At 38.9% G+C, this 72089-nt stretch overlaps 1 protein-coding gene across 3 annotated transcripts in view; it reads left to right on the top strand.

The window, feature by feature from the left end:
• Positions 1 to 71483: 71483 nt before the first annotated feature.
• LOC113281211 (E3 ubiquitin-protein ligase RNF4-like) overlaps positions 71484 to 72089 on the top strand; it is a 3490-nt gene continuing 2884 nt past the window's right edge. For 2 of the 3 annotated variants that reach the window (XM_026529892.1, XM_026529893.1), the window contains exons 1-2: positions 71484 to 71855; positions 71999 to 72041. The gene's annotated coding sequence lies outside the window, so the exon portion shown is untranslated. The remainder of the gene's footprint in view (positions 71856 to 71998; positions 72042 to 72089) is intronic. The other variant, XM_026529890.1, reaches the window with a different exon arrangement.

Genomic DNA, 72089 nt, shown 5'->3' on the forward strand with positions numbered 1-72089 from the left:
CCATTGTTAACATACTCCGTTCTGTGCGTGATTTATCACAAGAGATTCAAGTGATTGTGTGCAGGTTTTTATTGAAGATTTAAGAATATTTGAAGACAAAGAAGATATTGAAGATCTGACTTGGGTTTTATAATCTTTAGTGTGCACAATACTTGTTTCGGTAAAAGAGGATCCAATTAATAATCGGCTTATCCTTGTGGTAGATTGGATTGATTAATTAAGTAGATCAGCATCAATACGTTTCCTTGTGATTAAAGGTATTGATTGGCTTAACCTTAAACGATTACCTTAGGGTAATTGAACATAAGATAAATCTAGACCTGACGAAGGAGTTTATGTTGAGATAAACGGAAGAACCTTTGTCCGACTCATATCACTTGGTTGAATAGAGTTGATACCAAACAGATTTCTTGTTCCTTTACTGTTTGGAATACGAACCAAAGGATTGTTCCAAGTACGTGACTTATTCATAGGTTTGAGGCGTGGGAATACAGACGGAACTAAGTGAACTATAGGGTTAGTTACTTGGTCTCAACTAAACGAAGTTAGGTGTAATTTTGTGTAGCGGCTTAATCCTGAGAGTATTCAATTCTGGACTAGGTCCCGGGGTTTTTCTGCATTTGCGGTTTCCTCGTTAACAAAATATTGTTGTGTCATTTACTTTTATTTTCCGCATTATAATTGTTTTTATTATAATTAAAGTAAATTACACAAACGTTAATTCCTATTTACTTTATAAGCAATCCTATTGTGTTTGGTTAAGTCCGAACCTTTCTATCAAGTAAACATACTTCGTTGTTGTATTGTCTCGATCTCGTATCCATAGAAGATCACATGAAGTGTAAACTGATTAGTTGTATTATCTCGACTCAGTCCATAGACAATCACTTTCGGAGAAATGACTTATAGGTAGGAAAAGTTTTAGCTTGAGGTATATTTGGGTACCCTCGCCTTTCAATTGGTATCAGATCAGGAAAACGCGAAAAGATCTAACAATCTATGTTTGGTGCGATCCAACTTATAAGAATTGAATCTAATGAATGATTCAGTTAACGTAAAGCAAGACCTCAAGAGTTCTGAATTAACACTTGATGATGGCATCTACGAATCAATATCTGAAGATATCATCACTAGAGTCTCTACTAGACAAGTTAATCTTGTTAATAATGTAGAAACCGATGACGACTGGAAAATAAGTCTACAAGAAAGGCTAGATGAAATTTCCGATGATGTGACTCAGATTTTGAACAAGAAGTAGAAGAGGATATCTCAAAATACTCTAAACTGCTGGAACCTTTGAAAAATAAAAAGCTGAGAACTTCGGATTTTCTTGGTTTTATGACTCCTCTTTGTCGTGAGAACAATAAATTGAAGAAGGTTTTTCAAGGATATCATATTAATTTTGTTGTGGTACTTCGATTGCGGTAAATAAGAGTTCGTTACTCGGACTTGAAAAGATTTTTAAAAGAAAAATATATACAAATTTGTCACATGATCAAGAGATACTGGGACTCAGGATTTCACCAATTCTTATACTCATGCGATTCAATTATTAATTCTAGACAATTAAAGCTTATATTGATAACAAATATCGACTCTTACTTTGCCAAAAATAGATTTTGTAAGTATTATATGTAAATCATAAGCATGATGCATCAAGAATCTCATGGATTAAGCATACATCATCATACAAAATCACAAATATCAATAAAAATCATAATTCCATTCATAATAGTGCAAATAGTCATAAAAGAATTAAATAAAATTACTCATGCATAAAGAATGGTTTCCTCCATCATCCCAGTATTGGGGTTTAGCTATTCATATCAATCACACACTCAACATATTAATTCAAAGCTCAAAGTGTGATTAAAAGAGTCAAAAGTTATAAAATAGTAGTTCTGAGACTCACAAAACACGTCCAGAAAAGAACGACAACAGAAAACTGCAGCGAACTGCGACACCTCTCTTCTGCTGTTGAGCTGCTGAAAATAAGACTGTTCGGAAGCTGCTGAATATAAGACTGTCCTGGAGAGTCTGTTCTTCGTGTTCTTGAAGATTTTTAATGGCAGCAGCAGCAGCAGGTGAACATTGCTGCTACTCCTTCTTCTTCGCTCCTCCTGGCTCTGTATCGACCCCAAACTCTTCATAAAACCTTTTCTAACTTCTCTCCACCTCTTATATACTTCACAGCTCAAAGAAATACCGATAGAATCTCTTTTTTTTCTTCACTGCCGTTGAAACAATAATCACCTCTGTCAGTGTTTGTACGCGTCTGTTAGCTATAAAATAGCCACCAAACTCTTCCTATGACTTGAACAGGACCAAATATATGATTATCCAGCGTAAAACTCTCCCAAAATCTCCACAAAATCTTTGAAAGTGCACAACAGGACACGTCTCTCTGTTTTAACTTTGATTGCTTCTCCCGGATATTCTATCCCAATTAAGCCCATGAAATCATCCATACTAGAATTGTATATCCATATCACGTCCAACCCATGAGAATCAGTGATTGAATCTCATTAAAACTCGTCCGAAAATCCAACCCTAAATCTGTCTGGTGAAAGAAAATTTTCCCGCCAAAATTTGTTTTCAAACGGTGAAGGTGACCTCCCCCTTATCCAGTTCTGGTGTCCCTTTAGCACATGTCCGAATTGGGTTACCCCTTATCCATAGTGAGAGTCCGAATAACACTTTCCCCTTGGGTGCAAATAGTTATTTTTCTGGGATATTTTCAACACTTTTTCAGGGTTCCTCCGGGGTATTTCTGGGGTGCTTCCAACATACTTCTGGGGTGCTTCTGGTACGTTATCTACGGAGGTTCAAATGCCACATTTTGAGCCAATTTCGCCGCAAAAGCTTATTTCTCCAAAAACACCTACAAAGACATAAAATAACCAAATAAGTACAAAATCGAGCACTAACAATATAAACAATTGGGAAAAATTAGACACATAAATGCGTCTATCACCTTTGAAAAATAAAAAGCTGAGAACTTCGGATTTTCTTGGTTTTATGACTCCTCTTTGTCGTGAGAATAAGAAATTGAAGAAGGTTTTTCAAGGATATCATATTGGTTACCAAACCTGTGATTATCTTCTTAAAGATCGTACAAACGATATAAATTCTAAGAAATTAGAATGTGAAAATCTTCTAAGAGAACTGTTTTTCTCGGTAAAGAAACGTGCTGAATCGGAAGCAATGTTTAATTCTCGACAAGTACAGGGTCTTGAAGAAAAATCCAGTGCTAGTCTCTCTCAAACAAAATTGTTAGAGAAAGAGCGTGATGTTGCTCTTGAAAAAATTCACTTGTTGGAAGAGAAACTTGTTGAATCTGATGCAAGGATTAACTCTGAACAAAAAAGTTTTGAAGAGAAAGAAGGTGTATATCTCTCACGAAAAAAATGCCTTGAGGCTGGTCTAGCCGGTGCTCTTGATAAAATCAAGACGTTGGAAGAAGAAAATTTGAAACTGAAAAAGTCCAATGAAAGCTCAAACAAGTTAACCTCAATGTTAAAAGCAAGTAGAAATCATCGTGATACACGAGGATTGGGCTATAAGGGAATATATGCTTCAAATATTAACAAAGAGGTAAAATTTGTTAAAGCTACTAATTCTTCTAAACCTAAGGCTTCCACTTATGATAAAGAAGGCACTCCTACTAATGACAAGAAAGCAACAACGTTGAACAAGGATAAGAAGAAGAAGAAAACTCGTCGAGCTCCAATGCAAGAGGATCCACAAAAAGGTAACTTTAAAACTCATACTGCGTATATTTATACTAAGCATTGTTATTATTGTGGTAATAAAGGACACTTGCAATGGGGATGCAAAGTTCGTAAGATGCAAGATGCTCTTTCTATTGTATCAAACGGATTGGCAAAGTTTTCTCCTCATAAGAACTCAGATCGGTATTGTCCTAAGTTTAGGAAAAATAATTATTATAATGATAGTTCAAATTTTGCATATCACTCGACAAGGTCGTTTCATAAAAGACCCAATTATAGAAAGAGAGATTACATTTTAAATGCAAAAACAAGATCTGATGTTCCAAATTGGAGAAAGAGTGCTTCGCAAAATATTCAAAAGGACAATGGTCCTAATGGTATTATGAAGGAGAAAGCTGCTCCTGTGAAACCCAAATCTAAATGGGTCCCTAAGTCCTCCATAGCCAAAAAGGGACCAAAAGTTAGTCACAAGAATGACTCTCAGCTTTTAATTGTTGGTGACAATAATTACAAGAGTCTTCTTGAAAGGCTAAAGAAAGACATTTTGTCTGAAATCTCTTGTACTAGTAAAGGTTGTGATAATGACACTCTTCATCACAAGTCAAAGAAGAAAAAAAAGAGATGGAACAAGAGAAAACAATCCAAGCAAGAGGTCAAGAATGATAATTATGTCTTAGTCACTCGTGACGAACAAGACAAGTGAAAAAAGCGGGGGTCTAACAACACCACCCAATATTTCGCTTAACAATATGTATGGACTAACTCTGAAATACTTTGCTAGAGAATCAACTAGACAGTCAGACTCAATCTAGATAAAAGTATATCAAGGAGTTAATATCTCTCTCTTGTTTTTGATATTACTCAAGCTAATAGAAATCGGCGAGTCCTAATCAAACACAAGGAATACTTGGACGGTACCAAATACCAATGTCCAAGGATCAATCAATATCAATGAACAACCAAAGGTCGGATTTCCAATTGATGATCACAAACGCACAACCTGTATTATTTCAATTATATAACAAATATAATGCGGAAATAAAAATAACACAGACACCATAATTTTGTTAACGAGGAAACCGCAAATGCAGAAAAATCCCGGGAGCTAGTCCAGATTAAATACACGCTATATTAAGCCGCTACAGACACTAGCCTACTCCAAGCTAACTTCAGACTGGACTATATAGTTGAACCCCAATCAGTCCCACTGATCCAAGGTACAGTTGTACTCCCTACGCCTCTGATCCCAGCAGGACACTGTGTACTTGATTCCCTTAGATGATCTCACCCACAACTAAGAGTTGATGCAACCCAAAATCGCAGACTTGATAAAAAACAAATTTGTCTCACACAGAAAAGTCTATCAAAGGATAAATATGTCTCCCACAGAAGAACCCTAGGGTTTTGTTCCGTCTTATGATATGTAAAAAAGGTGAACAAGAACTAATTGATAATCCGATCTTATATTCCCGAAGAACATCCTAGATTAATCAATCACCTCACAACAGTCTTACTTGTATAAACAAGAGGACGTCGAGGAATCACAAACAGTGAGACGAAGATGTTTGTGACTTCTTTATCTTGCCTATCGGAGAACTCTCACGATCTCAAGCCAATCAATAAGTTTGTACTCGTACGATAGAAGATGCAAGATCAGATCACACAACTATGATAAAAGTAGTATCAGTCTGGATTCACAATCCCAATGAAGTCTTTAAGTCGTTAACCTGGTTTTAGAGAAGAAAACCAAAGGTTAGAGGAGAATCGACTCTATAGAGAGCACTAGTATCACATAGACGTGTGGGGATTAGTTTTTCCCAATGCTAGATGTCTCCTTTATATAGTCTTCAAATCAGGGTTTTGCCTTAGGTACAAAGCAATCAATATTCACCGTTAGATGAAAACCTGATTTAGATTCAAGCTAATAATTCTCAACCGTTAGATCGAAAACTTAGCTTGTCACACACACTTGAGATATACGCTTACTGGGTTTGTCAAAACCGTGCCCAAACGTGTATGTGTATGTTGGTTCAATATAATAACCCAAAAGGTTAACCATATGAGCATTTTATATTAACCTTGCTCTTCTTCACCATAACTAGTTCAATTGACTCAAATGAACTAGTTAGAGAGTTGTTCAATTGCTATGATATCTTATGTAACTACACAAGACACAATTGAAACAAAGATGATTCGATTCGATTGAATCGGCTCATGAACTTTATAGCCACGGTTTGCATACTGCATTCCTTAGTAATTTAAGTTTCATGTTCAAAGAACATCTTTAGATCATAAACCACTCAATTTCGCAAACAAGTTCGCGAACTTAAGGCAACCAGCAGATTTTTCCAAACTCAGCAGAAAATCTCGGCAAAGAGACTTCCGCCAGTTCGTGGACTAGGTTCGCGGACTTAGTTCGCGGACTAAACACGCAAACGAGTTTTTGGAAATCCTAGCAGAAATTCTCGGTAAGAGAACTTCCATCAGTTCGCGGACTGAGTTCGCAAACTGAGTTCGCGGACTTGGCAAAGCCAATTCCTCCGGTTATTCTCAATCAACAAAGTTCGCAAACTTCGGATTTAGGAATAGGACTTATGCACATATGTGTTACCACACAATGCTTATATCCATTATTGGTTATATATACCTAAACTCTCATTCCAACCATTGAAACATTCTTAGAGGACGTTATATAGTTGTTATACTATTTCTCGTCAAAGCGATTTCAAAGTGATTGAAACATTATGACTTTCGTCACTAGGTGAAGAGAAACCCGATTAAAGCGAAACGCTTTACCAACACATGATTTCGAGATATAGATAGGCGAGATATACTCGGCTCGAAATATCAAATGTGTATGATCCATTCTATATAGCATACGACTTTTGTCTCATAAGAAGTAGGAGATAGAATAGATAGACTTTTGAGTGATAGTTAAGTTCAAGTCTCCACATACCTTTTTGTTGATGAAGTTCCACGGTTCCTTGAGTAGATCTTCGTCGTTGTATGATGAATCTCCATGAAGTCCTTGAGCTAAACTACACTTTTCTATCCTAGTCCGATACTTATCTATGTAGACTAGAAATCAAGACTCATAGTTTTGAACACTAACATTGACAAACATGCTTGATATAGCAACGCATGCGAGGTCGACCGAGCTATGATCTAACAAAAAGGATCAACTAAACACAACCTAGTTGTGTTAGAATGTGCATGCTCACCTTGGTGCTCAATCTTTTGAAAGGTGAGGAAGCACATGAAAAATGGAGCACATGATCTCTCAGTTATTATATGACTAATTAACATCTTTAGGAGATTTCTTTTCTTCTATACTCATACCTTCTCTATCTATATTTAGGTTTTGATAGAATCAGTAATTGTGAGTTTATGATGTTGATATCTACTGATCATATATGTGTAGCTCTTGTTTTTACGGTTAAAACGATCCAAAAATCACTGAATTCGGATATCGTATGCAAAAGTTATGTCGAAAAAAGTTTAGTATTATGATCTGTCACAAGTAACACATGGGAACCGATCCTAGTACCCCTAGGGAACCGATCCTAGTACCCTGTCATGGTAAGGGAACCGATCCTAGTGAGAGGTCCCCTTACGAAGAAGTGTAAAAACTTTTTTGCACATAATTTCTTCGTCCGAACTCGGAATGACCTCATTCTTTTTGCGTTGTTTTCTCAATTCAATTTCCTACAAGATTGAGGAAATTGCAATACTTGATTTTATGTTGAATATTTATGGTGTAATGCAAATTGGTATGGGATATTTGATCTCGGTTTTACTACCTTGATATTCGATCTCATATATTGTGAACCCTCATGGTTTGGGTGACTTTTTGATTTAGCAGGATTAAGTTCTATCCCTAGTAGGTAGGCTTTATAAAAGGATTATGAGGGGTTCTGATATAAACAGTATGTGAAAAAGTCACAATATGTTGAATCGGTTTTGGTTTAGCATAAAAGCATATGTGTTTCGACGGTTTTCAACCTTTCTCTGGTAAAGGTTGAGGTATGTTGTTATTCTTTTGTTCACGCATAAGGATGACAACATGGTGATATTTCGATATCAATTCTCCATGGACGAAGATGCAATCATATTGGAGAAGTGGATGCAAAATTTGAGGTAACAATCTTGTTAGTTAATTGTTTTCCTGTTTAAGAAAAGCCTGAGTTTATATTATATATATTTGTTGCTTTTGCTTAATGAAATTTAGGTTCAATTGATATTTATTCCACGATGTGTGTGGATGTGTGTTTCAATTGGTTCCTGTTAAGAAAAATTATTGTTATCTTGCTTTATTGTGTGATATCAATCGTTGAGGCTTACAAAATTTTGGTACAATTGATGTGTGTGTGATTCAATTGGTTCCGGTTAAGAAAAACTATTGTTATCTTGCTTTTGTATGGTACCAATCGTTTAAGCTTACAAAATTACGGTGCAATGTCTATTATTGTTTCAATTGCTTCCGGTTGAGGTGAATAATTATACAAGTTGATTTATTTTGGTTTATATGAATTATTTATGGCCTAACGAAATAATATGTGTACGGGATAATTTTTTTAGTCCAATTCGATTCCGAATAAGAAACTAAGTTAATTCTGATCTTAGTTTGTCTTATCAAAGTGAGGTTTAGGTTATTCAAGTCTAATCGAATGCCTAAACAAAGAAATGCTAGTTAACTAACCTAGTATTTGGTTTGTTTAAAATTGAAAGGTCTAAGTTTATGGATAATTAGAACCTGATCAAAAAAATAGAGTTTATTCTTTATTTTGGTCTTATCGAATTAAGCGGTTGTTTTTGAACAATTGGTTTAGCAAAGGAACTAATGTGATTAGTTGTTTTTGGTTTGCTAAACTAAATGGGAAAATTATTTCGGGAAATTATTTCCTTGGTAACATATCAAAATAAGACTGCTTGTAGTTTCGGTTTTGATACTGGTTATCAGAACATGATGTGTGGAACCCTCATGCCTAACTCTACAGGTTTGCAAGTCTATTCTGAGATTTGTAAGATTCTTTTCGTGTTGTCCTTTATTTTTTCGTTTCTTTGTCATTTTTGTGACAAAAAGGGGGAGAAATATATGGAGTAAACAAGTGATACTGGCAAGGAGCTACAACGACAACAATCATCCTTCCACTTGAGGTTAGTGATATTTGACTTGAACTATTTCATTCCCTAACGTATCTTTGAAGTCGTGCATATTGAAAACATAACTGCGAAGCATATTTGAACTCTAGATAGACATAGTATTAAGGAATACAATACGAGGTTTATTTCTTAACCATTAAACTTTGTAGATAAAACATCGTCATAATCATTTGAATGATATTGTGATTATGTATGGGTATGAGGTGAGGATTTCATCCTAGGGAACAATGTTTACATGTGTTCTAAGGAAGTAAGTTCATAAACTTGTTTTGTTAACCTAAAAGGAAATTGCCAGGTGTTATTGGTTTTGTTATTCATTTCATATTTTATGAACAACCAATATGTGTGATCAAGTAGAACAGCTCACAACTTGTTGTGTTTTTGGTAGAACTATTCACAAAGGCCTGACTTTTGTATTGGTATAACTTTATTAGTAAAACCAATCTTAAGTAATCACCTTGGTATGATCGGATTATGGCTGCCTTGGGGAAAGGGAACCGATCCTTGTAAGGGAAAGGGGAACCGATCCTAGTATGGGAAAGGGGGAACCGATCCTTGTAAGGGGTGCAGTACATCAAGGGGAACCAATCCTTGTATGGGGTGCATCAAGGTTTACAGCAGAAAGAAGAACCGATCCTTTGAACATGCGCAACACATATAGGTTAGATACCATATATATGTGGATAACCGATCCAAGTACCTAGTCAACCGAATCTTTTGGGAAGCTAGTGTGACTATGCGTAGTACTCACATGGAGGTAGAACCGAAACTTGTTTTGATAGAACCGTAAACCCATGATTGTGATTAAATGTTGGTTTGATCAATCACATAGTTCTTGAAAGTCAGATGAACCAATTCTAAACTTGTTTGGAAGTGTGGCAAATCGGTTTCAAGGTTAGAACTTACAAAGTAAAGATGTCGACAAACTTTGAACACGTGCTATGAATGTTTATTTCTATAATTGTTCAAAGATATTCCTTAACGGCTAAGGGAAGAGAATCCCAGGATCGAAACACAAATAAGTTAAGAATCTTTTAATTAACGTTATTAATTTCATTTGTATGGAAATTACAGAATTAGTAATGTGCATTTACTAATTATATTTTCCAAGAGATTTCGATCGTTATATTTGGACAGAGCATTTCCAGGAATTATGAAAACCGAATCTGTGCATTTAATATTTTCGGTTTTGGAAATTTCTTGGTGTCCAAACTTCCTTGTCTATAAATACACGAAGTTTTCCTTTCTAGCAAACTAATCCTTCGTAACAACAAACTTCCTCTTTTGTCTTTGTTACTGGTGTAGCCGCCTATTGGAGAGGAGAGTAATCTAATTAGGTGAAATCTCTTACGACCGCTCGTTTTAAAGTCTTCTTTGGGATTGAGAAGCTCTAGCGCGACCCATTGGTGGGAAACTAGATAATTGCGGTTTATCTTTGTTTTCGATTGATTTGATTGACTAACGGTGGTTGAAATATGATTGCACCTAGTTTGTTTATTCTTGAGAATCTTCTCTTCTGATATAAGATTCACTCAAACTAGTTCAGAGTTTCGACATGGATCTTTATACTGTTGTTAGTTCTAAAGACGATCTTGTGATAATCCATTGTTAACAGACTCCGTTCTGTGCATGATTGATCACAAAAGATTCAAGTGATTGTGTGCAGGTTTTTATTGAAGATTTAAGAAAATTTGAAGATAAAAAATATATTGAAGATCTGACTTGGGTTTTATAATCTTTGGTGTGCACAATACTTGTTTCGGTAAAAGAAGATCCTATTAATAATCAGTTTATCCTTGTGGTAGATTGGATTGATTGATTGAGTAGATCGGCATCAATACGTTTCCTAGTGATTAAAGGTATTGATTGGCTTGATATTAAACGATTACCTTAGGGTAATTGAACATAAGATAGATCTAGACCCGACGAAGGAGTTTATGTTGAGATAAACGGAAGAACCTTTGTCCGACTCATATCACTTGGTTGAATAGAGTTGATGCCAAACAGATTTCTTGTTCCTTTACTGTTTGGAATAAGAACCAAAGGGATTGTTCCAAGTACGTGACTTATTCATAGGTCGGAGGCGTGGTAATACAGACGGAACTAAGTTAACTATATGGTTAGTTACTTGGTCTCAACTATACGAAGTTAGGTGTAATTTTGTGTAGCGGCTTAATCCCGAGAGTATTCAATTCTGGACTAGGTCCCGGGGTTTTTCTGCATTTGCGGTTTCCTCGTTAACAAAATCTTGTTGTGTCATTTACTTTTATTTTCCGCATTATAATTGTTTTTATTATAATTAAAGTAAATTACACAAACGTTAATTCCTATTTACTTGATAAGCAATCCTATTGTGTTTGGTTAAGTCCGAACATTTGTATCAAGTAAACATACTTCGTTGTTGTATTGTCTCGATCTCGTATCCATAGACGATCACATGAAGTGTGAACCGATTAGTTGTATTGTCTCGACTCAGTCCTTAGACAATCACTTTCGGAGAAAGGACTTATAGGTAGGAAAAGTTTAGTTTGAGGTATATTTGGGCACCCTCGCCTTTCACATTCTAATCACCAGAATCTGATAGCAAAGAACAAATCTTATAAAATACGCAATACATATATAATCCGTGAAGATTAGGTATTGCAAATTATCTTCCAAAATAAAATTTAATTAATAAACTTTAAATATGCAAGATGATAGTATTCGGAATAACTAATTTAACACATAAGAACTACTCCAAAAGCTAGTGTTCCTCCTTAAACAATAAGAATAAAATTCCTACAAGGGATTAACTAGTAACGTGAAAATTCATCCCTAAGAGAATGAGCAGAAAATTCTTTCTCGTTATTGAAGAATTTATTGATGATTGGATCATCTTACATCTTCATATATATCAGTTAGCTCACTAAGCTCTGCTTCAAGACCGCACAAGGTATTTTTCCACAGATTAAGCTTTTTTTCATAGTGAGTTACCTCTTTCAAGGAGTGATTAATCTTGAACAATATATCGTTTTCCTAGTCACAAACTCCTCAATATTTGCTCTAAAATTGTTATCACGATAGCAGGTTGACAACAAACACGTAGGTGAGGAAGAGTCTGCATCTTCTGAAGATTTTTCCTTCTTGGTTCTTCACGACGTGATGCCTTCACATAGAAAAACATTGACAACTTCTACCTCATAATTCTTTGCAACACCTCTAGTTACTGGAGTCATGATTCTCTATCTTTTATTGGGAGTAAGAATGACATAGAAACCAAGAAATTCAAGAAAAATAAGGAAACTGGTGTTTAAAACGAAATATTCCAAAGAAGGTTCGTGACCCAGTACACCACGGGCTGCAGAACCCGTTAGAATAATCTTAATACCTAAGTAAAAACAAATACTTAAAGACCTTTAAAAAGGTAACAACAAACTTGAGCATCCTTGACATTAGAAAAACATAGTTTTTCATGACATTGATTGTGCAAACCTCATATTCTCAAGTTAATATTATGAGGTTGCATACATCACTAGAATTAAGTAGTGATGGGGTGATTGAGATACTCACCACTCGTGTAGTAAGTAGACACAACAAGGTCTTTCATGTTTTTCTTACTGTTTCTGGGTTTCCCTTTCTCCATATCATTTTGAAGCTTGAGAAGAATCTTGTCATTTTTCTTTGATCTTTGACGATTCCCTTTAGAATGATCACAACTTCCATAAAAAGTGCAGTTAGTGGCAAGAGAATTTCCTAAAGGAATTGTCTCCCATTTGTCTCTAAGAACATCCTCATTCTCCTTATATTCTGCAAGAATGAAAGTATTGTTCTTAGTGAAAGAGGTATTACTTTTGAACCTAATTCCACTAGTGTTACCAAAGTATTTCTGATCGAACAACATAGCTGAGATCTTATCAGAACTTCCGGAGAGCCTTTGTAAGTCATATTTAAGAATATCAATCTCTTTATCCCTAAGAGATAGGTTTTTTGCAAAATTCTCATTGAGCTTTTCAAGCTCTTGATTTTTCACAAGAAGAGATGTTTCAACCTTTTCCAAGTTCTTCAGACAAAGGTTTTCACGATGAATTTCTTCACTTTTATCCAAGAGTTCAAGAATTTCCTTTTCTGATTCATCATCTGAGTCAGAATTAGGAACCACAATTTTTGCAATAGAGCAGAATCCTACGTATAATCCTCAGACAGGAGCTCACCAGGAATATCATCAAGAGAAACTATGAAATCATAACTTCCTTGATAGTACTACTTACTTGGGCATTCCTATTGCATATGTCTGAAACCGAGACATTTAAAACGCCAAAGTGAATTTTCATCATGAGAAGAAGATTCATCTTGAAAGTTTGAACCAACGGGCCATTTTCTAGAATCTTTCTTAATAGTCTTTTTCTGCGGAATTCCCTTCAAATATGGTTTCTAAGTGATCGCTATCGTAGGCGTCAAAAATAATTACACTTTCTTACTACTCAAGATATATTATGAAGCAAGGGAAAGAAAGGATCGTTCCCACAGAGAGGTCTAGGTTGTCGTTTGTTTCGATTTATTATATAAGCAAAGGGGGGGATTTTTCTGATTTAATGTAAAGGAAATTAAACTAAAAGCAAACAAAGCAAAGAAAGCACGCAAATATGTGAATATATTGGTTAAGGATTTCATCTTCAATCACAAACATGTTTTCAACACAATAACTAGAATTGATATTTTAATCTCAATCAAAGGCCCTAGAATACCTTGATCACAAGTATATACCGCAAATCTTCTCTTGTCATCAACAAACACATTAAAAGATGCGAATGTGAATTCTATCTTAGAGAACAACCTAACGTGTAAAAGCACTAATCAAGTTTAATTCCCTAGATGCGTTAAGTTCTATGAAATCAGGCCAATCAAAGCAATCGAACGTGTAAAAGCACTAATCCGATTTAACAAAGGTTATGACTCACTTGTGACTACTAGGATATATCACTATAAGCACTACCCACAATTATGCTACTTGCAATCAGAAATTTATCACTTTTGCGTATAATAAACTCTAATCTAGCAATAGAGATGAAAGTAAACTCAATCGATTCGCGACTCGAATAAACAAGCATTCAAGTCATATGACAATATTAACGGTGAATCATAAACACTAAAACATGGAGACAAAACTAATTTATTGAATAAGAAACATGCTTTGTGAAATCAAATTAATCCATAACCAATGATAAAATTAACTAATCATGTTAATGGGGTTCATAACAAGAAGAAAAAGGAAGGTTTTCATGTTTCGAAAACCCTAGAACCAAAAAGTAAAAGAAGATAATAAAAGACCTCCCTTTTATAGCTCATGAACTTCATAACCCTCCGGATTTCTGTATCAGGCCAAGCCCACAAAGCAGGTCCAAATCCATCTAGTTATCTACCTGGACCAGTGAGTCAACTCGCAGTTTTTACCGATCCATGCCAATTTCAGGTATTTTGTTCAGCTCCTCCAGTGTATATAATTCATTCAATTCCAGTTCCCATTTCAGCTCAACTGCAGTTCACCCGATGCATCTGTAATGCTCGTTCTATTCACAACAAACAATCAATTTCTTGCTCATCTTCCTCGTGTATCTTCTCAGCTCATCGAGCTCTTAAGATTTCTTGTTCACCATAAGTAACAACATATGCACCTGCCAATTCTATGTCATGCCCTAAATCTTCTCAACTCAACCAACTGCAGCCGCACCAAACTGGTGAACCAGTTCTGCCATCCATTCCATAACCTGTTCATGTCTTATTAACAACAACTCAACTTCCGCATTCTCACTGCACCTCATAATCCATTTCTGTGATTGATCCTGCATCCACACTGCAGTATCACCACCTGCAATGAGCTCAGTCTCCATAAACCTCAGTTGCACCTATACCTAGCCACCTAAGATTCAAACACAACACAACCATGGCAGCAGTACCACCAACAACATCTCATTTGAGCCTCTATTAACTTCGACAAAACCCCTGTAATCTCTGGCAGAACCCATGACTTGCAATGTCTCAACTGCAACAGCCACAGTCCACCAGCTAACTCTCTCCAATGCCATCATCTGCAACCACTTCCCTATAATTACTCTGAACCTAAACCTTGCTTCAGTTCAGTCAAGCAATTCAGCCACTTGCCTATATCTGAGTCATACCCTGCAGTTAAACAATTCATTCATCTACCCCAGCACTTCCTCAATTGCAAAATGCTCTACTTCCATTTCTCCTATTTGATTCGCAACTTCAGAACTGCACCTAAAGCAACAACAACTCAGCTTCGCAGCACCGCCACTCTCTTCTCTTCATTGCAGTACCATCAATACCAGCTCAGGACATTAACTTCTCATTCCAGGCCTCCATCTCTGTTCCTGTAGCTCACACCAATTGAGCATTTCTTCTCCTAACTGAACTCCTCGCAGCCAAAACTGCAACTGCATCTTAGATTCAAACTTCAATCAACAACAACAACTTGTACTCATATCAGTACCTGAAGCACCACCTGCAACTGCTCACACACATCCAACTTCGTTGTCTTTCCTAAGTTCATCCCTGGCAGCATTATTTCACAGTACTTTCTCTTCTTTGCATTTCTACAATTCCTGCGATTTCAACTAGAGCTATAACCAACCCACCACTGCAATTCAGAAACAACAACCAACCATTTGCACAATCTATCTCAGCTCCCGAGTTCCTGCAATCTCTACAACAACAGTTCTCATTCTCAATCATAGCAAGCAACTCAATTTACCCATAACACAAATCCCAGAGACCTTGCATTCTACTCAGCTCCCGTACAGCCTAACATACATCTATTTCAGTTCAACCTTCAGCTGCAACCCAACTGCTGCAATCCTTGATATCGATTTCATCATCAGCTCCTGACAGTGTCTTCGAAACAAACCATGTATCTAGAATTCAGATCAACCTTCAATACCAACATCAACACCTGCATTGTACTTCTTGTTCTTGAGCCACAGTTTCATTACCATTCTCCATAGTCACGTGTGCCTTCTCACTGTAACCCATCTTTGTTACTGCTAGACTCAATTTCAGAACACCACAAAACCCATTTGTTATTGCTTCAGCAGCAACCTGATTCTTCCATCGTCCCTGTAATTCTTCTCTCAATTTCTCAATTCAAAACCCTTGAAAATCACCCATTTGAACTACAGCAACAACATGACTTTCTCTGCCAAATTCAACCACAACAACTCATCTTCTCAGTAACAGCAAACCCATTCTTTCCATTTCCTACTTTGACACAGCACCAGCTAAACCATTATTTCCCTGGGTTCTTCATCTGCATTTGTGCCTGAATTCATCTTCACAAACCATACCCTTGGCACTCAACTGCATATCCATCTCTCAATATAGCTACCAACTGCAAATTCAAAGCAAGACCCCATCAATTCCTCCAAGAACACGACACCATATTCAAAACCCATTCAATTTCTTCTTCTCAATCTCATAATCTCGGTTTCAGTCTTCCCATGGTTCTTCTCGACTTCAGATTCTTCTTAATTTCAACAATAATCACTTCTTACTTCTTGAATTCAATCCTTGTTTCTCCATGGCTGCACCTCATTTCCTTCTCTCTAAATTTCAGCCGGAATTGAAATGGCAAGAGAAAGACATTTCTCTTAATTTTAGGGTTTCCGTGTAGGAATGAGAATTGTTATACCCACTTAGGTGAAGTAGATAGGGGATACCCATAATGACTCTAGGCACCCATAAAAAGGATAAGGGCCAACCAAATGACAGCCATGTATGTTGACTTGGCTCGACTCCCATACCACTCTCCTGCGAATTGACGACTCTGCTCTTTATGCTCCAAATGAACATTTTCTCCTTCTTTTGCTCATAATGACTTCAAAGCACCTAATAACTCAAAAGCAAACATAAGATACATATTTCACAAGAAAAATAGCAAAGAAATCATAAACATTGATAATAAATCAAGGTGTTTTAGACACCTATCACTAAGATATCCCAAGCATCTTTTGATCTAATGCACATAGACACATGATGTTGAAGATACAGGCTTATGGCATGGATACTAACATTCTACCCATCGTAGTTGTGTTTAGCAGCACTGATTTCAATCTCGCAATATATTTCTATGACTTTAGGAACAATATTAGCTCCTTCTCCAACCATTGGAGTATTCTATCCTCTTACAACAAGAACCTATGTTTGAAAAGTCACGATCTTGTATGAAGAAACGCAAAGCATTTTTCCACCATAAGTAATTTGCGTCATCGAAGGCTGGTGGTACGTTAATAAAGATTGCACTCCTGTCTGTATATAATACAGATCGCTTCAAACACATACTTATTAGGTATACTGTTTGCCTGCTCTGATACCAATTGAAAATGCAGGGGTACCAAGTACACCACCAACTTTTTCGTTCGGCAACCAGTAAGGACAAAACCTAATACAATTGCAAATTGACCAAATGAATGATCCTTGAAAATATATGTATATAGAGTTTATATATTTAACCTCTTCTCAACTAGTGTGTATATAGACAAGGAGTCCGTGAACCTGTTTGTTAATCAGAGTACTTGGATGATCTCAAAAATCAATATCCAAGATCAATATATTCGTATCCAAATAATTAAATCATATTTCTGCCAAGTATGAAAACTTGTTATCTATCTTTTAAGATACGAATTCTACAAGAACGAGTCTCACAATAATCGATCCCAATTAATATGGACTTATCTACTAGAATTGATTATGTACTACTTGTGTTATTCCTATTATAAAGACAAAATTATATAATGCTGAAATGGAAAACACACAAGATATCAGAAGTTTTATTAACGAGGAAACCGCAACAGTAGAAAAATTTCGGGGCCTCGTCCAGATTTGAACACCGAACTGTATTAAGCAATTAAAGACATAAGCATACTTTTAAACTTTAGACTAAAATGTAATTGACACAAAATTCACCCTCCAAGAATTTCAACTTTACTCGTTCTCCTTACGTTTCTTGAATCTCGCAAGGCTCTATAAAATTGATCCCTTAGCTGGCATTCTTTACAAGGTAAGATTTGCTTTAGTCAAAGTGAAAACTTTCGATACCAATATGCTTCTAACAGATAAGCCTATTTGATTTCCGTTGAGATCAAAGATCAAGGTGAGAAAATCTGTTTGCAATAGACAAAGCTAGAAAATCTCATAAATTTGGAACTTACGACTCCCAGAGCGCACCTTAGATTCTTAACTACCTCTAAAGAACAATCTCCAAAAGATCAACTGAGATCAGTTTTCAGATTTCTATCTTGAGGAATCACAAAGTCTGAGATGAAGAAAACTTTGCGATTACAATCTATCTTGCCTGAAAGAGATTGTGAAAACCTTGAGAACAGTTAAACAAGATCAAGATACATGAACTATCAAGGTAAAGATAGTCGGACCTGGCTTCACGAATCCCCATAGTAAAGTCTTTTAGTCATACACCTAATTATGTTTCTCAGAAGAAACCTAGGTCTATAGCGGACGACTTTATAATCAACCAGGACACAAAGTGTCAGTGATTGAATTTTACAGTTCAAAGAGCATCTCTATTTATAGTTTTCAAAGACCAGGGGTTGCTTAGGTAAATTAAAAGATTGTGGTGTATTTGGGTACCCTCGTCTTTTCAATTTTGATAAAGAATAATTTATTAGAACTTAAGGAGTTACAGAATGACTATTCGTGGCTACCAAAGCAGTAATCGAAGGACTGAAGTTGCAGTACTCCTTTAAATATTATTTTTTCCCATTCTAGAGTGCTTTGATATGCCATCAGCAATACCATTGCTATCTCTACTAACATAAGACACAACCTAATGAGAAAACTGAACTAGTAATTGTTGTAATTATTATTTTATTTTCTTAATGAAATGGACAACCACCTCAGCGTCATCCTCAATATGGGTTTGTCCAGCTTTCGATAAATTTCCCACATAAGAGCTTCCCTTACTGTCATGGACTCCACTGCTTCTGGATCATGAATTCCTTATACATAGCTGCCTTTGATTCCCTTGCATTCATCTGTACAATTTCAAATTACCAAAACAGTACCAATAAAATTAGTTAAGTGTTAGAGCACTGCTCGGTCGAACTCGCAAGGTTGCTAATTCAAGCTTGTTTTTCAAGTTTAGTTGCCAAAACTATAAGTCTTGATTTCTAGTCTACCAATAGCTAAGCCTCGGACTAGGATAGAAAGTGTAGTTGAGCTCTAGACTCCATGGTGTTCATCATGCAAAGAAGAAGAATTACACTCAAGGAACTGGTGGAACTTCATCAACAAAAAGTTATGTGGAGACTTGAACTTATCTATCACTCAAAAGTCTACTTTATCTCCTATCTTGAGGCAAAAGTCGTATTGCTATATACACTATGATTATATACATGTACTATTTCGAGCTGAGTTTATCTCGCTTATCTATTTCTCGAAATATGTGTTGGTAAGCTTTCGCTTTGGCCAAGTTCATCTTTACTAGTAACGAAAGTGATATTAGTTTCAATCACTAGAAAATCACTTTGACTATTGTAACGAAAGTGATATCAGCTTGAATCTAATCTGGTTTTCATCAAACGTTGAATATTGAATGTTTTATTATCAAGGTAGCATTGATTGCAAATCCTGATTTGAAGACTATATAAAGGAGAACTTTAGCAACTGGAAAACCTAATCCCCACACCTCATGTGTGATACTATTTGTATAAGCTAGAGTAAATTCTCCTTTAACCTTAGGTTTCTATCGAGACCCTGTAGGTTAACGACTTGAAGACTTCATTGGGATTGTGAATCCAGACCCAACAATTTTCTCTGTAGTTGCGTGATCTTATCATGTTGTTTCTATCGTGTTTGAGTACAATCGTAAGATTGACTTGAGATTGATTTCTCCGATAGGCATGATAAAAAAGTAGTCACAAACATCTTCGTCTCATCGTTTGTGATTCCACAATATCTAGTTTCGCCATCACACAATTTAGATTATTGTGAGGTGATTGATAATTCTAGGTTATTCTTCGGGAATATAAGTCTGGGTTATCAATTGGTTCATATTCACCTTGTTTTATCAAAAGACGGAACAAAAACTCGTAGGTATTTCTATGGGAGACAGATGTATCTACTTTTGTATACTTTTCTGTGTGATCCAATTTTTTTTATTAGTTGCTTCGACTTTGATTCGTAACAACTCTTAGTTGTGGGTGAGATCATCTAAGGGAATCAAGTGCGTAGTATCCTGCTAGGATCGGAGACGTAAGGAGCGCAACTGTACCTTTAGTGTGAAATTGATTGGGGTTCAACTACAGTCCAGACCGAAGTTAGTTTGTAGTAGGCTAGTGTCTGTAGTGGCTTAGTACAGTGTGTGTTCAATCTGGACTAGGTCCCGGGTTTTTTTTGCATTTGCGGTTTCCTCGTTAACAAAACTTCTGGTGTCTGTGTTATTTCTTTTCCACGTTATATAATTGAAATATCATAGGTTGTGCGTTGAATCGACCAATTGGTAAATCCAACCTTTGGTTATTGATTGAAATTGATTGATACTTGTGTTGATGGTGGATTTTAGTTCAGGGCTAAAATTGTAAAACCAAATTTATGCATTGGCATCCTGCAAAGGATAAAGCCACTGATAAGTGATGAATACTTCTCCACTTTACTAATTCACCTAAAATGGAGCATGTAGCCACAATCCCATATACCTTGTGAATTTATGACATTATTAATGTATGACCAGCCTTGTATTTCCTGTACTGCTCCACTCTTATCATTGGTGCGGCATGACGACTGAGTGTTGCTCTCAGCAGATCAACACGAATCTCCAAGCATTAATAATGAAGCATGTACAAAATATCCGTACAGGCTATAACTCTCGGAGTGTTATACTAGCCCGTTTGAGCATCTGGACTGTCTATATCAGTCTCAGAAACGATCACGACCATCCAACTTCACCAGCATGATTGGATGGCTCAGATTGAATCCATAACCCTCAAGCAGGTATTGGAGTATTCACCACCGGCGCAATGCAGACCCGCATGGTCGGCCTCCCCAAAAGAGTAGCATGGCTTTCCAATACGTCCAGCCAAAACAGCGTGTACGAGAAACTCTAAATTAGGGTTTGCGACACATTACATGTATCACAAAGTAGTCTCAACCATCCATCTTCGCAGGCATAAATGGAGGGTGTAGATGTAGATTCAAAGGGTCCAGAACATGTTAACAAAATCAACGTGGGCCCGCCTACATACATGACCGATCGGTCAGGACCAACTATAGTTGGTCGTTCCAGTTCGTATGCCCAAACAAGGCATGACGCACGGCCGGTGAAACCCTAATTAGGGTTTGAACATCACGAGCGTCCATTTTCTCCTACACGAATGAAGGGTCCAGGAATAGACTAGGCAGGTCCGGTGCGCATCATCATGATCACCGTATGCCCATCTATCTCCACATCCGATCGGCCAAGGCATATCATGCCTGGTTTCTTCGATTCGCACGCCCAAACTAGGCGTGGTCACACCTCCAAATTGCAAACTAATCTCGACCACTCAACTTTGCCGGACAAATTGAGTGGCTTAGATCACGTTTCTTTGGGACAATGAAATACAGGCGTGTATATCAGCTCGTCGTCTGCACACCAGATTAATCGACAAAGACCGACCAGGCTTGGTCGCCTCGAAACGCGCGCCCAAAGTTGGCATGACGCGCGACCTTTGCGACACAAAATCTCTGTCGCACATCAATCCTAGCCGCTCCTCTTTGCCGAACAAATTGAGCGATCTAGATTACACTTTCATGAGACAATGAGGTATGGGCATGTACACCGGCATGCCGTCTACACGCATGCCCAATCGGCCTTTCCAAAATCGTGTCCCAAGCTTGGATTCGACCAAGCTGAAGAGTGATGCTTGCGCACCTCTTCATAAATCCTAATTCCACTAATGGTCGTAGATGAGTGTCTCAAAGATCATCTTGTTCGTTCAACTTCACCTGCTTGGTTATACAGCCCTGGTCAGGAGTTAGTTGGTTAATGAGGTGTCGTGGTGATTACCATCCGCCACTCTACCACACCATGTGGTCATCCAAGAGAGGAATTTCTTGCGCAGCCTCCAAACCATCACATGAAGTAGGCTGGACATGATGTTATTCTAAGACGCTCAACAACGATGCTTCATACATGCTGAATATATTCGATGCATTACACGCATAGAATTCACGTGATATTTTACAAGTATCAAATTCCCAAATAACTTAGTTATTTAACCTAGCATTACATGCTACCTTTTGTGGGTCCCACGATCCGCACATTCGAGACATCAATCATGTCACAAACTGGGGGATACATATTGGGGTATTGGTCTGGCGGTTTACAGCGTGCAGCGCACAACGCGCCATCACAAGAACGTGTCAGGAAGTCATGACGGTTAGTGATGATGGGAGAAGTGGGCAAGACTGATCGTGTAACACTAACACACGCAACTCCACTACTCCATAACTCCACTTTCTCCACTTCCCATGAGAGACGTGGGTTAGGCTCAATGACTTGTATAAATAGGTCCTCCTCCCTATTTTCAAACAAGACAAGACAACAGAAACCAAGGGTTGATACAATCGTATTCCAACACCAGAACTGATAGCTTTCATTCTGTAAGCCAGTTCAGCTTTCTGATACAAGTCATACATAGCCAACACCTTCACAATCTCAACACCTTCTTCGCTTCCCTCCCTAAGATCAACCCCATATCCTTCACTTTATGACCGAAGCAAGTCTGGAACGACCATTTTCTTGGTTTAGGCCAGAATTGTACAGATTGATTTCTCGAATCACAAAGCACTCCCGTGCAGTGCATTTGTTTAGGATTTAGATTCATTCCTCATCCACACACCCCAAATTACCAAATTCGGCAGGAATAGTTTTCACCCATAAACAATTGGCGACCACAGTGGGAGATTAATCTCTCGGTTGTGAAGTCAATTTCTTCAATACCAATTCAATTTTGGATTATATGCAGAAGTAGGCCTGGTCTGGACCCTCACTTTCATTTCTAGGCCACTTTTTTTATTTCTTGCAAAACTAGGCAAGTTAAACGGATTCCATCCACTTTAACCATCTCGGTCAATTTATCGCGTTGACTTGTCAATATCTCGCCAAAATATCATATAGGGAGATCTCATACATGTGGTAAGATTATTGAAATGTCCTTCACACGTGTGTGTCAATCACGTGTTCGATCTCATTCATTCTTCTTCTTCTTCTTTGTTTTCTTCTCCTTCCGTTTTCTTTCTTCTGCTCAAATTAGTGAACAGAGGATTCGGAATTAAATTAGGGTTTCACTGAAAATATTTGTAGGAAGAAATTGATGATGGTTCTGAAATTGATTGAACATGGGAATTCGAGAAAAAGGGTTTGATAGAAATTGAGAAGCAAAGTAGATTAAGGTTCAGTTTGTGAAGAAAGTATTGATGGTGTTTGGATCTAATCTGAGGAGAATCAGAGACGGGTTTCTTCTATAATTGAGTATTAGATCGATGCGATTGAAGAGAAAAACCAACATGAACTGATGAAGATGCCATTGGTCGGAGATGTGATTTGTTGTTGTGCTCGAATTATCAAGAAGAAGAGGTTTTGAAGATGGGTACTGGTAGAGATTATGAGATGGTAATGGTGGTGAATTGAGCAAGGTTGAACTGTGAACAAGAGATGCGAACAGAAATAGAAGAAATGATTAAGCTGTGGTGATTCAGAGTTAGGGTTTCCGTTGGTTTTGCTGCTGCTGGGTGAGAAATCGAAGCTTTGTAATGAAGCAATCAGCAGTTGTGTTGATGAATAGAGATGGGTATGACTCATCTGGTGAATGGGTTTGAGCTCGATGGGAATTCAGGTGGGGTTCTTGTTGGATTAATTACAGCATCAGAAGAAGAAGATGGTGCTGCTACTAATTCACAGTTCGTGATGTCCTGGATTGAGAGATGGGTGTTGTGTATAATTTCACAGAAGATTGAAACCGAAAATTGCAGGAATTAAGAAGATTGGGTTGCTCCTAGATTTGATTTTGGTTTGTGTGTGACTGAGTTCTGATGGTAATTGGTGCTGGTAGTTGCATTTGAGAAAGAACAACACATGGTATGAGTTGTTGCTGTCGAGATATGCAGGGGTTGCACTGCAAGAATGATTGCAGTCTCAGATGGTGCTGGTACTTAGAATTATAGGTGGTATTGAGCTATTGTTGGTGGTTGTATCTCATGACAGTGATGCATGAGCTGAGTAACAGAGCAAAATGTGCAATTGGTGTTGAATGAGCAGATGGGTTCTTGAGTTGGTAGGTGGTTTGCAGCGGAGTGATGCCGTGGTGAGATGAACTAACAAGAGCTTAGGGCAAGCTGTAATTGCAGGGTTGTAACTGAAGTTGAAGCTGCGGAAATGATGAGATTACAAGGCTGTAGAAGGTAGTGAAGGCTGTTGAAGGTAGTGAATTTGATGTGGTGATAGTTGGTTGAGGTGTTGCAGCTGGTAGAGATTGAAGACTGTATGTGTTTTCCATTCTAGGAGTTGCTTCTCTTGAGCTTTGTTCGGGCGCAATACAAGGATGATATGTATCCCACTTGAAGTGTCCAAGGTAAAGAAATACTAAAATTGTGTTGATACTTTTTTTTTCAAAGTCTGTCTTCATGACCATTCAACTAGTGAAAAACAATGATTATATTTTGTTGTAGTTGAAATTTTGTTGTTTAGACTGTATGGCTTGTGCAAGAATCGCAATACTGTTTTAGAGGACTGTTGATGGTTGGCTGTTGTTGAAGCAGGCTTAAAAGATGGTTGCAATGGAACTATGGGATTTGTATTTGGCAGAAAAGGGTACTGGTGTTGATGAAGGAATATAGGCCTGCAGTGGCTTTGTTGCACAAGTATGGTTAGATTGCAGCTGTGGGCTGAGTTGTTGCCATGATTAGATGTATGTCTAGGATACAGGGCTGGTACAACAGGTGTTTTTGTTGAAGCTGGTTTACAGTGGAGATTATGTTATTGTTGAAGCTGGTTTGCAGGTGTTTTTGTGGCTGTGGCAGAGTGCAGTTGGCAATGGCTGTGAAAGAAGTACAGTTAAGAGCATGACAAGTAGTTGTTGCTGCTAAAGTTGGCAGCTTTGTGCGATTAACTGGTGGTAATGAGAAGGCTCTCAACTGTAGAATCAGGTGGAGACCAGGAGCAGTTGGTGGCAGCTGAGCTGCAAATGGTTTATGGAAATCTAAAATGGCAGCTCAGCTTAGTTGAATTTCTGGTGTAAATCTGAAATTGGGTTTTACATGGATTGATTTTGAATTGAAGGAGATTGGGCCAACTAATGGAACTGTGAATGGTGATATGTACAAATTTTTCCCGTGACATGATTCCCACGTAATCAGTCCACATGACATATCCGATCCCACGTAAGCAATCCACATGGCATATCCGAGCCCACGTGTACAGTTTTCATGTTGATTTAACTGAGTTAAATCAATGATATAACATTAAATCAGTGATACAAAGGACTTTTAGGTCTTTTTAGTTACACCTAACGGTGCTAAATTTCCATCCATCACTTTTGGTCAAAACTTGCCTAGTCTAGCAATAAATAAAAAAAGTGGCCTAGATTTGAAAAGCACCAAAAAAACAGGCCTATTTTTGTAAAAAGCCCTTCAATTTTACTGATTTCGAAAATGTTGGATCTTAGGTCTGGATCAGCGACCAATCCTGACGGGACTAGCGTTGACAAAAATCTCGGTGTTGATATCTCAGGTGTCACCGTGCATCCAGTCAATACCATCAATGTATCTCGTGGAATTGCTTCCTCTACTACCAGCACCAGCGGAGCAGGAGATGTTCCAGTAAGTGTAACACCTCCCATCACCAGATCCAGAGCAGCCGCAAATCCCGGCATCTCCTCAAAGTGTAACGCCTCCGGCGATCACCAGAGCAACAACTTCCATCCCTTCATCAGAACGAGGAGCTGGAGGAGAAAGAGGAGGACCATCTCCCAATACCATCGCATGGATAGGCAGGAAGTCCTTGCTAAGACTCAAACGGATATAGCTGCAACTCAGAAATAGGTACTCACTTTTCTTAAGACATTAAATGATCGATTTCCACAAGAGACGCGACATCCCCTGAAGACAACAAGGAACGCATTCAACGCACCCGGAGAAGGTACCTCAGCGGCGCGGACCTACATGGTCCTGATCAAAGAAGCGACATCAGATATGAACGGTCTTGTCATGGAGATTCCTACACCGGGGACTGATCCTCACAACGATCCTCCTCAAGTCAATAGTCTCACAATGAGCCGGAGGCCGGTGGATCAGGAAGCGGTTTCTCTAGTGGAAAGTTTATGGAAACTTTTACACCTCTCGAAGAATCAACGGGCAAAGACGTTTTGCTGCAATCAACCAGAAGAAGGTCACAACCGGGCCCTACACGTTACTGCACGCATCAAGGATTCAGAGTTCAAGAGGGCCCTCATCGACACAGGAGCGTCTTCGAATGTGATTACTCTGAATACCCTCAGGATGGCCAAGGTTCACTCAGGTAAGATCGTATGGCATCCTACCACAATGACGGACTTTGATGGAAACCAGACCAGCACATACGGGATTGTCCCTTCAACGTATCACCAATGCCTGAAGACTATGTTGGATAAAGAAGTCGTTCGTATTCCTGCATCATTGTCTCCTTACGCACCAATATGCAGAGTAGAACTGTTCGAACTGAGGGAAGCTCCGCGGAAAGGATCAGACAAAGTCCATTGCATCCCACTCTCCACGTGGGCGTCAATCCAGGAGGAGGACCGACTTGCTTCATTGAGGGCTAATCCCCACGATGCACCTTTGCTGACAAGGCATTCTTCTTCATCCGGTGAAGCCATAACCCATGTTTCGTGGAATGCCGTGACTAGAAAGGGAAAACTGTATACCGATGCCTCTGTTAGCAATCAGCAGGGGAGACTATTACCCAGTCTCTCCGCCCAACGGAATGCTACAACAACAACGATCCACAGGAACAGGTGTTGGATGCTCCACGACAGCTGCAAGATGGTACCAACTCCACAACTGATGAGATCGACGATGAGGAATCTCCTAGGCCTATCTCCATCAGCTTGACCTTGTGTAAACATTCATACAATCTCCGATCCAAGCCGGTCAAACAATCTCTGAGGCAATTCAGGCACGAGATCAGGTGTTACATGGATTCCAGAGACTTGAACGAATGCTTCCCCAATGACGATTTCCTCTACCTAACATCGACATGTTGGTAGATGCTACCAGCGAACACAACATGTTCTCCTCCATGGATGGATGTAGCGGTTACAACCAGATAAGGATGTATGAGCATGGTGCAATTACGACAACACCTGCTCTGCTGGAAACAACAAGCCTGCCAGTAATGAAGAGCCTCACAATGTTCGTGGAAACATATATTTCACCAACGGGCAATACAATCTTTAGCCTTTGTAAGAAGTTTCTCTGAAGCAGTAACAGGAAAACCACCGAGATACAACATCCTGTGCGTCCAAGATGCCAACTCCAACTCCAATAGTGCACGACCGCCACAATGATGAAACAACTTCCAAGATATTCCATGTCTGGATCGACGACAACAACATCAATGAGAGACGCTTTCAGAATTTCGTCTCTCGTAGAGAAATAGCTGCGTTACCAAAGGAGATTGCACCTGGGTCTTAAGAGGTACATACAGATTCTCCATGTCAAGAGCTTCATCATTAGTTGAGTCATTCGCATGAAGGAACTTCCCTACTCCTCAAAGACACTATCCGAAGATGATAATGACAAAGGAGTATGACACTTAGCACTTCCCATCTCAAAGATGGTGAATTTAGAGAGATGCAAGCACGTTATCGTTCTAAGATGTCCAAAGACGAATATATACTCAAGAGTGCAGAAGTATTGTCAAAGGCCGGTGATATTCCTGGACGTCTGTGAAGCGCAACGCAGGCGTAAAGACGGTCTCATGAACCCAGCGTGGCAACATCTATCAAGTCGAAGCCTCAATGGATACTCGTGGGCACGGGACTGTCCCCCTCTTCTTCATTCCATGAGGAAACATCAAGAAGCCATCGGTTCCATCATTAGCTTCTCCCTCTAATAACGAGGCGAGCTCTACCACTATATGAAGACCGCCAAGTTCGCGCCATCTTCCTCCCAGTCTCTTCTGATCGCAGCTGCGATTGAGAACCGTTGTTCAAGCTTCAACATAGCAACAACCACTACAGTCAGAGGTAATATGAATTTCTGCATATTTTATTTTCCCATGGAGAAGTAGTAGAGTCACGGAGGAGAGATGGCGATATCTTTATTATGGTAAACCCACCGACCATACAAGATAGAATCATGTAAATCATGCTTGGGGACTGAGGCTCAGCATGAAGTTCCTTCACCGTCAGTCAGGGACTTCTTCAACACGGTCAATCAAGAAGCATGTAATTCGCAAGTGTAAATCAAACTGAAAAGGAAGCTGCTTCACCGCTCTTCCACAAGAAGCTTGCTTCAACGCTCTTCCACAAGAAGCTTGCTTCAACGCTCTTCCACAAGAAGCTTGCTTCAACGCTCTCTCTTGAAGAAGCTGCTTCAACACTCTCTCCAGCAGAAGCCGCTTCAACATTCTCTCCAGTAGAAGCCACTTCAACGCTCCCTCCACCAGAAGCTGCTTCAACGCTCTCCAGGACCTGCTCGCTCCAGAAGCTGCTTCAACGCTCTCAGCGGGACCCACACCACGTTCGAACATACAAGGTTCACGTTTGGGCAAAGCAAGCACGCCTGAGTGCAACGTTCGAGAAAAGGGAAGATCGATGTTGGTTAGTAAGACCGATGTTAGTCAGCAAGACCGGTGTTGGTCACAGCAGCAAGGCTGGTGTTGGTAGAAGTAACAAAGCTGGTATACGGGACAAGTCCGGTGTTCGAACGAAACAAGACAGCAAGGCCGGTGTCGGTCGAGGCAGCGATGTCCGTCAGCAAGGCCGGTGTTCGTCAAGGCAAGGCCGATTTTGGTCAAGGAGCAAGTCTGGTGTTGGGTGAGGCAATAGCCGGCTCCAAGCAAAGCAGGCACGCGGCGGGTCCCACGTTCTGGCAAAGCAAGCAAGGCTGGTATTGAGCCACGTCAACAAACGAGGCTGGTGTTTCCCAAGTCCGCGAAGCTGGTATTGGTCGAGATCGCAAGGCTAATATCCCGTCACGCAAGCAAGACTGATATCACGTCACGCAAGTAGGCTGGGGTCACGTCAGGCCGGTATTGGTCAAGGCCGATCAAGTTCACAAGGCTGGTATTGGGCCACGTCAGCAAGTAAGGCTGGTATTGGGCCACGTCAGCAAAGAAGGCCGGTGTTGGTCGAGTCCACGAAGCCGAAGTTGATCAAGGTCATAAGGCTGATATTCGAATAAAATAGGCGCACACAGCAGGGCCGGTTTTTAGTCGAAGTACAGGGACGACGTTTGAAGCATGTACATGGTGGACCCGTGTTTAATAGAAGCATGCACATCTTCCCATGTTCGAAGCAAGCATGCTTACATCGGGTCCCATGTTCGACCAAAGCAGGCACACAGTGGACCCACGTTTAACCGAAGCAGGCACAACAAGCCCATGTTCGATCAAGCAGACGCATGATGAGTCCCACGGTTGAGCGAAGTACGCGGGCCCACATGCCTATCAAACAGGTGCAACAGGATAACGTTTGGTCGAAGCATATACATGGTGGGGTACACATCCGTTCAGGGTTACATGTACGGTTGTCTATGGGAAGAGGAGCATACAAGTTCTATTCCCTTCTTGGCTCAAATATCTGAAGGAGGAAACCGGTCCCACCAAGGTCGTCGTCACACCTGGCGTACTCCCACGAACGAAGCAGGCGCAACAGTCTGTTGATTAGGCACATCAAGCCCACGTTCGATCAAGCGGGCGCAATAGCCCCTCGACAGAAGTAGGCATATCAAGATCGATCGAAGCAGGCAAGACTGACATCATGCTAGGGGAACGCTCGCCTGGACGCCTCTTGAACGTGACATGCTCCAAGGACAAGACGACTCGTCTCTCCTGGTAACATCTAACTTTGTCTCATAAGTTTTATCTTTAACTGTCACCATCTCATGCCTACCCCACAATAATGCAACCATTATGCGCTAGGCAGGGGACTTAATGTTGATGGTGGATTTTAGTTCAGGGATAAAAGTGTAAAACCAAATTTATGCGCTGACATCCTGCAAAGGATAAAGCCACTGATAAGTGATGAATACTTCTTCACTTTACTAATTCACCTAAAATGGAGCATGTAGCCACAATCCCATATACCTTGTGAATTTATAACATTATTAATGTATGACCAGCCTTGTATTTCCTGTACTGCTCCACTCTTATCATTGGTGCGGCATGACGACTGAGTGTTGCTCTCAGCAGAGCAACACGAATATCCAAGCATTAATAATGAAGCATGTACGAAATACCCGTACAGGATATAACTCTCGGAGTGTTATACTAGCCCGTTTGAGCATCTGGACTGTCCATATCAGTCTCAGAAACGATCACGACCATCCAACTTCACCAGCATAATTGGATGGCTCAAATGGAATCCATAACCCTCAAGAAGGTATTGGAATATTCACCACCGACCCAATGCGGACCCACATGGTCGGCCTCCCCAAAAGGGTAGCATGGCTTGCCAATACGTCTAGTCAAAACAGCGTGGGCGATAAACTCTAAATTAGGGTTTGCGACACATTACATGTATCGCAAAGTAGTCTCAACCATCCATCTTCGCAGGCATAGATGGAGGGTGTAGATGTAGATTCAAAGGGCCCAGATCATGTCAACACAATCACCGTGGTCCCGCCTACATACATGATTTTCTGTCACGACCAACTATAGTTGGTCGTTCCAGTTCGTACTCCCAAACAAGGCATGACGCACGGCCGGTGAAACCCTAATTAGGGTTTGAACATCACGAGCGTCTATTTTCTCCTGCACGAATGAAGGGTCCAGGAATAGACTAGGCAGGTCTGGTACGCATCATCATGATCACCGTAGGGCCATCTATCTCCACACCCGATCGGCCAAGGCATATCATATCTGGTTGCCTCGATTCGCACGCCCAAATTAGGCGTGGTCACACCTCCCAATTGCAAACTAATCTCGACCATTCAACTTTGCTGGAAAAATTGAGTGGCTTAGATCACGTTTCTATGGGACAATGAAATACAGGCGTGTACATCAGCCCGTCATCTGCACACCAGACTAATCGGCCAAAACCGACCAGACTTGGTCGCCTCGAAACGCGCGCCCAAAGTTGGCATGACGCGCGGCCTTTGCGGCACAAAATCTCCGTCGCACATCAATCCTAGCCGCTCCTCTTTGTCGGACAAATTGAGCGATCTAGATTACACTTTCACGAGACAATGAGGTATAGGCATGTACACCAGCATGTCGTCTACATGCATGCCCAGTCGTCCTTGCCAAAATCGTGTCCCAAGCTTGAATTCGATCAAGTTGAAGAGTGATGCTTGCGCACCTCTTCATAAACCCTAATTCCACTAATGGTCGCAGATGAGTGTATCAAAGATCATCTCGTCCGTTCAACTCCACCTGCTTGGTTATACAACCCTGATCAGGAGTTAGTTGGTTAATGAGGTGTCGTGGTGATTACCATCCGCCACCCTACCACACCATGTGGTCAGCCAAGAGAGGACTTGCTTGCGCAGCCTCCAAACCATCACATGAAGTAGGCTAGACATGATGCTATTTTAAGACGCTCAACAACGATGCTTCATACATGCTGAATATATTCGATGCATTACACGCATAGAATTTACGTGATATTTTACAAGTATCAAATTCCCAATTAACTTAGTTATTTAACCTAGCATTACATGCTACCTTTTGTGGGTCCCACGATCCGCACATTCGAGACATCAATCATGTCACAAACTGGGGGATATATAGTGGGGTATTGGTCTCGCGGTTTACAACGTACAACACACAACGCGCCATCACAAGAACGTGTCAGGAAGTCATGGACAATTAGTGATGATGGGAGAAGTGGGCAAGACTGATCGTATAACACTAACACACGCAACTCCACTACTCCATAACTCCACTTTCTCAACTTCCCGTGAGAGACGTGGGTTAGGCTCAATGACTTGTATAAATAGGTCCTCCTCCCTATTTTCAAACAAGACAAGACAACAGAAACCAAGTGTTGATACAATCGTATTCCAACACCAGAAATGATAGCTTTCATTTTGTAAGCCAGTTCAGCTTTCTGATACAAGTCATACATAGCCAACACCTTCACAATCTCAACACCTTCTTCGCTTCCCTCCCTAAGATCAACCCCATCTCCTTCATTTTCCGACCGAAGCAAGTCTGGAACGACCATTTCTTGGTTTAGGCCAGAATTGTACATATTAATTTCTCGAATCACAAATCACTTCCGTGCAGTGCATTTATTTAGGGTTTAGATTCATTCCTCATCCACACACCCCAAATTACCAAATTCGGCAGGAATAGTTTTCACCCATAAACAACTTGAACATTGGTCTTTGGTACCGTTCAAGTTAATTTCTCTTGTATTCAATTAGACTCGTAGATTTCTATTTACTTAATAAGTATTGAATCAATAAATTGAGATATATCTCCTTGATATACTTTTTATTAAGATTGAGTCTGGCTGTCTAGTTGATTCTCTTAGAAGTATATTGGAGTTAGTCCATACAGATTGCTAAGCGAAATATTGGGTGTGGTTGTTAGACCCCCGTTTTTCGTTAAGAATTATAATCAAAGGAGGATCCTCATGAATCTTGTTAAGAGAAGCCCAAGAACTAGTTAGCAAAGCTGCTGGATTTAACATTTCTGAATACATGAAATTATGCAAATGGAATTTATTTTTGGATGTAACAGAGATATGCTTAAGTGTTTTTTCTCGAAAGGTACATTCATATCTTTCCAAATTATCCATAATCAATCAACCTACCATAAGTATAATAATTTATTAGTCTTTTTCTTCCAAAGTTGTACTGTTAGAGTTACCAAACCAAAATTATATCTAGGTTTTGACAGAGTTACAATCCCAAAATTGACATTAACATCTCTTCAAACATCTCTGGCATGATTACAAGTATTCAAGATATGGAAAAGAGATTTTTCATCATGATCGCAAATGTTGCAATCAGTTTCCATAACTCTACATAACTGTGTTAGTCTCAGTCAGGTAGGCGCACCGCCTTTGAGACATATCCAAGTAAATAGCTTTACTTTGAAGAACTTTGCATGTCCATAACTTCTTCCAAACCGTGCTTTTGGGACTTGAACACTAGACGTATGCATATATTAGATTTGCTTTCAGTAATTTTCTTATAAGCACTTTTGACCGATAAATTACCATTTATAGATCAAATCTGAACATGACATCTTCCTCTTGATGAGAAATTATTAATGTTTGGATCTTTTCCAACGTGTCGCTGTCAAATAGAGAATTTAATAATACGAACTAGTACAGATTTAGGACAAAATGTGACACAATCTGAATGGTGGAGAGGAAAATGACTCTAATATTGGAATTGGTAACGGTACGAGGAGAGTGATCAAAGGCCTGGATCCATTCTCCCAGATTCGGTCGATATTATTTGTTACAACTTTAGCATTTTCCACTTAAATAACTGTGAAACAGCTCACCTATAGATTCTACTTGAAACCTATTTTGAGGCATACTAAATAATGCCAAAATAGGGTCACTAAATAAAAAAAAAAAACCATCCCTTATCTATCCTTTTTTATAATGGCATAACTACCCTTAATTAATTAATGTTAATGATAATGATTGACTAAGTTAAGTTGTGAGTGTTATATCAATTGAAAACTCTGATTTTTTAGTTTGAGTGTGGTTTTTGAAACAAAAGAAGAAAAGTGAAAAAAAACTAGGGTTTTTGAGATTTGTGAGGTTTATGTGATTTTTTTGATTCAAAATGGATGATCCAGGAGAAGCTTCATCTCGTAAAAGCCACCCAGGAGTAAAAGCGATATAATACACGTCAGCTACAACAATGATCCATATTTGGCTGATTTTTTGGATTACGAGAATGATTTTGTTCAAACTTTAACTCAACCTCAAGCTAAAAGTCAATATGATGCTTTCTATGAGCCAAATCTAGAGGATGAATACATTATGGAAGAACCTTCTGCTGATAATACACATGTATACTCTTATACGGTATTTAATCTCCTTTTTATAGCTTCGATTCTTCTAAAAAATGAATTTTCACAAAGTTTTTCGAAGTTCGGAAATAGGTTCGGCTGTAAATTAATAGCAGAACTTTGAAAGAGGGAAGAATAGTTCGGCTATTTCGATTGCTTTCATAGGATATCCGAACCTCATATTTCTTGTGTTTTTTTCTGAGTTACTGTGTTAAGTTCGGCTCAAATATTTTCAGCTGAACATTAAACTATAATTCCACTTTCTACCAAGTACTAAGTTCGACTCTTGGTTTTTCAATATCGAGTAAGTCGAACCTTGTTCTACTCTAATATTTCACTAGGTTCAGCGCTTTTGAAATTTTTCGAATTAGCCGAACCTATAGTTAGTTTCTTTGGTTAAGTTATCTTACCACGTCGCATTCTTGTAGATCATGATTTCTGAACTTCAACCAATGCACGAGCAACCTTCAGCTGTTAACACTATTTACGAAGACAATCGAGATCACTTCCAAAATGACTTGGTAGGTAACAAATTGAGTGATGTATTACTTTATATGTTAAAAGTCTATATCTGAAATGTTTACTAAGTATATATGTGACCTTGTATTCCTGTAGAGATGAGGAAGTAAAGCGGAAGCAAAGACTTGGGCTTATGAACATGGATTGCTAATAAATTGCGTGCTAGTTACTGGGCAACAAAGCCAATGGAACCGGGTTGAAATGGTTTGTGAGAGAAGCGGCAAAGACGTCGATAAACATAAAAAAGGTTCCGTGTATGTCGGGAAGACGGGTAGAAAGAACAAGACCAAGACGAAGAAAAGAGAATGACCTTTCAAGATCATTTTTAACTATATAGAAGAGAACGAAGATGAAAAATATTGGACTATGAATAAAAAGATGGATTGTCGTAATAACCACCCACGTGAACTTGATCTTCATGGACATGCAAGAGTCGCAAGGATCAAAGACCACAAATACGTGAAAATAGATAAGATGTATAAAGACCACGAATACGTGAAGAGGCATACTGATTTTTTTTTTTAGGCATACTAAATAATGCCAAAGTAGGGTCACTAAATACAAAAACACCACCATCCCTTATCTATCCTTTTTGATAATGGCATAACTACCCTTAATTAATGTATGTTAATGATAATGATTGACTAAGTTAAGTTGTGAGTGTTATATCAATTGAAAACTCTGATTTTTTAGTTTGAGTGTGGTTTTTGAAACAAAGGAAGAAAAGTGAAAAAAAACTAGGGTTTTTGAGATTTGTGAGGTTTATGTGATATTTGTGATTCAAAATGGATGATCCAGGAGAAGCTTCATCTCGTCAAAGCCACCCGGACAGTAAAAGCGATACAATACACGTCAACTACAACAATGATCCATATTTGGATGATTTTTTGGATTATGAGAATGATTTTGTTCAAACTTTAAATCAACCTCAAGCTAAAAGTCAATATGATGCTTTCTATGATTCAAATCCAGAGGATGAATACATTATGGAAGAACCTTCTGATGATAATACACAGGTATACTCTTATACGGTATTTAATATCCTTTTTATAGCTTCGATTCTTCTAAAAAATGAATTTTTACAAAGTTTTTCGAACTTCGGAAATAGGTTCGGCTGTAAATTAATAGCCGAACTTTGAAAGAGGGAAGAACAGTTCGGCTATTTCGATTGCTTTCATAGGATAGCCGAACCTCATATTTCTTGTGTTTTTTTTTCCGAGTTACTGTGTTAAGTTCGGCTCAAATATTTTCAGCCGAACATTAAACTGTAATTCCACTTTCTACCAAGTACTAAGTTCGACTCTTGGTTTTTCAATATCGAGTAATCCGAACCTTGTTCTACTATAATATTTCACTAGGTTCAGCGCTTTTTGAAATTTTTCGAATTAGCCGAACCTATAGTTAGTTTCTTTGGTTAAGTTATCTTACCACGTCGTATTCTTGTAGATCATGATTTCTGAACCTCAACCAATGCACGAGCAACCTTCGGCTGTTAACACTATTTACGTAGACAATCGAGATCACTTACAAAATGACTTGGTAGGTAACAAATTGAGTGATGTATTACTTTATATGTTAAAAGTCTATATCCGAAACGTTTACTAAGTGTATATGTGACCTTGTATTCCTGTAGAGATGAGGAAGTAAAGCGGAAGCAAAGACTTGGCCTTATGAACATGGATTGCTAAAAAAATTGTGTGCTAGTTATTGGACAACAAAGCCAATGGAACCGGGGTGAAATGGTTTGTGAGAGAAGCGGCAAAGACGTCGATAAACATAAAAAAGGTTACGTGTATGTTGGGAAGACGGGTAGAAAGAACAAGACCAAGACGAAGAAAAAAGAATGACCTTTCAAGATTGTTTTTAACTATATTGAAGAGAACGAAGATGAAAAATATTGGACTATGAATAAAAAGATGGATTGTCGTCATAACCACCCATGTGCACTTGATCTTCATGGACATGCAAGAGTCGCAAGGATCAAAGACCACGAATACGTGAAAATAGATAAGATGTATAAAGACCACGAATACGTGAAGAGGCATACTGATTTTTTTTGAGGCATAATAAATAATTCCAAAATAGGGTCATTAAATAAAAAAACACCACCATCCCTTATCTATCCTTTTTGATAATGGCATAATTACCCTTAATTAATGTATGTTAATGATAATGATTGACTAAGTTAAGTTGTGAGTGTTATATCAATTGAAAACTCTGATTTTTTAGTTTGAGTGTGGTTTTTGAAACAAAGGAAGAAAAGTGAAAAAAACTAGGGTTTTTGAGATTTGTGAGGTTTATGTGATTTTTGTGATTCAAAATGGATGATCCCGGAGAAGCTTCATCTCGTAAAAGCCACCCGGGAGTAAAAGCGATATAATACATGTCAACTACAACAATGATCCATATTTGGCTGATTTTTTGGATTATGAGAATGATTTTGTTCAAACTTGAACTCAACCTCAAGCTAAAAGTCAATATGTTGCTTTCTATGAGCCAAATCTAGAGGATGAATACATTATGGAAGAACCTTCTGCTGATAATACACAGGTATACTCTTATACGGTATTTAATCTCCTTTTTATAGCTTCGATTCTTCTCAAAAATGAATTTTCACAAAGTTTTTCGAAGTTCGGAAATAGGTTCGGTTGTAAGTTAATAGCCGAACTTTGAAAGAGGGAAGAACAGTTCGGCTATTTCGATTGCTTTCATAGGATAGCTGAACCTCATATTTCTTGTGTTTTTTTTTTCCGAGTTACTGTGTTAAGCTCGGCTCAAATATTTTCAGCCGAACATCAAACTATAATTCCACTTTCTACCAAGTACTAAGTTCGACTCTTGGTTTTTCAATATCGAGTAAGTCGAACCTTGTTCTACTCTAATATTTCACTAGGTTCAGCGCTTTTTGAAATTTTTCGAATTAGGCGAACCTGTAGTTAGTTTCTTTGGTTAAGTTATCTTACCACGTCGTATTCTTGTAGATCATGATTTCTGAACCTCAACCAATGCACGAGCAACCTTCGGCTATTAACACTATTTACGAAGACAATCGAGATCACTTCCAAAATGACTTGGTAGGTAACAAATTGAGTGATGTATTACTTTATATGTTAAAATTCTATATCCGAAACGTTTACTAAGTATATATGTGACCTTGTATTCCTGTAGAGATGAGGAAGTAAAGCGGAAGCAAAGACTTGGGCTTATGAACATGGATTGATAATAAATTGCGTGCTAGTTACTGGGCAACAAAGCCAATGGAACCGGGTTGAAATAGTTTGTGAGAGAAGCGGCAAAGACGTCTATAAACATAAAAAAGGTTCCGTGTATGTTGGGAAGACGGGTAGAAAGAACAAGACCAAGACGAAGAAAAGAGAATGACCTTTTAAGATCGTTTTTAACTATATAGAAGAGAACGAAGATGAAAAATATTGGACTATGAATAAAAAGATGGATTGTCGTAATAACCACCCACGTGCACTTGATCTTCATGGACATGCAAGAGTCGCAAGGATCAAAGACCACGAATATGTGAAAATAGATAAGATGTATAAAGCACGTATGCCACCGATTAAAATCCTAAGCATGTTGAAGGTGGATGACTGATAGACACATTTTTGTGTCTAATTTGTCCTCAATGTCCGTATTGTTGGAATTCTATTTTTGTACTAATATTGTGTTTTTATGTATTTTTAGGAAATAAACATTTTTGGAAAATTCGGCTCGAAAAGTTGATTTTGGCACCCGGAGGACAAGTGTTATTCGGACTCTCGCTTTTGGATAAGGGGTAGCCTAATTACTAAGGGGACACCACTGTTTGCTAAGGGGAGACCTTCTTCACGATTTGAAAAAATAAAATTGTCGGGAAAATTGGTTCATCAACTGGAAGAATTTCAATCGACAAAATGAAGGTGTTGTGGTGCGATTCAATGGCTCAAACTTGGTAGGAAGATGTGATATATCTTAAGGAACACAGTATGGGTGTCAGAATCGATCAATTTAGGCTGGAATTCTCGGTTCGATTCACCAAACTCAAAACAGAGCAACACACACTGAACACGAGCTCAAGTGTGTTTCTGCTGTGCATGGAGTGATGTGGAGGTGCGGGAAAGCTTCTGAGGCATGAAGAAACTAATTTAGAGCGTTTTGGGAGCGAGTTAACGTGTGGAAATTCTATAAATGGTAAGTATTCTCATTTTTGGGCAGCAAAGAATAATCGAATTAAAGAGAAAATATACGCAATCGATGGTCGGATTTCTTGCTCCAAAACACTATAAATACAAGTATCGGTCATTGGGAAGAGGTGTCGAGAGTCTGGGGGGCTGAAGAGAGCCAGAGAAGAAGAAATTCGAGTTTTCCCAAACTCGGTTTCTTCTGCTGCTGCTGCTGATGAATATGAAGAACACGAAGAACGGACCTGCATAAGCAGTCGTTTTTCAACAGTGAAATAGACTCACAGGCGTGGGTCGTAGGTGTGGATCTTAGAGCTACAGTAACAATAGCACTTCTTCTTGTCGTTCATTTTAGACGCTTTTTGTGGGTCGCACATTCACTGTTTTATTATTTCATCTCCATTTTCATACTTGTAAACACCCTTTGACCAATAAATAAATATTTTGAGCGTGTTTTTATCATGATGAGCTAAACCCAACACTGGTACGACAGAGGAGGTCGAATTTCATCCATGTGGTAATTTCATTAATTCTTTTATTTACTTTTTGCACTAATTTTAATTTAATTAAGATTTTAAGTTAATTACTTGTGATTTCATTTGATGGAGTATGCTTAGTCCTAGGGATTTTTGATATGCCATGCTTAAGAAATACAAGTAATATTTTATAAAATCTATCTTGGCAATAAACTAGAGTTAATATTTGTTTTGTTTTGACCTATAATCGCCTAGAATTAAATTCTGAATCACTTGAAAATGAAAAATGGCCGAATCTTTAGTCCCAGTTTCTCGCACCAGTGTTAATATTTTTATTGTATATATTTATCTTTTTTATTAAGTTTAAAAAATTATCCTTCACAAGTCCGAGAGTTTGAACCTCATTACTACAACCACGAAAAAAAAATAAAAAATCAATGACCCGCAAAACAAAACCACTCTACGAAAAATCTACAATGCCAAAAGTACTTTGAGGAAGAAAGAATTGCAAGGTAGGGTAGTGACGCAACAATTCATGTGGTTGGCGGGGAATAACAACTACATGGTCCAAAAGGAATTGGATGAGTTCGGCCAAGTCACACATCTATTTCTTGCTCAACCGGATTGCGTTAAATTAGCTCAATGTTTTCCGCAAGTGCTTATAATGGATTGCACCCACAAGACAAATAAATATGAGATGTCGTTATTGAACATAGTAGGGCATACCTCAACCAAGGTACCATTCACCGTGGCCTTTTGTATTAAGAGACGAGTTGAAAGAAAGTTATGTTTGGGCATTAGAGCAACCTAAGTTAATGTTTCAGGAGGATGCTCTTCCTAAGGTGATTATAACCGACCAAGAATCCGCTTTGATGTATGCCATTGGTAAGGTATTTCCGGACGCCCATAATTTTCTTTGTACTTTTCATATATGGAACAACGTTAGGAAAAAATTTCAACCAATAATTCAACCGCTTAAGATGAAAGACTTAGAGGATATTAAGTCACTACCGGATGGAATACGAGAAAAGAAAAAGGACAAATTTATGAAGGATTATGATGAGAATGAAAGGTTGTGGGCTTGTTTCGCACGTGAATGTGAAGCTTTGATGTGGTCAATTACGGAAGATGATTATCGGGTTAAACGTGTCGAACTTATTGCGCCATTGGGGCATCGAGTATCCAAGTGTCGTTGCTTATTTGCTTACCGAATATTTGGATCCTCACAAAGAAAGGTTCGTGGCTTGTTATACAAACCAATACAAACATTTCGACAACTAAGCTACAAGTATGGTAGAGTCCGCTCATCATCGATTGGAGAAGAACCTTTTTGGGCGAGTTGACCCGGCGGTGATGGTGTTTGAGGCAATGGAAGAGTATTTCAAAATGGATATCGTAAGAATTAAAGCGGAATTTGAATATTGTTCATTGTTCAAGCATAAAATTTATAAGGACGATCCTTGGCTAATTTGATTAACTTACCGGGTATCCCATTTGTGTATTGAAAAAATTATGCTTGAAGTAAAGTTGATGAGAGCTTGGAACGCGAATGATCCTCATGAAGTATGTGTTTGTAAAATGAAAGAATCCATGGGACTTCCGTGTCGCCACCAAATAGCTCGATACGTGGATGGTATTATACCTTTTGAGCATATTGATAGTTATTGGAAGCAATTGAGTTTTGATCTTCTCCACAAGGATGATCCCGCTGAAGAGATTTGGGATACTCCTTATAGGAAAAGATTATCCGAGAAATACCGAAGTGCATATCGGGTTCAAAAGCAAATCATTTACCACAACTTGAGAACGGTCCTTTATCCTTTCACCGGGGAGGATATTTTGGAACTGGAAAAGGGTGAGGGGAAAGGTAGAAAAAGTACCAAATTGACACGAAAAAGGAGAGAGCAAAAACCAAGTTGTTGGCTACCAAAAAAGATCTATCTGGAGTTGAGTATCATGATGCAAAGTATAAAGCGGAAAAGATGGAAATTAAGAAAGTGATGAAGTTGGAAGAAGTTAACATTTCAAGGAAACATGGACGTCCGAGTAAAGATAACGGTGAAACAAGTAGCCGAGATGATACCCCAAGAGACGTTAAACTCAAAGGTAAGATGTTTCCTTCGCAAGAAAAAGGGAAACAAATCAAGACGAAGGAAAAGAAGACTATATATGCGGTGGGAAAAATGAAAGGACCTAAAAAGGATAAGGATGGTAAGTACTTGTGCCCTACTAATATGATATATGACAATTACATGGAAGAACTACCCGAAATTATTCGTGACTACATTCTAACCATGGACGACGTCGAAGGGGATGGAAATTGCGGTTATCATGTCACAGCGGAACAACTAGGACCTTTTCAAGAGGCGAAAAATTCGGAGTGGCAAGGAGACGAAGTCATGTATATAAGAAATCGGTTGTTACAAACATTGCTCCGAAACAAGAACTTCTACAAGGCAATGTGAGAGGGGGTCCAAGAGGAGACGAAGCAGTGGTGTCAGAGTATATTGCATTCGAACGACGTATACATGGGGATTTCGTCATCACAAGCGACCATTGGATGCATATGCCGATTTGTGGGTTTTTGATAGCGGAGACTTTTGATTGCTTGGTTCATTGTTTCGGGAGGGTTGGTAATAGTTTCACTTATGCGCCGCCAACAAAAACTTATCGTGAGGGTCTAAAAGATAGATGACTCGTTCTAGCGTTTGTTCAAGGATGTCATTTTATCGGCCTCAAGCTTAAGCCCGGTTTCCCATTATCTCCTTTGAATTGTGAAGTCTTTTGGCCGGGATTCCAATATAATTACTCGATGGATTGGTGTGCAAACTATGCGACGAAAATGGACCTTTGGAAAGCTTCGTACATCTCGCTTATGAAAGATCAAGTAATTGCAATGACGGATGAAGAAATAAGTGAAGATGAAGATGAAGAGGACGATATCGATGAATCTGCGGTAAGATTAGGAAGTCCGTAAAACATGATATGAAGTCTTTTCGGAATTGTCATAAACGATCGGTTGTTTTCTTTTGTGAGGATGAGGTAAGATTATAGATCACATAAAATGTATCCTTAAATACACCATATGGTTTAAATATTTTGGCTTTTTCTTATTTATGTGTGTGTTAATAACCAGTTTCAAAAGTTACTGAGTTATGTTCGGCTTTATATTATTGCACCAAAAATAGTCGAACCTGAAAAATTGCAAAAAAAGTCTTTGCAAATTTGTCAGGTTCGGCTTAAAACCAAGAGCACATTCAAAGCCAAACCTGACATATCCCACAAAACTGCCTTGAAGTTGTCAGGTTCGGCTGTTACGATAATTTAAAGCACCAATAAATTATGAGCCGAACCTGACCCTGTCACTCGTATAAAGCACCAATAAGAGGATGATAATCTCAGTCAAAGTCTACTCAATACCATAATAAACTAACATCAGAGTAACTAATATCCAAAACTAAAATACAAAATAAAGTCTTAAAAAGAAACAAACTAGCATTCAAGACATTAAAGTGTGCTAAGTAAACATTATCACTTCATTAACGACCTCCTCCACGACCTCTTTTGGTAGTTCCATGTTCTCTTTGGCCTCCACTTCCGCCTTCATTGTCATCACCACCTCCACCTGGGCATTCGGGTTCTTGGCGGGTCCTTTTTCCCCTTTTCTTTGAGACAATAGCTTGACCAGTGCTAATGATCGATGCCAAGTCGTTGCAGAAACCTTGTTGCTCAGCCACTGATATCGTTTGTTTGCAGCTAACTTTCTTCTTCATTTTCTTAAACAACTCCTTAGCCGATGTCACCTAATTTCAATTCAAACCAAATTTATTACATTGATATAAGATGTGATGAAAAAAATTGTAAATGTAGTACTTCCTGCTACCACTATGCCACAACTCTAGGTATAAGTAAAATGCAAACATGTTTATAAGAGAAGTTTCAAATTTGTGACACACATGAAAGACTGGGCATGATACTATAATCAGTAGACATGGAGTGCAAGTTGAGCAACAATTGGGTAGGAACACTTGGAGAAAACCAAATCACAAATAAAGAAATTGCTTACCATCATCTCCACTGCGTCAGATGCATCATGGATAACATTGTCAGATTTCTTTGCTCCCTTTGCTTCCTCCGCAACTTCCTTTGCTTTTGCCTTCGCCATTTCAGCTTCGACTTGAGCTAGACTAACTCTATCAATAATTAAAGGATGGGAAATTTTATTATAACAATCCATGTAGCCTTCGGCAACTTCGACTTGATGCAAAGTTTTTAACCCATCCCAACTCAAAATGTAGTCCTCCAAGTGCTTCTAATGATCAAACGACGGTTCGAGGTCATATTTTGGTTCCCATGAACTAGAGGTGATCTCTGTTCCTTTACTTCCCTTAGGAAACAACTTGAACTTTTGGGTATATCCCAACGGTAGAGTTTGGACACATCCGAATTGGCGGAGCACTCGACGAGGATCGAAAATTACAGACCCGCATGGATAGAACAAGGGTCCGTAGTACATTCCCAAAAGCATATCTTCATCTTCAACAAATTCATCTTCTTCTTCTTTGTTATACATCTCAAATACAACATCTGTCCCATTTAAAGAGTCTAGTCTTTCTCTTAAATTGACTAACTTTTCAGGCTTATCCCTCTTCTTATGGTCCTTGAACTCATATTTGGCCGAAGTTGGAAGTGTTTCATCCACGACCTCAATAGGTGTGCTTAATTCCAACTTCGGGAAGTGATTATATATCCACACCTATATTAAATCATATGAAAATAAGTCATTAAAACAATAACACAAACCTAAGAAAGATAGGAAACACAACTTATTAACCATACAGAATAGTGAGAACTGAACTAGAGTGAACTTAAATGAGAAACACAACTACTATGACATCATGTCAGAACATGGAGATTAGATTTGTCTTTATAAAAGAAGATGATTGTAAATATTGGTTAAATAATAAAAATAATGTAGCCTAATATTGCGAAACTTCCAGAACAATTAAGCATGAGAGTTTGGCACATAATTGCTAAGAGTGCCAGTCCTACAAAGCCCACATATAAGAAATAAGTTTGGCATATAAAAAGTAAAACTTGCTAAGAGTGACAGTTCTACTCCACAGGTTTCTTCTGACATTATTCTTCTTTCTACTGCTAAAATGACTATACTTATTCTTCTTATTATTATTCTTATACTTGTGCAGTGGAAATCAAGATGATGCAAGATGAAGAATGCACACAAGTAAAGTAAAATAGTTACCTGAAGGAGACTAAAATTTCCTCCAATGTTCCTAGGGTCACACCTCGAGGCTGTCGCAAGTGATTGGAGAAGGTATGCAACACAAGCGGTTCCCCAAGCACTTACCTTTGAGAGATCGTTCAAGAATTGGAGGTACTGAGAAGTCACCTTGTTGCCACTATGATCGGGAAATATAATACGGCCAAGAGTGTACAACAAATAAGCAACAACGGTCTGATTTATTTTGGCCTCATCCATCACCAGGGTCCCACTCGAAACTTTCGCCTGAGTATTCTCAAATTTTTCTTTCAAGCGTTTCATCTTGAACGACTTTAACATCTTTGGTTTGTTGCTGCCGCCAATCTGCACGTTGTCCACCTCTTTAGCGGCGTTACAAAACTCCGTCACGGTAGTAGTATGATCCCAACCAAGAACTTCTTCAGCCAACTTATATAGCTGGTCCCAATCCAACTCAGAATATTCAACATCTACATTCCTTCCACGTGCTCTAAGACCTATAATCTTTTCCGCATAATCAGGTGTGATTGTTATCTCGCCGAATGAAAGATGAAATGTATACTTATCTGGGAAGAATCTCTCATCAAAAGCAGAGGCAACCACTGAATCACAGTCACTCTGTTCATACTCGATTGTTTTCCAAAAACCAGACTTCTGAACTATAGCTTGAACCTCAACAACCTCATTTTTCAAATCCCAAGTTGCTGCCCTTTGGTGCCTCAAATTTTTGATTGAAGTCCTATGATCCGAAGTCTCATAGATTTTCTTTGCCCACGACTCCTCGTAACCTATCAACACCTTTCTGCCATCTGCACGAAGACCAGGTATTGGTTCGTTCCTTTTGGGAGGTATTATTTCATGAGGAATATGAAGCTTTGTCTTACGAGGTACAACAAGTTTCCTCTCTTTGACTTGTTTTCCTAGTTGTGGTTGTGGTGGTTCTTCTTGTTCTTTATCTTCTTCATCTTTATCTTCAATGGCTTTCTTTCCTTTGCTTCTTGATCTTCGTTGCTCATCTTCTTCTTCTTCATCTCCATTTAGGTTACCTAGTGTAGATGGGGGAAAACGATTTGCTGGTTTTTAAGGAATTGAGGAAACGGCCGTACGGAGGAGACTCCTCGAACCGAACGAAATGTTAAACCTCACACAGATGCACCGCTGCAAAGGGGGTGCTTTAGATTCGAGAGAACAATCTGTAGTACTCTGGCCTAAATCAAGACAATGACCGTTCCAGAGTAAATTCGGTCATAAGAGAGGATGGGTTGATCTGTAGGAGGGAAGCTGAGAAATGTGTGGAATCAATGGTAATCAAAGATTGTGGGTGTGTGAATTCTGAATATGATAAGCTCTGAGTGATTGAAATTGCTCAATTGAGAGTAGTTGCTCAATTGATGAGTTGATGATCTCGTGTTGTCATTTTGACGTGAGATTGATGATACTGTCGATGCCGATGATTCAATCATGATTCAGAGACTTATTTATATTGTTGGAATTTTAGACACCATGATTCTATGAAGTGTGACAGTTGATGGAATCAAGGAGTGGGGAAGTGGAGATCGTGTTTGAAACCAGTTGCTCAACGTGTGGAGACTTGGTCGATTTTCCACCCACTACCTCGTGAATTCCTTCAACTGATTGCACGACTTGCTCACATTCCATCGTGTGTTTGAACACACGTGTCGTAGACCGCCAGACCAAAACCCTAAGTGATATCCCCCCAAGTGACACGATTGACATCTCGTGGTTTTTTAGTCAATTGATGACTTCGTGGTTTGATGGGACGATGAGTCCATGTAGTCGTTGAGTTGAACATGATGTTCTGAAACTCGTGAATTGAACATGTCATGAGACAGAGGTATAGTTCTTACGATGAAGTGAGCAAGTATTGCTCATTCGTTGGATCGTTGAATATTGATTGTTGAACTAATATTCCTTGGTTTGAACAAATATTTATCATCTGAGCAAGTGTTGCTCATGTGATGAATTGTTGAATATTTGATCGTCTGAGCATGTGTTGCTCGTCTGATGGATTATTGGCAGCGTACCAAAAATATTAATTAGAATAATAATCGTTGAACCGAGCATAATTAATAAAATTAATGACCATGAAGTCGTCATAAAATTATTAAGGTTAGAATCTGGAATGATGATCCTTGGATTCAGAAACCCTAATTTGATCAATTGATGATCAATTCATAGTTCGTCAGAATTTCAACCATGGGACGAAGGAGGGAGCGACTACATGGGACCGTGGATCAACCATATAGTGTCCATATGCTCGCGTGAGAAAATACGAAGAACTCCTGAAGAGTTGACGATTTGTTGGTGGAAGAATAATTAAATGCTGGCTTAATCATTTATTCAAAAATGCTCGTCTGAGCCTTAGGTGAGAAAACCTAATTAATTATGACGAGGCGAGGGACCGATCATGGAGTCATGAAGACGGCCCTGGGTTTTTCCGTGACCGCCTGACGATCACTTCATGAAAATCCAAAGTGTTTGGGAGAATTTTGGACCTAATACGAGCAATTGTGCAAATTAGATCAAAACTGTGAAAATTGATGGGACCAGCTTCCGTGAGCCGAAGAGCCAATCTTGGTTGGTCAAGATAGCTTGCTCATGTCCCCAAGGCGTCCGCGTCTCAGTCCTCAGAATTTTGATATTTTCTGACGTGCAATTGAGCATCCATTCGAGAAAATATGCCAAAATTAGGGTTTCGACGAAACTGAGGAAAACACCATGAGATGATGAAAAATAATTATAAAATAAGGAATGAGGAGGCGTGGGACCGCCGTGGTCAAGGCATGGTCGTCCGGTCGTGACCACGGTCCCGTGGTGCCTTTTCCTTAATTTTACAATATTTTGATGATTTTATGAAAATTCATGAATTTTGAGAAATTTGATGAATTTAGGGAGTTTCCATGAATTGAAGGAGTTTTCATGAGTTCAAGGAAGCAAAAAATATTAAAATAATAAAAACAAGGGCGTGTGGGACCGTGGAAGGCATGGCCGGCCGGCTAAGGCCCGGTCCCATGAGTTTCCCTATTTTTTTTAATATTTTTAAGTATTTTGAAGATTTGAGGGAATTTTTCCTAATTTGAGAGAAATACCATGAAATCAAGGAATTTGATGAATTCAAGGAAAAATAATAATAATAAATAATAAAAAAAAGGGGTGTGTGGGACCGGCTAGGGCATGGCCGGCCAGCCAAGGCCCGGTCCCACAAGTTTTCATAATTTATTTTATTTTATTATTATTTGATGATTTTTGCAAAAATACCATGAAATCAAGGAGTTTTTTCATGAAATTAGAGAAATAATAATAATAATAATAAAATAATAAGAAACCGTGGGTGTGGGTCCGGCTGAGACCAAGACATGGCCGGTTGGCCAATGGTCACGTCCCACACTCCTTTCCTTAATTTTATATTATTTTTTATGGATTTATGGAAGTACCATGAAACCGAGGAGTTTCCTCGAAACGAAGGAAATTTGATAAAATGAGAGAATTTTCATCAAATCATGAAAAATAATAAAAATGCATTAAAAATATAAAACTGGCATGGGATTGACCACGGCACGGTCGGTTGGTCGTGTGTCCGTGCTCCCAGCACCCTGGTTAATATTTTTAATTATTTATTATTTTCTTCTCTATTTTGCATAGGTTCATCGTTTCGTTGTATTTTTGAAATACTCATTCGTGCGGTGACTGTTAGTGTATCGTCGGATACACCTTCACCATTTGAATCGGGGCTTACTTAGAGGTAGCTCAGACACCCGGTTGTTGATTATTTATTACTAATTGTGGAATCCAGTGGAGAATAATTCACAAAACTGAGTAATAAAATGTTTGTTATTAATTCATAGGATCAGCTGAGGATTCGACTACGAATTCAAAATAATAAAGTGAGCATTACCATTCCATGGGATCGTAGATTCGACCATAGAATCGGAATAATTAAGATTTATCTATTACCATTTATGAGACCAGTTGTGGATTCGATCATGAAATCGGAGTAATGAGATAATATAATTATTGCTATTCTATGAGATCAAGTCGTGGATTCGATCATAGAATCAGAACAATTGTTATTGTCATTCCATGGGACCAGTCGTGGATTCGACCATGGAATAAGAGGGATTGTAATTAGGAATAATTAAATTTATGGCTCTATACTAGCAGAATAAGCTGTCTAGGAGCATTAATTATCCTGATACGAGCTTGCCGGTAAGTCATATCCTTTATATAGTCAGGGTAAACTTGTTGTTTGTTCCTGAAGACGTCATCGCTCTATACTAGCAGAGCAAGTTGTCTAGGAGCCGCCCATCTCGTGATGCTATATAGAAATAATCACTGAAAGTATTCAGTATTCATGAGATATGCCGTTGTCCATTCGTGAGACTACATATCTACATGTACTCTGAGATAAAGTACTCTCCGTTGAGAATTCGATGAGAGACCCGTGTCTCGATACTCACGTCTGATTGCTGAATCAGAGCTTCGTATAATTATGAGTTTACGAATTTAGGCCTTGTTGAAAATCCACCATCTACATTAAGTCCCCTGCTTACTGAGGAAAGCGGTGTTTCTCAGTCAGCATTAAATGGTGATTTTCCGGCCATAAATAATAATACCAGTAATTGAACTTAGTCGTAAGTTGAGACGTTACCGGATTTAGAAAGCATGAGCAAACCACGACTTGATGAAGGCTTCAATGTCATGATTGGAGCGTCGTTTGATGAGCATAAATTGGTGTTGAACCGCTGGTTTGGACGACGAGTCCGTGGTCGGTTAGGATTCGGTGGTCGGGCCCAATAAGGAAATCCTTGTGAAATTAGGTTTTGGAAATAAAATTTGGTATAAAAGGAATTAATCCTTTTATTTTATTTTTTATTTCTCCTTCACACACGTCCAGCACCTTCATCACCTCTCCCTCACCTTCACGTCAGCAGCGAGTGGAGGAAAAAAACTTGTTGGAGCTTCGCCGCCGTCCGACCGCCGCCGCCGTCTCCGTCGGCCAACTTCCGGACGATCAGGTACGTTTTTTTTTCTTTTTGCTGACTTCATGAGTTGTTCATGTTTTGATCGTGATGAAGTTATATACATGTGTGTATATTAGCGTGAGTTTTATGAAAAAACCCTCGTTTTTGAAAACGTATGTTCATTCGATCGTTAGTTTTGAAAACTAACTATAATCACTGATTTAGGAGAGATTTCTTTTTTTAGTATATGAACCTAGGCCCAGTGATAAAAATTAGTGTATGAGCTTTCATGTGTGCCACGGTTGTACCATAAAAGAAGTGAATTTTCATGAAATCGGAATAATCCTTCGTTTTAAAGACAAATAACGATGACACAAAGGAAAATATGTATGATGAACTTGTGTCCAGTGCTAAAATTTTGCTTATGAGCTTTCATGTAAATAAAAAACTTTATTATATGTATGAGATGTGAGATTTCACAATATTTTTTGAAATAAACCTTCGTTTTAAAGACAAATAACGACGATACGAAGGAAAAATAATTTTTATATATTATATGCAGCCGTGACATATATTGTGTAAAATATGATGGTATATTTTATTTGCATGAATTTGTTTTCATTAGATAAAATTCTTGAGAATTTATGCAAGTTGCATTAATTGTTGTTTTTTCGAAAAATCAGAAACGTGGGTTTTGAGGAACCTTCGAAGATAGACAATATATTTATGATGAAATATTTTATTGTTGTAAACTTCATAGGTCAGTTGTGTGAATGTTCACATTATGAAAATTGTGTCCGTGATTTCATGAAAAATCAGTTTCGGAAATTAAATAAAGTTTCGTTCGTTTTTGCAGTTTTCGAAGAGACGAACGATTTTGAGGTGTTAACTCTAGCATTACTATCACTATTGTTAGTGGAAGTATAAAAGGTAAGAGTTAAGAGTTACCATTTTTTCTTGTATTTCCTTGATTTATATCTGGACGGCATACTGAAGTAGAATGTAGTGTGAACCTTTTCAGCTACTTAGCAAAGATGTCCAATTCCCAAGCTGACGACGCCTCGAGGGAAGAGATGTGCGTTGATGATGGTATCTCCAGAGATGAGACATGCATGGATGAAACTTCCGTTGGGGGAGACGAAGACGAAATCCCTGGGATTAAGAATGTCCCGAACATAGATGATGCATTCTTTGAAAAAGATATCCAGGAGCTGAGCAACATTTGAAATCCCCAGTGTATCGTCTTTTGATAAATCCCAGAACTGTTACTCAGAAGAAATTGGTGACTCCTAAGACAGTGATTCGATTTTGTCTTGAACGAGGGGTCTTCGCCATCAATCATAGAGTTTAAGCTTTCTCGACGACCTTTGGAGAAATTTGCCGGCTGGGCGAGGCATATGTTGGGTTTTCCTCATGTGAGGACTATGCTCGACCAGGCGCAGGTGACGAGAGCTATTCAAGCTTCTGGAGAGTTGTTCATTTATCATGACGCAAGTGGTATTGTGGCTCTGTTTGCTCGCTGGTGCATTCCCACTCACACTTTCATATGTAGATGGGGAGAGTTTACCATTACCTTGGAAGACGTGGCGGCTCTGATGCATCTCCCGATCACGGGAATCTTCCTGGGGATCTTTCAGATGAGGAGACCGCCGTTTCTCATGTCTTGACAGCTGCAATGGAGAAAGCGAATAAGGCTGGTAGTAAAGGATGCTATGCTTCCTGGTTGACACACTGGTGGCCCAAAGACGAGGTTTCTGATAAACCCATCGACGGTATGTTACCCATTGCTGCTTTCTTATGTTTATGGTTGTCCAGAGACGTTTTTGAAGACAGTGGAAACTTGTTGAAGCCTTTTGTGATTCCCTTTGCTATTAAGATGGCTCAAGGTGAGCAACTTCCGATAGGTAGTTTATTCTTAGGCTCCTTGTATTACAACCTGGACTCCTTGATTATAGACTCCAGTGTGTCGAACGGCTCTATGAAGATTGAGTGTTATGCCAACACGATGTTTCTTCAAGCTTTGATGTGGGAGCATTTTAAGAATTATGCACCTACTCCACGTAATGTTCTGCAAGGACCGAATACTGATGCGCGCCATACTTTCCCTGAGAAAGATAATGCTAGGATCATGCGTTGGTCCACAAGCAGCCTCGTTCTAAAATACGTTTTATTGATGTGTTAGATGAAGAATCTGAGTTCAATTTTCGCCCGTGGGTGTCAGTCCCTGATTATGTTTCTCAGCCGATGACTTTCAATACTGGAGAAGGCACGAGTTTGACGTCTGGTGCGCATCTGAGTGATGGCGAAAGATCTTTCATGTTGAGTTGCACTCCTGGTCATTTGCTATCAGTCACGTTTGGAGAGCTTTCAGTGGAGGAGTATAATATTGATAGAGCAGCTCGACAAATGGGTATGGATCAGTGTGTTCCAACCATACGGAGAAGGAAGCCATCAGTTGAGCAACTCAGGACTCATTTGGATCATACTCACGTGGAAGGGAGTAGCTACTGGTTTCCTGGTTCTGATAGATTCGCCTATGTAACCCCAGGTTATGTAGAATTCTGGGATCAGCAACTTGGGCGTTTGCATGGCTTTGTAAGATTTCCCAGACCTCCATTCAAGGATCTTCCTTCGGCTGAGATGATTTCCAGTCGACCAAGATTGAAGTATCTTTCTGGTGATAAACGAAAGTCGTCTCCAGGATGCTCTCAGGTATGTTTCTTCATATAATCTTCACGAAATTATAAGAACTGTATTCTGATTATATTACTGGATTTCACCACAGGACGGTCGTAATATACGACCTCGAATCGGTGTAGATTTCTCAGAGACTGAGGCGGTTATTCATGGCGGAGAAGGCAGGCATAAAGGTTATAAGTTGTTACCTAATACCGTAAAGTCCCCAGTTGGTGCTTTGGTGAGTTCCCAATATTTCTCACCGTGACTTTCATTGCTATTAACATTAGAATCATGAAGCCAATGTTGTTAATTTTGTTGCAGAATTTTACTCCATCAAGTCTTGAAGGTCTTCAATTTTCTGCTACTGAACAAGCAATCGCTGATTTGAGTGACGAAGAAACTGTAAGTATTTCTTCACATGTTCAAATGGGTGCTTCATAGATGAAAATATTGATTGTAAAACGTGTACAGGAGGATGTCATCATGGAGATGGAGAATTCTGGAACTCAATCATCCTCTGGGAATGGGAATGGAGGTAATTCCCAAGATTCGGAGCCGGATGGAAGTGATGTTCCTCTTGTCGTTGATGTGGACAATTCCAACCCCTTGGACACTTTGGAGACTCCTCAAGTAAGTATATATCCTGTATATTCTTCATAGAAGTATAAAAGTGCTGACTTGTGAATGAATGAATGAGAACCCATGTGAATATGTGAAAACTTAGTCGAATTTGTCGTCAGAAAATTCAGAACCCAGCTTTTTAGTAAAACGCTGTAGAATCTCGTCCGGAGTCGGATTTTGATGATCTGCATGTGCAAATTCAAGCCCGGAAAATTTCCAAGCTTTCAAGAATTTTTAAGTTTTGAGCACGTTCAGAGCCTGAAAAAGGCGAAATAGTAAACTTCCAGGAGACTTCCAGAACTTTTTCAGATTGCATCACTTGATATTTTGGCCACATCTACTCGCTCGTTCATCGGATTGTCATGAAATTTTGACATGTCATAGAGGACATCCATACGAAAGAATGAATATGACCCATCCTCAGATTCCTTGTAGATTGCCCAGTTCGTCTCTAGTACAGGGCAGAGTTCAGTTTCTTCAGACGGACTCATCGTAAAATGTGTTTTCATGACTTTCATGTTATTTGCTCGTGCCTTGAATGTAGTATGATGAACTTGATGATTGCCTTGCTGGTATACTGTGTTTCATAATCTCCTTTGGCTTCGTGACTCTAACCTCATGTAATCTTCGTATTAGGTGCTAAATACCGAAGTTGAGGATACTGGAGCCAATGATAACTCTAACCCTTCCGAAGTTATTGATGAAGAGACAACCATCCCTGCACTTCAGGCCATGAGAAGGTCGCTACTGCTGTTATGGAAACCAGATGGTTGTTGCCTCAGTGATAGAAGAAACCGAGACAGCGGAGAATACCGAAGGAACTGTTGCTTTGGTCGTGGAAGCCGCTCCAGTGACTGAGAACCGTATAATAGTGTATGAATATCCAACTGCAGGGGTTGCTTTTCGATCCTCCCTTTAACACTTCACTCCCGTATCATGAACTGGTCGGTGGATTCAGCGTTCCCATTGGATATGCACGCTTGTACGAGACGATATGGAAGAAGTTTGGCCACATGATCGTTGACAGGAACCCTGGGCGTGCTTATGCTTTAACCATGCAAGTAGGCGTTATCTTGCGTGTCGTGAGTGATATGCATACGAGACCCAGGAATACCGTGACTCCAGATATACTCTTTGATTGGGAGTTTAACTTGGAGAATTCAGAAAGACTTGGCCTCAACGTGAAATGGCTTCGTAAGCAAATAAACGTTATCAAGGATTCATGTGAGAAGAACATACCCTTTCCAATGATGCTGTGAAGGAGAAGGAGGACAAGATTTCCAAGCTGACCGAGGAGTTGAACAAGGAGAGGGCGGCTTTGCAAATCTTGAAGGATGCTGATGAGCGAAAGCCTTTTCTTGCTGATCTCTTGAACTTCTGAACTTCTGAGAGATGTGAGGTTTATACTTGGGTTTTGATATTTAGATGGTTTTGGATTGACTGATGGTTAGGATTTTCTTGTAGATTTGATAGAGATTTTCTTTTACGAAATATGAACTGAATTTTGATAAATTGCTGAATTCAAATACTGATTGCAAGTATTGCAAATGTTTTGGAGGAATTGAAATACAAATGAAAGAAAATCCTAAATGTTAAATCCCAACACCATGAGTGCTTCAAACGCCCAATACCTTAAATGTCCAATAATTTCAGATAAACGCCTTGAGCCAATTTTCGTGAATTACTGGTAGGGTTCTGCCATCTGTGTTGGTCAATTTGTAGTATCCTCCGGCCACGGACTCAGCGACCATGAATGGTCCTTCCCAATTGGAGTTCCTTGTAGAATGAAGACCGCGCTGAACTGCTTTGAGAACCAGGTCCCCTTCATGAAACTTGTTAGGCTTGGTCGATCGTGCCTTGAATATCTTCCGCTGATTCGGAATTCCCTGTTTGATGGAATTCCCGATTGTGGCCGTATGGACACTCGCGCGGAAGAGAGTATCCAGCATAGTGTTGATCATGCTTAGCCAAGTCTTCAGCAATAAACCTCTCGATGGAGTGACCGATTTGAAGAAGTTCTGAACCCAACCATTGAGTGTAATATTGCTGAGGTGAAGTTACCCACTCAGCTTTTGATGACTGCTAAATTATTCATGGGGAGAAGTCCCTGGACCATAGTAGCGTATTTGAACATTGGTAATATTGGAGCAAGAGGAGGAATAAGACTTGCCTGAGCTCGAAACCTTCTGACAAAGGTGTGTTATCCAAGTTCCTGCGTAAGTCCCATCAGAGTTTTACTTCTTCCAGATGCTCAAACGGTGGTGCGTCCTCTGCTTCGTCTTCCGACTCGGAATCCTTGTCGATGACAGGATGTGTTGAAGGCATCGTTGTCCTTTCAGCATGAATCCAAGTTCTCCCAAGGACCATGTCGTATCCAGGGTCTTCCCGGATTATGAAAAACTTGGCCTCAGTGCAATCTTTCCGTAACTTTGAGAGTGATGAAGCCGTATGCGTTTCTGGAGATTCCTTCGTGGTCCCTGATATGGGAGCGTGGGTGGCTTCCCGTCGAGTAATACCAGCAGCTCTGAGAGTTTTCAAAGGGATGATGTTGACGGCGGTACCAACATCGATGAACGCCCTCTTGAACTCATTTCCTTTAATGTGCACTGTGGTGAGCAGTCCCCAGTCATACATTTGTGTCGTGGCTGAAGGTCCGGTGGTAGTCTCTTGGATCAGCGGAGTCTTCCGGACACGATGTGGTTCAGTGCAGCAAACATGTCTTTCCTTTGAGCTTTCGAAAGATACAACAACTCGCAGACATGTTCGATCAGAGATTGGACCGTTTCCTTGACAGGAGGTTCGAGATGGTAAAAGTTCTGACTGGGAGGGGTTTTTTGCACCCCTCAGTCCCCAGGTTGAGCTCTCCTGATTCGACCTTTTCTTTGAATATGCGCTTCAAAATTTTGCAATCACTCGTGGGATGGCACGTATCTATGGAAGCGACAATACCGAGGATTTTCCATGGCCTCTTCAGTTGGTTCCTTCTTGACATAAGGCAATTTGATTGCGCCGTCTTGAATCCAGGCATCGAGTAGTTCATTAACTTCTTCCATTGAACAGGGAAAATCAGGTGCTTCTGGATCTTCCGTATGCTGAGGAGGGATTTTCGAATTCTCCTTCTTGTGTGTCTTTGAAGGGGTGGAGGAAGTCTGCTTGTGTTGTGGTTCTGCTTTTCGCTTACTCCCTTCCGCGAAGCATTTGTTGAAGGTTGCAGGTTATACTGCTTGTTGATCAACGCCTGCTTCCTCGAGTGTCTTTTGAATCTTCAGTCTTTGTAGACTTTGCTCTTTCCAAAAGAGCGGGTGCAGTGGTTGCCGACCTCTTCGCAGCTTCGTGAAGCTCTGAGAAAGTCTGGAATCGAAGGTTTTCTAGCAAGGCCCTGTAGACCGGGAGCATGCCATTGATGCACAAGTCCACCAGTTGTTGCTCCGTGACGTTTGGGTCATGACAATCCAGGGCTTGGACTCTGAACCTTTTCACATAATCATTGGGATTTTCACTGACCCTCTGAAACATCTTCCAAGGTCGGAGAGGGTGACTTGTTCTGACACGAAGAAGTATTTCCTGTAAATGCGTTAACCATTTCTCCCCAATTGTTGATAGTCCCTGGTGTGATGTGTTATACCAGGTGTATGCTCTGCCTTTCAGAGATTTTGAGAATTCCTTGAGACGAACGACATGATTATGTTCATGTTCTCCCAAGGCTTCGAGAAAACGAGAGACATGTTCCCGAGCATTGCCAGTTCCATCATACAAGGTGAAAGTTGGATAAACGTAACCTTTGGAGAGTGGAATCCTCTGCGTAGCGGCAGGATAAGGAGGTTGATGACGATGGTCATGCGATGTCTTGCCTTTTCCATGGTTCTCTAAGAGGTGCTCCAGATCCTCGCGAGTGATGAAATTCGGTGATCCCTTCGCTGATGAGTTGTCTGCAGCAGTTTTGTGGACTTCGTCGTCTTCTACTGTATGGATTGGAATTACTTCAGGATCGTCGTCCGAGGATTTCTCCTTCTCGTTTCCCTTCTATTGAGTCTTCTCTGACATCTTGTCAGTAAAAGTTTTGAGATAATTACACAGCTCCTTCTGTGTAGCAGCCATGTCAATCTGGTTCTTTGCAAGAGTCTCCTGCGCTTTGATAAAATCAGCAATGGTAGGCGGTGGATATCCTCTGACTTTTTCAGGGTGTCGTCCGGACAGTGGATGACCTTCGGCGTGAGGAGGAGTAGTGTCACCACCATCAGTGTTGGAGGTCGGAATTGTCTCCGGGATATTCTGATTGTTGTTGTTGCTACTAGTGCTAGCACGGTTTGTATTAGGATTTGTAACTGAACCTGACCTGAGATCAACCATCTTGTGAAATTGTGACATTGCAACCGAGAGATTAGTCTCCCACTGCGGTCGCCAATTTGTAGATGGGGAAAAACGATTTGGTGGTTTTTAAGGAATTGAGGAGACGACCGTACGGAGGAGACTCCTCGAACCGAGCAAAATGTTAAACCTCACACAGATGCACCGCTGCAAAAGGGGTGCTTTAGATTCGAGAGATCAATCTGTAGTACTCTGGCCTAAATCAAGACAATGACCGTTCCAGAGTAAATTCGGTCATAAGAGAGGATGGGTTGATCTGTAGGAGGGAAGCTGAGAAATGTGTGGAATCAATGGTAATCAAAGATTATGGGTGTGTGAATTCTGAATATGATAAGATCTGAAATTGCTCAATTGAGAGTAGTTGCTCAATTGATGAGTTGATGATCTCGTGTTGTCAGTTTGACGTGAGATTGATGATACTGTCGATGTCGATGATTCAATCATGATACAGAGACTTACTTACATTGTTGGAATTTTAGAAACCATGATTCCATGAAGTGTGACAGTTGATGGAATCAAGGAGTGGGGAAGTGGAGATCGTGTTTGAAACCAGTTGCTCAACGTGTGGAGACTTGGTCGATTTTCCACCCACTACCTCGTGAATTCCTTCAACTGATTGCACGACTTGCTCACATTCCATTGTGTGTTTGAACACACGTGTCGTAGACCGCCAGATCAAAACCCTAAGTGATATCCTCCCAAGTGACACGATTGACGTCTCGTGGTTTGTTAGTCAATTGATGACTTCGTGGTTTGATGGGACGATGAGTCTATGTAGTCGTTGAGTTGAACATGATGTTCTGAAACTCGTGAATTGAACATGTCATGAGACAGAGGTATAGTTGTTACGATGACGTGAGCAAGTATTGCTCATTCGGTGGATCGTTGAATATTGATTGTTGAACCAATATTCCTTGGTTTGAACAAATATTTATCATCTGAGCAAGTGTTGCTCATGTGATGAATTGTTGAATATTTGATCGTCTGAGCATGTGTTTCTCGTCTGATGGATTATTGGCAGCGTACCAAAAATATTAATTAGAATACTGGTCGTTGAACCGAGCATAATTAATAAAATTAATGACCATGAAGTCGTCATAAAATTATTAAGGTTAGAATCTGGAATGATGATCCTTGGATTCAGAAACCCTAATTTGATCAATTGATGATCAATTCATAGTTCGTCAGAATTTCAACCATGGGACGAAGGAGGGAGCGACTACATGGGACCGTGGATCAAGCATGTAGTGTCCATATGCTCACGTGAGCAAATACGAAGAACTCCTGAAGAGTTGACGATTTGTTGGTGGAAGAATAATTAAATGCTGGCTTAATCATTTATTCAAAAATGCTCGTCTGAGCCTTAGGTGAGAAAACCTAATTAATTATGACGAGGCGAGGGACCGATCATGGAGTCATAAAACCGGCCCTAGGTTGTCCCGTGACCGCCTGACGATCACTTCACGAAAATCCAAAGTGTTTGGGAGAGTTTTGGACCTAATACGAGCTATTGTGCAAATTAGGTCAAAACTGTGAAAATTGATGGGACCGGCTTTCGTGAGCCGAAGAGCCAATCTTGGTCGGTCAAGATAGCGTGCTCGTGTCCCCAAGGCGTCCGCATCTCAGTCCTAAGAATTTTGATATTTTCTGGCGTGGAATTGAGCATTCATTCGAGAAAATATGCCAAAATTAGGGTTTCGACGAAACTGAGGAAAACACCATGAGATGATGAAAAATAATTATAAAACAAGGAATGAGGAGGCGTTGGACCGCCGTGGTCAAGAAATGGTCGGCCGGTCGTGACCACGGTCCCGTGGTGCCTTTTCCTTAATTTTACAATATTTTGATGATTTTATGAAAATTCATGAATTTTGAGAAATTTGGTGAATTTAGGGAGTTTCCATGAATTGAAGGAGTTTTCATGAGTTCAAGGAAGCAAAAAATATTAAAATAATAAAAACAAGGGCGCGTGGGACCGTGGAAGGCATGGCCGGCCGGCTAGGGCCCGATCCCACGAGTTTTCCTATTTTTTTAATATTTTTAAGTATTTTGAAGATTTGAGGGCATTTTCCTAATTTGAGAGAAATACCATGAAATCAAGGAATTTGATGAATTCAAGGAAAACTAATAATAATAAAATAATAAAACAAAGGGGTGTGTGGGACCGGCTAGGGCCCGGTCCCACAAGTTTTCATAATTTATTTTATTATTATTTGATGATTTGTGCAAAAATACCATGAAATCAAGGAGTTTTTTCATGAAATTAGAGAAATAATAATAATAATAAAATAATAAGAAACCGTGGGTGTGGGGCCGGTTGGGACCAAGGCATGTCCGGTTGGCCAATGGTCACGTCCCACACTCCTTTCCTTAATTTTATATTATTTTTATGGATTTATGGAAGTACCATGAAACCGAGGAGTTTCCTCGAAACGAAGGAAATTTGATAAAATGAGAGAATTTTCATCAAATCATGAAAAATAATAAAAATGCATTAAAAATATAAAACTGGCGTGGGATTCTCTATTTTGCATAGGTTCATCGTTTCGTTGTATTTTTGAAATACTCGTTCGCGCGGTGAATGTTAGTGTATCGTCGGATACACCTTCACCATTTGAATCGGGTCTTACTTAGAGGTAGCTCAGACGCCCGGTTATTGATTATTTATTACTAATTGTGGAATCCAATGGAGAATAATTCACAAAACTGAGTAATAAAATGTTTATTATTAATTCATAGGATCAGCTGAGGATTCGACTACGAATTCAGAATAATAAAGTGAGCATTACCATTCCATGGGATCGTAGATTCGAGCATAGAATCGGAGTAATTAAGATTTATCTATTACCATTTATGAGACCAGTTATGGATTCGATCATGAAATCGGAGTAATGAGATAATGTAGTTATTTCTATTCTATGAGATCAAGTCGTGGATTCGATCATAGAATCAGAACAATTGTTATTGTCATTCCATGGATTCGACCATGGAATAGGAGCGATTATAATTAGGAATAATTAACTTTGTGGCTCTATACTAGTAGAGCAAGTTGTCTAGGAGCATTAATTATCCTGATACGAGCTTGCCGGTAAGTCATATCCTTTATATAGTCAGGGTAAACTTGTTGTTTGTTCCTGAAGACGGCATCGCTCTATACTAGCATAGCAAGCTGTCTAGGAGCCGCCCATCTCGTGATGCTATATAGAAATAATCACTGAAAGTATTCAGTATTCATGAGATATGCCGTTGTCCAGTCGTGAGACTACATATCTACATGTACTCTGAGAGAAAGTACTCTCCGTTGAGAATTCGATGAGAGACCCGTGTCTCGATACTCTAGTCTGATTGCTGAATCAGAGCTTCGTATAATTATGAGTTTACGAATTTATCCCTTGTTGAAAATCCACCATCTACACCTAGTACTTCTTGTTCTTCATCTTCTTCTTCATCTTCACCCTCATTGCTAGCAGAAGTATGTCCCTTGTTAGTTTCACTTCCTTCAACTTCTCCTTCTATTTGTTTCTCTGTCTCTCGGTTCTCTGTATCGGAGGTTGTAGAGCCCCTTTTTGTGCACCCAAATTTTTGTTGCCTACTCGAGGTTGGGGCGTTTTTGAATTTGAAGGAGTTACTTCCATAGAACTCTTTTTTTTACTCTTCTTATTAGTTATAGCTCTACCACTAGCACTATCTTTTTGTCCCCTAACACAAAGAAAGAAAAAAATAAGTACAACAAAAACTAGTCAGAATGAGGGTATTAACAAGAAGATGGCATTGGCAAGAAGTTGATTCCAAAATAACTACATAGCAAGGATACTCCACTTTCAATATTATACAATGAGTGACATAGATGTATACAGTTGCTGAAAAGATTTGAGATATCACAAACTAACAGTCTGTACTTGCAAAGTTATAAATCTAATATTATACAATGAGTCACAAAGATATAACTAATGAAAAAGCGGGGGTCTAACAACACCACCCAATATTTCGCTTAGCAATCTGTATAGACTAACTCTGAAATACTTTGCTAGATAATCAACTAGACAGTCAGACTCAATCTAGATAAGAAGTATCTCAAGGAGTTATTATCTCAATCTCTCGATTTGATCTTTACTCAAGCAAATAGAAATCTGCGAGTCTTTATCAAAGAGAGATAACTTGGACGGTACCAAAGACCAATGTCCAAGGATCAATCAACTACAATCAACAATCAAAGGTTGGATTAGAGAAGTTGATGATCTTAAGGCACAACCTGTATTATTTCTATTATATAAAATATAATGCGGAAAAGAAATAACACAAACACCAGAAGTTTTGTTAACGAGGAAACCGCAAATGCAGAAAAACCCCGGGACCTAGTCCAGATTGAATACACACTGTATTAAGCCGCTACAGACACTAGCCTACTGCAAACTAACTTCGGCCTGATCTGTAGTTGAACCCCTACCAATCTCCCACTGATACAAGGTACAGTTGTACTCCTACGCCTCTGATCCCAGCAGGAGACTGCGTACTTGATTCCCTTAGCTTATCTCAACCACAACTAAGAGTTGCTGCAACCCAAAATCACAGACTTGATAATAAACGAATCTGTCTCACACAGAAAAGTCTATCAAAAGGATAAATCTGTCTCCCACGGATAAACCCTAGGTTTTGTTCCGTCTTTAGATATAAAATATAGGTAACAGGAACCAATTGATAATCCGGACTTATATTCCCGAAGAACAGCCTAGATTAATCAATCACCTCTTTACAATCCTTCCTGACTACACAAGCGGATTGTCGAGGAATCACAAACAGTGAGACGAAAATGTTTGTGACTTATTTATCTTGCCTATCGGAGAACTCTCACGATCTCAAGCCAATCAATCGACTGTACTCGTACGATAGATGATGCAAGATCAGATCACACAACTACGATAAAAGTAATATCAGTATGGCTTCACAATCCCAATGAAGTCTTTAAGTCGTTAACCCGAATTTAGAGAAGAAAATCAAGGGTTAATGGAGATCGACTCTAGCGAGCGCACTAGTATCACACAGACGTGTGGGGATTAAGTTTTCCTCTAGCTAGATGTCTCCTATATATAGCCTTTCAAATCAGGGTTTTGCCGTAGGTACAAAACAAACTCTATCCACCGTTAGATGAAAACCTGATTTAGATTCAAGCCAATATCTCTCAACCGTTAGATCGAAAGACATAGCTTGTCACACACACTTGGGTATACGTTTACTGGGTTTGAGAAAACCATGCCCAAAGAGTACACGTATGTTGGTTCAACATGATAACCCAAAAGGTCAACCATATGAACATCTTATATTAATCATGTTCTTCTTCACCATAACTAGTTCAATTAACTCAAATGAACTAGTTAAGAGTTGTTCAATTGCTATGAGATCTTATGTAACTACACAAGACACAATTGAAACAAAGATGATTCGATTCGATTAGAATCGGCTCATGAACATTATATCCACGGCTTGCATAAAGCATTCCTTAATAATTAATGTTTCATGTTCAGAGAACATCTTTAGATAATAACCTCTTAAGCTCACAAACAAGTTCGCGGACTTAATTTAATCGGTTGAGTTTTCTAAACTCAGTAGAAATTCTCGGGTCGAGAACTTCCGCCAGTTCGCGGACTTAGCACACAAACGAGTTTTGGAAATCCCAGCAGAAATTCTCGGTCGAGAACTTCCGTCAGTTCGCGGACCGAGTCTGCGGACTGGGTTCGCGGACTTGGCAAGACAATTTCACAATCCTACCGATTTCTCTTGATCAACAAAGTTCGAAAACTTCGGTTCAAGGAATACATGGTTATATAATCTAAACTCTCATTCCAAACATTGAAACATTCTCAGAGGACGATATTCAGTCGTGAAAAACAACAGACCTTTCTCGTCAGAGCAATTTCCTAAGTGATTGAGACTTTAATGACTTTCGTCACTAGGTGAAGATAAACCTGATCAAAGCGAAACGCTTTACCAACACATGATTTCGAGTAAAAGATAAGCAATGAATACTCATTTCGAAATATCAAGTGTATATGATCTAGTCTATATAGCATACGACTTTTGTCTCATAATAAGTAGGAGAAGAATAGATAGACTTTCGAGTGATAGATAAGTTCAAGTCTTCACATACCTTTTTGTTGATGAAGTTCCACGGTTCCTTGGTGTAGATCTTCGTCGTTGTCGTTGAATCACCATGAAGTTCTTGAGCTCAACTACACTTTTCCTATCCTAGTCCGAGACTTATCTAATAGGCTAGAAATCAAGACTTTATAGTTTTGATCACTAACATTGACAACCATGATTGATATAGCAACGCATGCGAGGTTGACCGAGCTATGCTCTAACAATCTCCCCCTTTGTCAATTTTAGTGACAAAACTATTAATACATATGGAATATAAAAAAGATAAACTTTGGTGGCTCCTATTCCATAGTCCAATCTTCAACGTTCCTTGAAATCTTCTTCCTTCCAAGTACTCCAATGATCCCAAAGGTTGTAAGTTTAGTATCACCGTTGTTGAAGATCCGTAGCTATAACAATGAGAGAAATCGAGATCTTCGATCATTATTATACAGTGTCATAGTATTATTATGAACATCAAAGTCCAATTGCATCACGACTTTAACAATAATACTATGGTTATATGTATCACTCCCCCTTAGTCAATACTCCATCTAGATCATGGAAACCACTCCCCCTTACACAATGATCCGAAAACCATATGTATTTGTAGTGTGACCTACAATATTTCTCCCCCTTTTTGTCAATAAAATTGGCAAAGGTACAAGAATGGGTTCATAATGAAATTTCCACAATAGACATTTCATAACCAAAAGGAAGACAACATATCATCTTAATTTAGATGCAATCTTATAGCCGAAGCTAACAACATTCATCAAGGAGTTTTAAGACGCAAGATAACCCCTTTAAAATTCCACAACCGCACTCCTCGCAAGATATTACCATTAAGCACAAGTTCAAAAGAACTCTCCCCCATTTGATGTCATTCCCAAAGGAACAACAAGAGCGACCTTAATTTCGAAAGAAAAGAAGGATTTTTATCTGGACACCAAAAGCATGTGAATGATTTTTTATATCCAAAACTCAACCAAAATACTCACAAGTAAACCCATGAATATTCTAATTGGAATACGCAATTAAATCAAAACCATAAAAGTGATCAATTTAATTAAAAGTGCTCAACATAAGTAAACTCACGGAGCAACAGGCTACGACTAAGTTAATCATATGGAGGTGACTAACTTAATCGTTCAAGTACTCAACATAAGGAAAACCTTACGGAATACGTGACTACATTAACCAACAGAACATGATATTGTAGCCATTCATATACTCAACACAAGAGCTTGTGGAATATATGAAAACACAACTAGATTTACAAGATAACCTATAATTAATCTAATCGAAAAACAAACAACCAAACTAATCACCGAAGTAATCGATTTAATTATTTTGGGCTCAACATAAAAGAGATTACGGAACCCCGACTAAGATTATCATAGAACATGACCATCTTAACCGTACATGTACTCAATATAAGAACGAAAATTTGTGGAGTACAAACTAAATAACCAAGGATGATTAATTTAGTTCATAATGCTCAACATATAGCATCTTACAGAACAACCAACAAAGCCAAGGTTAATCGACTTAGTTGTAAGGTGCTCAACATAAGACACACAATGGAGCCTTCACGGTAAAACATAAAAATGGATCAATAAAGATCAATACCGTGGTTAACATACAAGGAGCTATTCTATCTTTGCATCATTATATGCATAACAACATAATAGACTTTATCCTTGTCACACAAAAGATTTAATCCTGTTTTCCATCAAATACATGATTGCATAGGAATAAATTTTGTATTTGTCAAAAGTCAATTCGTCCTTTCATCAATAAGAATACCGATTCATGAACGACTTTACTTTTGACAAAATATGGGACCTTCAAGTTCATGGACGCAAACAATACATATCCCATAAATATATTGTAATATAACAAACCAAGAAAATACTACAATAATAATCATCCTCCAAATATTCTTAGAATTTAAAACAATAAACCTAAAAAATAAACATAAGAAGATGAAAACAAAAACAGATATGTGTAGTCACAATTATCACTGTTCAAAGCACTAGTTATTCTTCCAACAAATCCAAAAAGAAGACATACTAGGCGACAAAACTAGAACCACGAACATGTGAAAGGCTAAATCCTGTCTGCAACCAGGGTTTGAACAAGAACGAGTTCCTCATATGCCTTCCTTAGTTCGTCTTTTAGGTAGTCTAGATTCCATGTTGCGATACCAAGTTGTTCGCGAACGACCTTAAAGTCTTCAAGAAGATTTCCTACCAGTTGTGAAGAAATCTGAACTGGCAGTTTGTCTTCGTTTGGATGGTCAAGAGCATGAAAGCATGATATATCAATAGGACACAACTCAACATCATCAGACTTGTTGCTTCCCTCCATTGTGCACCAAAAAAGACTTTAGAAAATCTTTTTGCACTTTTGGAACACATTATATATATAAGGTATTTCATCAAACCCTAGGGAACATGACGTTCGTGTGGGTTGGTGCGAACTAGAGACAAGGCCTTATGAGGCGAAAGATGCCCAAGAAGAAAAAAAGAAAAAGATGTTTAAGAGCAAACGGAATAAGGTAACACCAGACGCAATACAATCCTGACAGCTTTCCCAAGATGAAAATCCTGAGAATCATGAGCATCCCTTTTTAACAAGAACATTAAAAAGAGATGCAACATGAACGTGTCAGGGTGTAATAGGATGAGCATGTTTCTCATCACTATTCACTTCTCTTTTTTCCTTTTTATCGCTATTTAGCATACTACCTGGTATAGTTTAAAAAACATTATCAAGAAAAGATTTAGAAGTACCTGGGTTAACAACATTCCATGTTTTCTTGATATTCCGTCTCAGTTTGTTTATGTGAATCTTCAGATCAGAGACACGATTGTTATGTAAGAAGTCTGACTTGGAAGTCTTGGATTCACAGTCCTTTTTGAGAGAATTAGAGGAACTTGACCTTTTCTTCCTTCTGTTCCTTCTTTTTTCAGATTGATTTACAGCATCTGTCACACTTTTGTTGTATTTCCTTCCACCATTGTAGGCATCCTTCGGTTTAAATACATAATTAGGAAAATCCCTATCACAGTATGTCCCTTGAGGCCTTACAAGAATGATTCCAATCTGTGATATAGGTTTAACAACTTCTTTAGACATCCAAGTAAGAATGTTGTGAAGTTTTTCATTTCTTATCCGAAGGCGACACCTTCGCTCAGATTGTCCTTTGTTTCCGCAGTAATAGCAGTTGAAGGACCTACGTTCAGTAGTTCTCTTTTGAGCAGATTTAGAGGAAGTAGAATCCTTGTTTTTGCAAGATGACACAGGTTCTTCACATGGAGAAATATTAACAACTTTAACAAACTTAGTCTTACCACTGTTAGGAGCGTCTATTCCTTTATAGCCCAGACCACGTGTATCACGATGTTCTTTACATGCTCCGAGCATAGATGATAGCTTTGTAGAGATAGTGTTGAATCTCTTCAGATTTTCCTCCATAGATTTTACCTTCTCAAAAGCAGCCGCAAGTTCAGTTTTCAAGGACTTTTCTTTGGCAAGAAACTGATATTCTTTGTCACTGAAACATTTGCGCTGAGATTCATATCTTGCTTCAGTTTCGGCAAGCCTTTATTTTAACACACCGAGGTTACGAAGAAGATTATCACATTCAGTTTTTTTTTGAGCGAACATCTTCTTCATGATCTTTAACAGTAGATTGTAACAGTTTGTATCCACCATCATAACCTTTGAAGAGTTTTCTCAATTTTCTGTTTTCTTGACAAAGAGGACCCATGAATTTTATCAGAGAAGCAGTTGTCTTTGTTTCTTCTAGTTCACGATTAAACAACATGATGTATTGAGAAACTTCCTCATCAATGCTCTTTTCTTCTTCTGAATCACTATCATCCGAAAGATCATCCAACTGTTTATCAAGAGATTTTTTCCAGTTGAATGCAAATTCAGCAGAAGGAGACGAGGAGGAGTTTTTCTCAAAGGTTTCAGATTTTTGAAGCTTATCTGAATAACCCTGAACTGATGTTGCGTTATCAAAGATAGTACTCTTGCCATAGAGTCATATTTCTACAAATACAGACTGATGAGGTCTTTAAACGTGTTTGCCTGCTCTGATACCAATTGAAAAAGCTGGGGTCTAACACCACCACCCAATATTTCGCTTAGCAATCTGTATGGACTAACTCTGAAATACTTTGCTAGAGAATCAACTAGACAGTCAGACTCAATCTAGATAAAAAGTATCTCAAGGAGTTATTATCTCAATCTCTCGATTTGATCTTTACTCAAGCAAATAGAAATCTTCGAGTCTTTATCAAAGAGAGATAACTTGGACGGTACCAAAGAACAACGTCCAAGGATCAATCAACTACAATCAACAACCAAAGGTTGTATTAGAGAAGTTGATGATCTTAACGCACAACCTGTATAATTTCTGTTATATAAAATATGATGCAGAAAAGAAATAACACAGACACCAGAAGTTTTGTTAACGAGGGAACCGCAAATGCAGAAAAACACCAGGACCTAGTCCAGATTGAATACACACGGTATTAAGCTGCTACAGACACTAGCCTACTGCAAACTAACTTCGGACTGATCTATAGTTGAACCCCTACCAATCTTCCACTGATACAAGGTACAGTTTTACTATGCCTCTGATCCCAGCAGGAGACTGTGTACTTGATTCCCTTAGCTGATCTCACCCACAACTAAGAGTTGCTGCAACCCAAAATCACAGACTTGATAATAAACGAATCTGTCTCACGCAGAAAAGTCCATCAAAAGGATAAATTTGTCTCCCACAGATAAACCCTAGGTTTTGTTTCGTCTTTAGATATAAAATCAAGGAAACATGAACCAATTGATAATCCGGACTTATATTCCCGAAGAACAACCTAGATTAATCAATCACCTCTCTACAATCCTTCCTGACTACACAAGCGGATTGTCGAGGAATCACAAACAGTGAGACGAAGATGTTTGTGACTTCTTTATCTTGCCTATCAGAGAACTATTACGATCTCAAGCCAATCAATCGATTGTACTCGTATGATAGAAGATGCAAGATCAGATCACACAACTACGATAAAAGTAGTTGTGTCTGGCTTCACAATCCCAATGAAGTCTTTAAGTCGTTAACCCGAATTTAGAGAAGAAAATCAAGGGTTAATGGAGATCGACTCTAGCGAGCGCACTAGTATCACACAGACGTGTGGGGATTAAGTTTTCCTCTAGCTAGATGTCTCCTATATATAGCCTTTCAAATCAGGGTTTTGCCGTAGGTACAAAACAAACTCTATCCACCGTTAGATGAAAACCTGATTTAGATTCAAGCCAATATCTCTCAACCGTTAGATCGAAAGACATAGCTTGTCACACACACTTGGGTACACGTTTACTGGTTTGAGAAAACCATGCCCAAACGAGTACACGTATGTTGGTTCAACATGATAACCCAAAAGGTTAACCATATAAACATCTCATATTAATCATGTTCTTCTTCACCATAACTAGTTCAATTGACTCAAATGAACTAGTTAAGAGTTTTTCAATTTCTATGAGATCTTATGTAACTACACAAGACACAATTGAAACAAAGATGATTCGATTCGATTAGAATCGGCTCATGAACACTATAGCCACGGTTTTCATAAAGCATTCCTTAATAATTAATGTTTCATGTTCAGAGCACATCTTTAGATAATAACCTCTTAAGCTCACAAACAAGTTCGCGGACTTAAGTTAATCGGTTGAGTTTTCCAAACTCAGCAGAAATTCTCGGGTCGAGAACTTCCGCCAGTTCGCGGACTTAGCACACAAACGAGTTTTGGAAATCCCGGCAGAAATTCTCGGTCAAGAACTTCCATCAGTTCGCGGACTGAGTCTGCGGACTGGGTTCGCGGACTTGGCAAGCCAATTCCACAATCCTACCGATTTTTCTTGATCAACAAAGTTCGAAAACTTCGGTTCAAGGAATACATGGTTATATAATCTAAACTCTCATTCCAATCATTGAAACATTCTCATAGGGTGATATTCAGTCGTGAAAAACAACAGACCTTTCTCGTCAGAGCAATTTCCAAAGTGATTGAAACTTTCATGACTTTCGTCACTAGGTGAAGATAAACCTGATCAAAGCGAAACGCTTTACCAACACATGATTTCGAGTAAAAGATAAACAATGAATAGTCAGTTTGAAATATCAAGTGTATATGATCTAGTCTATATAGCATACGAATTTTATCTCATAAGAAGTAGGAGAAGAATAGATTGACTTTCGAGTGATAGATAAGTTCAATCTTCACATACCTTTTTTGTTGATGAAGTTCCACGGTTCCTTGGTGTAGATCTTCGTCGTTGTCGTTGAATCACCATGAAGTTCTTGAGCTCAACTACACTTTTCCTATCCTAGTTCGAGACTTAGCTAATAGGCTAGAAATCAAGACTTTATAGTTTTGATCACTAACATTGACAACACATGCTTGATATAGAAACGCATGCGAGGTTGACCGAGCTATGGTATAATAACTAATTAATACATATACTGGTTTTTACAGTGTTGATTTGTAATTGGGAACTAATTTCTTTTCGGGATCTTAACTGACTGTTCTACTTCTGAATATCTTTGCAAGGTATGCAAACAACTGGTGCATCTCATATATTAGGCTGTACCAGATGTTTGATAGTAACAACACTTGTTGTTTCTGAGGTATCCGTGGTACTAATGCTAATCTGTCTTAAATTAGTAAGGAAAATCACCTTTTGTCGGCGCTTGACTGAAAATTTCTTTATATTACAGTTTATGTAGGGAATGGAAGAATGCATTTGATGTAGTATCTATAACTATCACTTTCATATCAACTTGATTGGAAATTCGTAAAACAAATACGCTGGCTACAGTTCTACATTGTTGCGACTTCCATTTAGTTACTATTGTTCAATCTGCATAAGTAACTAGCTATGTACTATAACCTTAGCCAAGACATGGATATACATACCTATAAACATCTTACTCCTTTAATTATTAACATTCAATTTCTATGAGTACATGGATCTCTCTGCAACTAGGAATCCACAGACTCAAGGATTTGTATAATTGTAGCTAAGACAGATCAAGGTTCGCCCTAAAATCAACCCAAGTTGAATAAGCCGTACCTAAGACAGATCATGGTTCAGCCCAAAACCTAGCAAACTCGAATAAGCCGTACCTTAGATAGATCAAGGTTCGGCCCAAAATCCAGCAAACTCAAATAAGCCGTACCTAAGACAGACCAACGTTCGGCCGAAAATCCAACAAATACGAATAAGCCGTACCTAAGAGAGATTTATGTCCGGCTCAAAATCATGTTTGCAAAATTGGACGAACTGTTCTTCTAAATCATTGGTCCGTCCGAATATTTTGGGCCGAACATAAATCTGTAACCCTAATTTCAATTTCTAAATCCTATTCAATCGATTAAACATACTCAAATCAATCAGAAAAAGGATGGGTTTGTTATAAATACCTTCTAATATACATCTTAATGCCTTCGGGGTCCGTATTTCGCTCTTCACCGGTGCTCACATCGATTAGGGATTCCCTTGCTTGATTGTAATGGATTCCAACATGCGTGTCTGGACGTAGATCTCTAGCACAACGCTTCGTTTTAGCATACATTTGTAGTTATAATTTTAATCGACGATCAAAGATTTTTCGAACGATTAATCGGGTTATGAAAATAGGGTGGGGGGAGTTCGGCTGCTGCTCAAATGGAGATGAAGAAGGAAGATAAGAAGAATTAGTGAAGAAAGAATGTTGACTGATTTTTTTTTGTTCTGAATAATTTTATTCTAGGTTTTTATTTGGTCAAACAATATTTAAGTAATCTAATCGAATTAAAGGATAACCTAGTAATTTTGGTATGGTTTAGAAACCCCTTATAAGGATACCCTAAATGGTATCATCATTTAGTATGCCTCAAAAAAAAAATTAGTATGCCTCAAAATAGGTTTTTCTACTTCGTAGGGGCGATTGTACAAAGCAGAAACACGATGAGACACAAGCATCCACATGTTTCAGTTTAGCCCACCCCCGTAGATTCAAACTCGCACCAAATTTTAAGCCCAACTTCTTGTAATCCTCCTAACGTAGGTACACTAACGTTATCAAAGCCCCCTTCAATAATACAACTAATCCACAATCTCTAAAATTAATTAATTTCATTTAATAAATCCATTCATCCATTAATTGATTAATCAAAACGAATTAAGAGTGTGAAATTAATCCTGTTGTTGTTTCTCCCGCTCTCTCACCGTCATCTCAAATCAAAGACTTCCATCTCCTGTTTCTCTCTCTCACTTTCCTCTCCTCTCTTCAATTTTTTATTCAATTGTTTATTCATTTCTCACTTATTAATGGAGCTGAAAATTGAAAAATACTGTTTTTTTCCATTGATCCTTTCTTAGATTACTCTCTTTTTTCTCCCCACTTCCTTCTAGTTGCTTGGTTTCTTTCATCAAAAGGATTTGATCTTTGGTTCAACTGGTAAGTTTACTTTTTCATCATAAAGTTTTCATTTTTAGGGTTTCAACTTTCTGCGATTTAAGTCTATGATTAGTACTATTTGAGGTCTGGGTTCTGTTTTTAACACTGTTTGAGGTCTGGGTTTTATTTTGTTTTGGTTTTAGATGATGGATTTTTGAGCTGTTCATCACTTCTGAAGACTTTCGGGTTTTTTTCTCCCTTCTTTTTTCGTTACTGTTTTATTGGGTTAATAGT

The sequence above is a fragment of the Papaver somniferum genome, chromosome 5, assembly GCF_003573695.1.
Source record: "Papaver somniferum cultivar HN1 chromosome 5, ASM357369v1, whole genome shotgun sequence".
Classification (NCBI taxonomy): Eukaryota; Viridiplantae; Streptophyta; class Magnoliopsida; order Ranunculales; family Papaveraceae; genus Papaver; species Papaver somniferum.